This window comes from Triticum urartu, chromosome 7 (assembly GCF_003073215.2).
Source record: "Triticum urartu cultivar G1812 chromosome 7, Tu2.1, whole genome shotgun sequence".
In the NCBI taxonomy this organism is placed as follows: Eukaryota; Viridiplantae; Streptophyta; class Magnoliopsida; order Poales; family Poaceae; genus Triticum; species Triticum urartu.
This window is the reverse complement of record NC_053028.1, coordinates 502,129,172-502,201,260: the sequence shown is the minus strand read 5'-3', so window position 1 is coordinate 502,201,260 and position 72,089 is coordinate 502,129,172. Positions and strand designations below refer to the sequence as shown.

General features: G+C 45.7%; 1 protein-coding gene and 2 long non-coding RNA genes across 4 annotated transcripts; all 3 read left to right on the top strand.

The window, feature by feature from the left end:
• The first annotated feature begins 25,656 nt into the window (after nucleotides 1–25,656).
• On the top strand, nucleotides 25,657–30,345 carry LOC125525597 (crooked neck-like protein 1). Its single transcript, XM_048690613.1, has 4 exons — nucleotides 25,657–27,527; nucleotides 29,023–29,236; nucleotides 29,345–29,543; nucleotides 29,750–30,345. The coding sequence occupies exons 1-4, from the start codon at nucleotides 25,902–25,904 to the stop codon at nucleotides 29,868–29,870; spliced, it is 2,160 nt and encodes a 719-aa protein (XP_048546570.1). The 5' UTR covers nucleotides 25,657–25,901; the 3' UTR covers nucleotides 29,871–30,345.
• A 21,206-nt stretch (nucleotides 30,346–51,551) lies between these two features.
• On the top strand, nucleotides 51,552–52,365 carry LOC125524306. Its single transcript, XR_007290657.1, has 3 exons — nucleotides 51,552–51,739; nucleotides 51,831–52,040; nucleotides 52,278–52,365. It is a non-coding gene; the product is annotated as an uncharacterized LOC125524306 (long non-coding RNA).
• Nucleotides 52,366–52,458: 93 nt separating this feature from the next.
• Nucleotides 52,459–55,523, top strand: LOC125524305. Of its 2 annotated transcripts, none has more exons than XR_007290655.1 (3): nucleotides 52,459–52,565; nucleotides 52,655–54,941; nucleotides 55,485–55,523. It is a non-coding gene; the product is annotated as an uncharacterized LOC125524305 (long non-coding RNA). The 2 variants fall into 2 exon arrangements; XR_007290656.1 differs by lacking the exon at nucleotides 55,485–55,523 and having other exon boundaries at nucleotides 52,655–52,886; nucleotides 54,673–55,142.
• The last annotated feature ends 16,566 nt before the right edge of the window (nucleotides 55,524–72,089 follow it).

Here is a 72,089-nt window from a genome sequence, read left to right as displayed (position 1 = left end):
CACAGGCTTATCGGCTTATACTGGATCAGAGTGCGTCAAATGATGTTATGAGGAGAAGGTACCGGTCTCACTTGCCTCCGGTTTATGAGGGAAGGAATCTCTTTAACACGCCGGGAGCAGGCACCAACAACCAGCCAGTGGTAAACTGGGTGGAGGCACCTGGAACGGGGGCGCCGGTTCAGCCGCGCGTGATGGATCCGCCTCGTCAGAACAATGTCCCACCACAGCATGTCTCAACGCCTCCGGGTCATTACTCTAACCCATTGGATAACATCGTTGCCGCCGCTTCACGATTGGCAGCTCTCCCTATTGATGGCGAGTCTCCAGTAGCAGTTGAAACACGATGAGCTAGGGAGCTCCTTCAGACAGCTTTGACTCAACAGCAGGCTTATTCGCACAGTCGCGAGAGGATTCATTCCACCCCACCCCCCGTCCAAGTCGGAGCTACAGCAGGCATATTGATGAATCGGTCGTATCGAGCAGTGCGTGAAACCATAACCCGCCGCGAGGTCATAACCCGGCGGGCGGCGGTGCTAATGCCCAGGATGTGGTGGATCACGGTAGAGCACGTCGAGAGCCGAGTTAGCAGCGCAGTACGCGGCCCGTCAACTTACTCCGGTTCGTCCAACCACTTCGGTGGAACCATGCGTGGTTTTCAGTTCTTTGGGGGTGCCGTGTCTTACCCCGGCCCTATGTAACGTGGGGCTGCCCAAGGACTTCAAGGGCCCTCGTAAGGTGCCCAATTACACTGCCGATTTACCCCCGAGTCATGGGTCGAGAGCTATGAGATGGCGATGGAGATGCTGGACGTGGATGATGCGTCATGTGCTAAGTACTTTACCATGATGCTGGAAGGGACAGCTCGTACTTGGTTAAAAAGCTTACCAGCTAACTCCGTTGGATCATGGGCCGAGTTAAAAGGCCGGTTTATCCAGAATTTCAAAGCTACGTGCAAACAACCCATGTCAATTGTGGACTTAGCCGCCTGTGTTCAAAAGGAGGGGGAGTCCACAACCCATTGGGTGAAGCGAGTCTCAGCTATTCTGCATTCATCAGACCACATCAATGCTAACACGACAGTCTTAACATTGGAAGGCAATTGCCGGTTTATGACCTTAAAGCTGAAGTTGGGAAGGCTCAAGCGTCACTGCAATGACATGGCCACGCTTATGGTAGCTCTGATTAAGTATGCCGATTCAGATAGTACCAAGGACCCTGAGTCTAAGGATGAAAAGACGGGGAAGGGAAAGAAGAATGATAGTGCCAAGGGGCAGCAGCATAACCCGACGGGTCAAGGGAACAACGGTAAGCGCAAGGCGGATAACAGCTTGGATTTTGTGGCTAACACCAACACCCAGGATAATGGTCAGCGCCGTAAGGGTAAACCGCCCCAACGAGGTAGAGGTTCAGGTCCCAATCTTGAACGCCTGTTAAATGAACCTTGCCCAAAGCACGGGTCGCGAGAGAGGCCAGCTATGCACCTTTGGAAGGATTTTTCATCATGCGGGCGTTAAAAAATTCAAGTTCTTTCCAATACGACCAGGGACCGCCCGGTGGTTCAGGAGGCGGTTCTCATGGGCCGGGTTACGGTGGAGGTAGCTCCGATTTAGGATTTCAAGGCAATCAAACCGGACATGGCAATCAAGGCAGTCAGGGTAACCAGGGCGGTTATAACCATTAGGGGAGTCAGCAACAGCAGCAATCGGGTTATCAGAGTAATTCGAAACAGTTGAATAGTGGGCAGTATCATGTTTTCACCACTAGCCTATGTAAGCATGATCAGAAGCTGCATAAAGAGGGCAGTAAACTCCGTTGAACTGGCGGTGCCCCGTTATCTTTGCTGGTCTGAACAGCCCATTTTGTGGAGTCGAGAGGATCATCCACCCCGGGTTGATAATCCGGGTCATCTGGCCTTAGTGGTGGCACCTCGTGTTGGGGGTATTGAAGGAAATATGCCCTAGAGGCAATAATAAAGTTATTATTTATTTCCTTATTTCATGATAAATGTTTATTATTCATGCTAGAATTGTGTTAACCGGAAACATAATACATGTGTGAATACATAGACAAACAGAGTGTCACTAGTATGCCTCTACTTGACTAGCTTGTTGAATCAAAGATGGTTAAGTTTCCTAGCCATAGACATGAGTTGTCATTTGATTAACGGGGTCACATCATTAGAGAATGATGTGATTGCCTTGACACATTCCGTTAGCATAGCACTTGATCGTTTAGTTTGTTGCTATTGCTTTCTTCATGACTTATACATGTTCCTATGACTATGAGATTATGCAACTCCCGTTTACCGGAGGAACACTTTGTGTGCTACCAAATGTCACAACATAACTGGGTGATTATAAAGGTGCTCTACAGGTGTCTCCAAAGGTACTTGTTGGGTTGGCGTATTTCTATATTAGGATTTGTCACTCCGATTGTCGGAGAGGTATCTCTGGGCCCTCTCGGTAATGCACATCACTTAAAGCCTTGCAAGCATTGCAACTAATGAGTTCGTTGCGGGATGATGTATTACGGAACGAGTAAAGAGACTTGCCGGTAACGAGATTGAACTAGGTATTGAGATACCGACGATCGAATCTCGGGCAAGTAACATACCGATGACAAAGGGAACAACATATGTTGTTATGCGGTCTGACCGATAAAGATCTTCGTAGAATATGTGGGAGCCAATATGAGCATCCAGGTTCCGCTATTGGTTATTGACCGGAGACATGTCTCGGTCATGTCTACATTGTTCTCGAACCCGTAGGGTCCGCACGCTTAAGGTTTCGATGACAGTTATATTATGAGTTTATGAGTTTTGATGTACCGAAGGAGTTCAGAGTCCCGGATGAGATCGGGGACATGACGAGGAGTCTCGAAATGGTCGAGACGTAAAGATCGATATATTGGGCGACTATATTCGGACATCGGAAAGGTTCTGAGTGATTCGGGTATTTTTCAGAGTACCGGAGAGTTACGGGAATACGTATTGGGCCTTATTGGGCCATACGGGAAAGAAGGAAAAGGGCCTCAAGGGTGGTCGCACCCCTCCCCTTGGTCTGGTCCGAATTGGACTAGGGAAGGGGGCGCCCCCTTCCTTCCTTCTCCTTTTTCCTTCCTCTTTTCCTATTCCATATGGGAGGTGGAATCCTACTAGGACTAGGGAGTCCTAGTAGGACTCCACACTTGGTGCGCCCCCTCCTAGGGCCGGCCTCCTCCTCCCGTGCTCCTTTATATACGGGTGCAGGGGGCACCCCAAAGACACAACAATTGATCATTGATCTCTTAGCCGTGTGCGGTGCCCCCTCCCACCATAATCCTCGATAATATTGTAGCGGTGCTTAGGCGAAGCCCTGCGACGGTAGAACATCAAGATCGTCACCACGCCGTCGTGCTGACGGAACTCTTCCCCGACATTCTGCTGGATCGGAGTCCGGGGATCGTCATCGAGCTGAACGTGTGCTAGAACTCGGAGGTGCCGTAGTTTTCGGTGCTTGATCGGTTGGGCCGTGAAGACGTACGATTACATCAACCGCGTTGTGCTAACGCTTCCGCTTTCGGTCTACGAGGGTACGTAGAAAACACTCTCCTCTCTCGTTGCTATGCATCACCATGATCTTGCGTGTGCGTAGGAAATTTTTGAAATTACCACGTTCCCCAACAGTGGCATCCGAGCCTAGGTTTTATGCATTGATGTTATGCACGAGTAGAACACAAGTGAGTTGTGGGCAATATAAGCCATACTGCTTACCAGCATGTCATACTTTGGTTCAACGGTATTGTTGGATGAAGCGGCCCGGACCGAAATTATGCGTACGCTTACGCGAGACTGGTTCTACCGACGTGCTTTGCACACAGGTGGCTGGCGGGTGTCAGTTTCTCCAATTTTAATTGAACCGAGTGTGGCTACGCCCGGTCCTTGCGAAGGTTAAAACAACACCAACTTGACAAACTATCATTGTGATTTTGATGCGTAGGTAAGAAAGGTTCTTGCTAAGCCCGTAACAGCCACGTAAAACTTGCAACAACAAAGTATAGGACGTCTAACTTGTTTTTGCAGGGCATGTTGTGATGTGATATGGTCAAGACATGATGCTAAATTTTATTGTATGAGATGATCATGTTTTGTAACCGAGCTATCGGCAACTGGCAGGAGCCATATGGTTGTCGCTTTATTGTATGCAATGCAATCGCGCTATAATGCTTTACTTTATCACTAAGCGGTAGCGATAGTCGTGGAAGCATAAGATAGGCGAGACGACAATGATGCTACGATGGAGATCAAGGTGTCACGCCGGTGACGATGGTGATCATGACGGTACTTCGGAGATGGAGATCACAAGTACAAGATGATGATGGCCATATCATATCACTTATATTGATTGCATGTGATGTTTATCTTTTATGCATCTTATCTTGCTTTGATTGACGATAGCATTATAAGATGATCCCTCACTAAATTATCAAAGTATAAGTGTTCTCCCTGAGTATGCACCGTTGCGAAAGTTCTTCGTGCTGAGACACCATGTGATGATTGGGTGTGATAGGCTCTACGTTCAAATACAACGGGTGCAAAATAGTTGCACACGCAGAATACTCAGGTTAAACTTGACGAGCCTAGCATATAACAGATATGGCCTCGGAACACGGAGACCAAAAGGTCGAGCGTGAATTATATAGTAGATATGATCAACATAGTGATGTTCACCATTGAAACTACTCCATCTCACGTGATGATCGGACATGGTTTAGTTGATTTGGATCACGTAATCACTTAGAGGATTAGAGGGATGTCTATCTAAATGGCATTTCTTAAGTAATATGATTAATTGAACTTTAATTTATCATGAACTTAGTCCTAGTAGTATTAGCATATCTATGTTGTAGATCAATAGCTCGCGTTTAGCTCCCCTGTTTTATTTTTGATATGTTCCTAGAGAAAACTAAGTTGAAAGATGTTAGTAGCAATGATGCGGATTGGATCCGTGATCTGAGGTTTATCCTCATTGCTGCACAGAAGAATTATGTCTTTGATGCACCGCTAGGTGACAAACCTATTGCAGGAGCAGATGCAGATGTTATGAACATTTGGCTAGCTCAATATGATGACTACTTGATAGTTTAGTGCACCATGCTTAAACGGCTTAGAATCGGGACTTCAAAGACGTTTTGAACGTCATGGACCATATGAGATGTTCCAGGAGTTGAAGTTAATATTTCAAGCAAATACCCGAGTTGAGAGATATGAAGTCTCCAACAAGTTCTATAGCTAAAAGATGGAGGAGAATAGCTCAAGCAGTGAGCATGTGCTCAGATTATCTGGGTACTACAATCGCTTGAATCAAGTGGGAGTTAATCTTCCAGATAAAATAGTGATTGACAGAATTCTCTAGTCACCATCACCAAGTTAGTAGAACTTCGTGATGAACTATAATATGCAAGGGATAACGGAAACGATTCCAAGCTCTTCGTGATGCTGAAATCAACGAAGGTAGAAATCAAGAAAAACATCAAGTGTTGATGGTAAACAAAACCACTAGTTTCAAGTAAAGTTACAAAGGGAAGAAAGGGGAACTTCAAGAAGAACGGCAAGCAAGTTGCTGCTCAAGTGAAAAACCCAAGTCTGGACCTAAGCCTGAAACTGAGTGCTTCTACTGCAAAGGGACTGGTCACTGGAAGCGGAACTACCCCAAGTAATTGGCGGATAAGAAGGATGGCAAAGTGAACATAGGTATATTTGATCTACATGTTATTGATGTGTACTCTACTAGTGTTTATAGCAACCCCTTAGTATTTGATACTAGTTCAGTTGCTAAGAGTAGTAACTCGAAATGGGAGTTGCAGAATGAACAGAGACTAGTTAAGGGTGAAGTGACGATGTGTGTTGGAAGTGGTTCCAAGATTGATATGATCATCATCGCACACTCCCTATACTTTCGGGATTAGTGTTGAACCTAAATAAGTGTTATTTGGTGTTTGCGTTGAGCATAAATATGATTGGATCATGTTTATTGCAATACGGTTATTCATGTAAGTTAGAGAATAATTGTTGTTCTATTTACATGAATAAAACCTTCTATGGTCATACACCCAATGAAAATGGTTTATTGGATCTCGATTGTGGTGATACACATATTCATAATATTGAAGCCAAAAGATGCAAAGTTAATAATGATAGTGCAACTTATTTGTGGCACTGCCATCTAGGTCATATTGGTGTAAAGCGCATGAAGAAAATCCATGCTGATGGGTTTTTGGAATCACTTGATTATGAATCAGTTGATGCTTGCGAACCATGCCTCATGGGCAAGATGACTAAGACTCCGTTCTCCGGAACAATGGAGCGAGCAACGGATTTGTTGGAAATCATACATACTGATGTATGTGGTCCGATGAATATTGAGGCTCATGGCAGGTATCATTATTTTCTGATCTTCACAGATGATTTGAGCAGATATGAGTATATCTACTTGATGAAACACAAGTCTGAAATATTTGAAAAGTTCAAAGAATTTCAGAGTGATGCGGAGAATCATCGTAACAAAAATAAAAATTTCTATGATATGATCGCAGAAGTAAAATATTTGAGTTACGAGTTTGGCCTTCAGTTAAAACAATGTGAAATAGTTTCACTACTCACGCCACCTGGAACACCACAGTGTAATGGTGTGTCCGAACGTCATAACCGTACTTTATTAGATATAGTGTGATCTATGATGTCTCTTACCGATCTACCACTATCGTTTTGGGGTTATGCATTAGATACAGCTACATTCACGTTAAAAAGGGCACCATCTAAATCCGTTGAGACGACACCGTATGAACTGTGGTTTGGCGAGAAACCTAAGCTGTCGTTTCTTAAAGTTTGGGACTGCGATGCTTATGTGAAAAAGTTTCAACATGATAAGCTCGAAACCAAATCGGAGAAGTAAATCTTCATAGGATACCCAAAAGAAAAGGTTGGGTACACCTTCTATCACAGATCCGAAGGCAAGATATTCATTGCTGAGAATGGATCCTTTCTAGAGAAGGAGTTTCTCTCGAAAGAAGTGAGTTGGAGTAAAGTAGAACTTGATGAGGTAACTGTACCTGCTCCCTTATTGGAAAGTAGTTCATCACAGAAATCTGTTCCTGTGACTACTACACCAATTAGTGAGGAAGCTAATGATGATGATCATGTAACTTCAGATCAAGTTACTACCGAACCTCATAGGTAAACCAGAGTGAGATCCGCACCAGAGTGGTACGGTAATCCTGTTCTAGAGGTCATGTTACTTGACCATGACGAACCTACGAACTACGAGGAAGCGATGATGAGCCCAGATTCCGCGAAATGGCTTGAGGCCATGAAATCATGAGATCCATGTATGAGAGCAAAGTATGGACTTTGATTGACTTGCCCAATGATCGGCGAGCCATTTAGATTAAATGGATCTTCAAGAGGAAGACGGACGCTGATAGTAGTGTTACCATCTACAAAGCTAGAATTGTCGCAAAAAGGTTTTCGACAAGTTCAAAGTGTTGACTACGATGAGAGTTTCTCACTCGCATCTATACTTAAGTCTGTCCGAATCATGTTAGCAATTGCCGCTTTTTATGATTATGAAATTTGGCAGATGGATGTCAAAACTGCATTCCTGAATGGATTTCTGGAAGAAGAGTTGTATATGATGCAACCGGAAGGTTTTGTCGATCCAAAGGGAGCTAACAAAGTGTGCAAGCTCCAGCGATCCATTTATGGACTGGTGCAAGCCTCTCGGAGTTGGAATAAACACTTTGATAAGTTGATCAAAGCATATAGTTTTATACATACTTGCGGTGAAGCCTGTATTTATAAGAAAGTGAGTGGGAGCACTACAGCATTTCTGATAAGTATATGTGTATGACATATTGTTGATCGGAGATAATGTAGATTTATTCTGCAAAGCATAAAGGAATGTTTGAAGGGAGTTTTTCAAATAAAGACCTTGGTGAAGCTGCTTACACATTGAGCATCAAGATCTATAGAGATAGATCAAGACGCTTGATAAGTTTTTCAATGAGTACATACCTTGACAAGATTTTGAAGTAGTTCAAAATGGAACAGTCAAAGAAGGAGTTCTTGCCTGTGTTACAAGGTGTGAAGTTGAGTAAGACTCAAAACCTGACCACGGCAGAAGATAGAGAGAGAATGAAAGTCATTCCCTATGCCTCAGCCATAGGTTCTATAAAGTATGCCATGCTGTGTACCAGACCTATTGTATACCCTGCCTTGAGTTTGGCAAGGGAGTACAATAGTGATCTAGGATTAGTTCACTAGACATTGGTCAAAATTATCCTTAGTGGAATAGGATATGTTTCTCGATTATGGAGGTGACAAAAGGTTCGTCGTAAAAGGTTATGTCGATGCAAGTTTTGACACTGATCTAGATGACTCAAAGTCTCAATCTGGATACATATTGAAAGTGGGAGCAATTAGCTAGAGTAGCTTAGTGCAGAGCATTGTTGACATAGATATTTGCAAAATACTTATGGATCTGAATATGGCAGACCCGTTGACTAAACTTCTCTCACAAACAAAACATGATCACACCTTAGTACTCTTTGGGCGTTAATCACATCGCGATGTGAACTAGATTATTGAATCTAGTAAACCCTTTTGGGTGTTGGTCACATGACGATGTGAACTATGGGTGTTAACCACATAGTGATGTGAACTATTGATGTTAAATCACATGGCGATGTGAACTAGATTATTGACTCTAGTGCAAGTGGGAGACTGAAGGAAATATGCCCTAGAGGCAATAATAAAGTTATTATTTATTTCCTTATTTCATGATAAATGTTTATTATTCATGCTAGAATTGTATTAACCGGAAACATAATACATGTGTGAATACATAGACAAACAGAGTGTCACTAGTATGCCTCTACTTGACTAGCTCGTTGAATCAAAGATGGTTAAGTTTCCTAGCCATAGACATGAGTTGTCATTTGATTAACGGGGTCACATCATTAGAGAATGATGTGATTGATTTGACCCATTCCGTTAGCATAGCACTTGATCGTTTAGTCTGTTGCTATTGCTTTGTTCATGACTTATACATGTTCCTATGACTATGAGATTATGCAACTCCCGTTTACCGGAGGAACACTTTGTTTGCTACCAAACGTCACAACGTAACTGGGTGATTATAAAGGTGCTCTACAGGTGTCTCCAAAGGTACTTGTTGGGTTGGCGTATTTCGAGATTAGGATTTGTCACTCTGATTGTCGGAGAGGTATCTCTGGGCCCTCTCGGTAATGCACATCACTTAAAGCCTTGAAAGCATTGCAACTAATGAGTTAGTTGTGGGATGATGTATTATGGAACGAGTAAATAGACTTGCCGGTAACGAGATTGAACTAGGTATTGAGATACCGACGATCGAATTTTGGGCAAGTAACATACCGATGACAAAGGGAACAACGTATGTTGTTATGCGGTCTGACCGATAAAGATCTTCGTAGAATATGTGGGAGCCAATATGAGCATCTAGGTTCCGCTATTGGTTATTGATCGGAGACGTGTCTCGGTCATGTCTACATTGTTCTCGAACCCGTAGGGTCCGCACGCTTAAGGTTTCGATGGCAGTTATATTACGAGTTTATGAGTTTTGATGTACCGAAGGAGTTCGGAGTCTCGGATGAGATCGGGGACATGACGAGGAGTCTCGAAATGGTCAAGACGTAAAGATCGATATATTGGACGACTATATTCGGACATTGAAAAGGTTCCGAGTGATTCGGGTATTTTTCGGAGTACCGGAGAGTTACGGGAATACGTATTGGGCCTTATTGGGCCATACAGGAAAGAAGGAAAAGGGCCTCAAGGGTGGCCGCACCCCTCCCCTTGGTCTGGTCCGAATTGGGCTAGGGAAGGGGGGCGCCCCCTTCCTTCCTTCTCCTTTTTCCTTCCTCTTTTCCTATTCCATATGGGAGGTGGAATCCTACTAGGACTAGGGAGTCCTAGTAGGACTCCACACTTGGCGCGCCCCCTCCTAGGGCCGGCCTCCTCCTTCCTTGCTCCTTTATATACGGGTGCAGGGGGCACCCCAAAGACACAACAATTGATCATTGATCTCTTAGCCGTGTGCGGTGCCCCCTCCCACCATAATCCTCGGTAATATTGTAGCGGTGCTTAGGCAAAGCCCTGTGACGGTAGAACATCAAGATCGTCACCACGCCGTCGTGCTGACGGAACTCTTCCCCGACATTCTACTGGATCGGAGTCCGGGGATCGTCATCGAGCTGAACGTGTGCTAGAACTCGAAGGTGCCGTAGTTTTCGGTGCTTGATCGGTCGGGCCATGAAGACGTATGACTACATCAACCGCGTTGTGCTAACGCTTTCGCTTTCGGTCTATGAGGGTACATAGACAACACTCTCCTCTCTCATTGCTATGCATCACCATGATCTTGCGTGTGCGTAGGAAATTTTTGAAATTACTACGTTCCCCAACAGGTATAAGTTCACCAAGGTACTCATGGATGGAGGGAGCAGTATCAATATCCTTTACAATGAAACGTTCCGTCACATGGTGTTGACAGATAAAAATCTTAAACCGTCGAACACCATTTTTCATGGTGTGGTGCCTGGTAAATTGGCGTACCTAGTTGGTAAGATAGCTCTAGAGGTTGCCTTTGGAGATGATTATGATTCAAGGTCAGAAACATTGACTTTTGAAGTGGTGAAAATCAAGAGCCCATATCATGCCCTGTTTGGACGGCCGGCTTATGCTAAGTTCATGGCCAGGCCCTGTTATGTTTATCTGCATCTTAAGATGCCGGGTCATAAGGGGACCATCACAGTGCATGGGATCCGGAAGATTGCTTTGGAATGTGAAGAAGGTGATGCGGCCTATGCTGAGTCGGTTTGTGCAACAGAGGAGTTGAAGTTCTACAAAGACAATGTTGATCCGGCAGATATGACTTCTCTGAAGAAGCCAACTACGGAGCATGATCCGGCTTTGAAGTTTAAATCGGCTGAGGAGACTAAGCTAGTTGACTTTGTTCCTGGCGATTCATCCAGGTAGTTCAGCATCGGCGCTAACCTGGATCCGAAATAGGAAAGTGCGTTCATCGAGTTCATATGTGAGAACCGGGACATCTTTGCATGGAAACCTTATGATATGCCAGGTGTACTGAGGGAACTCGCTGAGCACACTCTTAATATAGATCCTAAGTTTAAACCGGTCAGGCAGCTTCTCCGCCGCTTCAATGAAGAAAGGCGCAAGGCTATTGGTGAGGAGGTAGCCCGACTTTTGGCAGCAGGGTTTATTGTGGAGGTCTTTCACCCTGAGTGGCTAGCTAATCCGGTGTTGGTACTTAAGAAGAATGGCACTTGGCGTATGTGTGTGGAGTACACGGATTTGAACAAGGCTTGTCCAGCTGATCCTTTTGCTCTCCCTCGTATTGATCAAATCATTGATGCTACGGCGGGCTGTGACCGTTTGTGTTTCCTGGATGCTTATTCTGATTATCATCAAATCAAAATGGCAGTTAAGGACCAGGAGAAGACAGCTTTTATAACTCCCTTTGGAGCCTTCTGCTATGTATCTATGCCTTTTGGGCTTAACAGTGCCCAGGCAACTTATCAGCGTTGTGTACAGAATTGTCTTCATACACAGATTGGGCGCAATGTTCATGCTTATGTGGATGATATTGTGGTGAAGTCCAGAAAGGAGGAAACATTGATAGATGACTTGAAGGAGACTTTTAATAACCTCTGGGTTTATAAGATGATGCTTAATCTGGTCAAATGTGTCTTTGGTGTACCGGCAGACAAGCTCTTGGGTTTTCTGGTGTCTAACAGGGGCATTGAAGCTAATCCGGAGAAGATCAAGGCTATTACGTATCTAGCTAAGCCGGCGTGTATTAACGATGTTCAGCGCCTGGCGGGTCGTATTGCAGCATTGAGCCGGTTTATCAGCTGTTTGGGAGAAAAGGCAATCCCTCTGTATTAGATGATGAAGAAAACACACCATTTCGTCTGGAGTGATGCTGCCAATGAAGCCTTTGAGAGTTTAAAGCAGCAGCTAGCTGAACCGCCAATCCTTGCTGCTCCTGTTGATAAAGAGCCCCTATTGTTATATGTGGTTGCCAATGCCCGGGCTGTTAGTGTGGCTATTGTTGTGGAGCGCAAGGAGGCCGGAAAGGAGTATTCGGTTCAACGACCGGTTTATTACATCAGTGAGGTGCTTATTGAGTCCAAGTAGAGGTACCCACATTGGCAAAAACTTGTGTATGGGGTTTCCATGGCAAGCCGGAAGCTCAAGCATTATTTTCAAGGTCATCCTATCACAGTGGCTAGTTCTGCCCCCTTGGGGGATATCATTCAAAACAGGGAAGCAACTGGCCGGGTCGCCAAGTGGGCTATTGAGCTTGGGCCTCACGGTTTAAAATATATACCTCGTACAACAATCAAGTCCCAAGCACTTGTGGATTTCATCAATGACTGGACAAAGCTGAAGGCACCGGAGGAAAAGCCAGATAACACTTATTGGACGATTCATTTTGATGGGTCCACACAGTTGGAGGGCTCGGGGGCTGGAGTCATATTAACTTCCCCACGAGGTGATAAGTTTTGTTATGTTCTCCGTTTAATGTTCCCTTGAACTAACAATGCACCTGAATATGAGGCCTTGCTCCATGGTCTTCGGATGGCTAAGGAGATGAATTTAAGTCGGGTTAAGTGCTTTGGTGACTCGGACCTGGTAGCTCAACAAGTGTCTGGCACTTGGGATTCCAAGGATCCACTCATGGCAGTGTATCAACGAGAGGTAGACATAGTGGCAGATAATTTCAAGGGTTATCAGGTTGACCATATAGACCGGCGAAAGAATGAAGCGGCGGACGCTTTAAGTCACTTAGGCTCTCAACGTAAACCGGTGCCGCCCAATGTCTTTTTGGATGTGCTACATAATCCGTCGGTCAAGTTACCTACGGAGGAGGATTTGGCTGTTCCTGACCCGGAGGCTTAGTTAGTGGCAACTCTTCATGCTATCCCGATTGGACGGTCCCATACTTGGTGTATATGAACCGGGGCGAGTTACCGGAGGATGAAACCTTGGCCCGACAGATAATCCGGCGATCTAAGTCAATGACCATTATCAATGGGGAGTTGCATCATTGCAGTGTGACAGGGGCGTTTCAGCATTGTGTGTCTCCTCACGAAGGCTGTGAGATTTTGTGTGAGATCCACGAAGGAGATTGTGGTCACCACGCCAGTTCAAAATCCTTGGTAGCTAAGGCCTTTCGTCACGGCTTCTATTGGTTGACGGCTCATGCTGATACTGAGGATTTGGTAAAGAGGTGTGACGGTTGTCAGAAGTTTGCACTCCGCGCGCGCTCATGTTTCGGCTCAAGAATTAAGGATGATTCCAACCACTTGGCCGTTTGCAACTTGGGGGCTGGATATGGTTGGGCCCTTTAAGAGGTCCAAGGACAAGAAGACCCACCTACTGGTGGCGGTTGATAAATTCACCAAGTGGGTAGAGGCAGAGCCAGTCAGTAAGTGTGATGAAGCCACGGCGGTTTAATTCATAAAAAATGTGATCTTTCATTTTGGTTTTCCACACAGCATCATAACTGATAATGGTACTAATCTGTCCAAGGGTGCTATGGAAGAATTTTGTCAACGTGAGCACATTCAGCTTGACGTGTCATCAGTGGCTCACCCCCAATCTAATGGTCAAGCAGAGAGAGCCAATCAAGAGATTTTGAGAGGCATCAAGCCTCGGCTTATGGTTCCTTCAAAGCGGACGCTGGTTTGTTGGGTGGAGGAGTTACCTTCCGTGTTATGGAGTATCAACACCACACCGAACAGATCTACGGGTTACACGCCTTTCTTCATGGTTTACGGAGCAGAGGCAGTTCTCCCTAGTGACATCCGTCATGACTCGCCCCGTGTGGCGGCTTATGTTGAAGCTGATAATGAGAAAGCACGTCGGGATTCACTGGACCTATTAGATGAGGAGCGTGATATTGCAGCGGCTCGTTCGGCGATTTACCAGCAAGACCTACGACGTTATCATAGTCGCCGGGTTAAAACCAGAACTTTTCAAGAAGGTGATCTGGTGCTCCGGCTCATCCAGGATCAGACTGATATGCACAAGTTGTCCCCACCTTGGGAAGGACCTTTTGTGGTCAGCAAAAATCTGCACAACGGATCATACTACCTTATCGATGTTCGAGAGCACAAAGACTCACGCAAATCGGAGGAGGAGATCCAATGGTCGTGGAATATAGCTCATCTTCGGCCTTACTATACTTGAGCCATAGGCTATTCTTATGTACATATTTATGACAATGTATATATTATGATCAATATAATAAACCGGAGCCTCAGCTAAAGCGGGGTCTCTGTTGTGTTTTTATTTATAAAGCGGAGTTCTATTTTCCATTGATCCGGCTTATAAAGCCACATATATCAAAGGAAATCACTAGGGGGCTTGGTCGTATTCGAACCATAGCTACACCTCTTGATTGGCATAAGGTCATTAGGGAAATCACTTGGGGGCTTGGTTGTATTTGAACCATGGCTACACCTCTTGATCGGCTTAAGGCCAAAAGGAAATCATGTGGGGCCAAAGAGAGTGTTGCAACAGCACAACTCAAACATAGGCACTCACCGAGCACAGCTCAAATGTTGCTTGGGGGCTCTTTGCTTCTCAAAGAACGAAGAGCTTACACCCTTGCAATAGGCTATCAAGCCAGGCTTGGAAGCCAGGTGTATTCACCTAAAACCTCGGGTTATCCTGCCTCTTTAATTAAGCCACTCCGTCCAGGCAATCCTGGTATGACCCGCTGAACGTTTGACAAGTCAATCTCATAGACCCTGAACTTGTCAAAGTTAAAACGATGATTGGTTAATGTGAGGTCCATCTTAAAAGGCTTCGAAAAATGGTTTAACTCAGTGGCCTGGCAGCCCATGAAAAGCCTCGATTTAGGGCCTGGCAGCCCATGAAAAGCCTTGCATGTTCTTTTTGTGTTTTTATTTGACAAGTTTTTTCTCCTTTGGTGAGATTTAAATATTTTATGATAAACAGGCGTTCATTGACCCGGGTTGGCTTTCAACGATAAGTTGTCAGTACATGATTAATTATAATTCGGCGTTTATTGACCCGGTCTGGTTTTGACTACAAGTCACCAGTATTATATGTGGATACACCTATGTTTATTATAACCCGGTACGGTTTTATTATAAACCGGCAGAACATGGAAGGAGTTATCAATACTCAAGATTGGGGTTATCACCCTAAATATACAAAAGTTGGTCAACCAACAGTGTGATTCAATATCACATGTACCATCTCTTTCATATTTGATTATTTTCAAAGTAAAGCCTTGGTTATAAACCCCGACTATATATTTGGGCATCATGACCCGTCCAGCGGTAAACCGCCAGGACACTTTAAAACTTCTTGTATGCAGGAACAATTTGAGTAATACCACTACAGATTATGAACATACTATATCCTAAAGCATGGTGGATTCACAGTATCAGGCAAAATAAGTATGCACGATGGCATAGCAGACCAAGTTTTTTGAACTAGCCTATTACAAGGCGCTTTGATGCCCAAAAATAATAATTGTTTTCAGCAAGTGTGGCAGTACATAGAAGGCTAAACCGGCCTCCGGATCATGACTCGTCACCAGGCTGAGTTGAAGGCTGTGGATCGTCCTGCGCTGGTGCATCTTCCTCCTCTCTACCTAGTGGCTGGAAGTCAATGGTTGCCCAATCGATTCCAGTTAAGTCTTGGAACACAACTTCATCACTTATAAGGTTTGAGGGGTCAACATTAGGGGCATAGGTGTGCTTACGGATTGCGGAATAAGATCTTCTACATCATGTGTTGACGCATATCTTTTCTGATCAGAATCATAAACCGGCTGATAGTGAGAGAGATCGGTTTCCTCAGCCAATTTGCTTGCTAAGGGGTGCATTTCCCTTGTCAACCTTCGAAGGTCGTCATTGTTAAACTCTGAACCGTCCTCCTTTACGCCAAGATAGCCGCTGCCTATATTCGATGATTTAAGATCCGGTATCCATGCCTTAGCCCGGATTAGGGCAGTCAGCGCACCTGACCTTGCAGCCGATCTTTTTAGCTCATCCAACCGGGCAGGAAACATTGACAGTTTCTCAATGGTTTCCTTTATCAAAGTTGGGGGCGGTTTGTTATGAGCAGCAGTGCAGATGGCCCTTTGAGCTCTGGAATATAACTGCTCTATCAGAGTATAGGCAGCCTTCAGCTTCATCCGCATGGCAGAGCCCAGATGGGTAATGCGAGTTCCCGTGTCATTGCAAGCATCAGTAAACCGGTAACTGATGAGATAATGTATATTGAAAAAAAAACTTCAGATGAGGATACTTACCAAACACAGCAGAGGTCATGGCATTTATCTGCCGCTTTAAGCCGGTCAGCTCTTCGACCATCGGTTTAAGGGTTGCTTCTGCGTCTTCAGCTTTCTTTTGCAGTGCGGTTCTCTCTATGCCCCAATCCGCCCGTTCCTTCTTCAAAGTTTCCTTCAGCTTCTCCATGGTTGCTAAGGCACTGGTCAGTTCTTCTTTGGCTTTGGAGGTTTCTGCTTGCTGAGATTTGATATTTTCTTGAAGGTCAGTGGTTTGGGCTTCCTTTTTGCTCAGCTCAGCATATAGGATAAAGACATATTATAAGATGGCAGTGAATATTGGAAGTACCAAGCACATAACAAGTTATACACTTGGCACTTGGGGGCTAATGCGTATTTTCTTGATTATCAGAATTTTTTTACAAGTCCCAAGCACAATACAAGTATTATTCTTGACACTTGGGGGCTAATGTATGTTTGCTCAAAGTAACATTGGTCAAAGTCCCGGTTCAGCTTGGAAAGATAAACCGGCCCTTGGGGACTACACACGCGAAAGTTAAAAGATTGCAATGTTAAAGTACCGGTTCATCTTAAAAAGATAAACCGGCCCTTGGAGGATAAACATGCAGAGTTGAGATATTGCAAAGTCCCGGTTTAGATTGACATCATAAATCGGCCCTTGGGGGCTACTGGAGTTGGTACTTGAAATTGGACATAAGAGAGAAACAGCTATGTAGTTACCTCATATCGCTCCTTCATCAGATTCACTAAACCGGCTTCGTAGTCGCGGTTTGTGTACAGACGGTTTAAAAAACCAGAATGAAGTTCTTGGGCGTTGAGGTGGGTGTAGCTTGACAAGTCTGTGCTCCACTTGCCTTTGCCCATAGCAGAAAGTTCCTCCTTGGCACTATGCTTTGATAACGCAACAGGATTGCTAGGGGTGGTGTGGCCAACGCCGGTAATTATAATACCATCTTCCTTGTCACCAGCAGCCTTTACTAGAGTTGACGATTTATCAGCAACCTTAGTTGGACTTGACGGTTTATCATCAGTTCGGGCCGGGCTGGTCAGTTTGTCAGCATGGGCTGTTGTGTCAGCATCTGCTTGTTCAGCAAGAAAGTCATGATCTTGAGGTGGCGGATCATCAAGCACAGCGTCAGCATTTGTTCCTTCCGGTTCAATAAACACATTGTCATCAGATGGCTTATTTACCCGAGCCTTCTTGCTGGGTCTGGCCTTGGCTTTGAAAGGAAAAGACATAAAGGTTAGTATAGCGCGCAAATATAAAGCGTCAAAAGGAGTAAGTTTAAAGTATTTACCCAGGAACAGTCTTAAGAGGAGGAAACTGTGTGGCCGTTGACTCGCCAGATGATGAATGAGGCGTTCCCTGATAATTTGAATCGGATGGATTAAGAGGTTGTTGAAAATAACCCGCCTTGGGATAGGAAGTATCGGAAGTGTGTGAGACCTCAGATCGACGTTTCCGAACCGGAGTGTTCGGTAAACCAGCTGAAGTGACTACTTGGCCGCTGTGTCGGGTTGTGCGGCGAGCTTCGTGTTGCTGCTTCTTCAAAAGAAAGTGTGGGTCCAAGTGAGCTAGGGGTGAGAAAATTTTACTTTCCGGATTGCTTGACAGATTTTTTGTGTTGGCAGAGGGTCTGAACTGGAGGAAAGGATAATTACCTCTGCGTCATCAGCTTGGCTGCCTTCAGCGTCATCCTGATAATAATCATTGTCAATGAGGTGTATGAAAAACGAACCAAGAGAGTCAAATTCTACCTCTGCGTCCGGATCATCAAGGTCATCATCGAGGTTCAACCCGGTGGATTCAGATGCCTTTTTCTTTGCAGACTTCTTAACAACCTTGGTCTTAGGTCGAGGGGTCTTGGCCGGTTTATCCTATGGCTTCTTCTTCCAAAATGAGTCATCACCCTGTTAAAAGATTGAAAGAGGATATAAAAGATTACATAGTTAAGAATATCAAGTACAAGCAGGAGAGAGGCAATTCTTACAGCTCGCGGTTTGTTCAAGGTATAGAAGGGACTTAACCTGGTCTTGCTACAGACAACTTCCGGTTCATTCAGTATTTTCTTAACAGACTCAGTAACTTCAGCCTCTGTCAGCTGTATATCAATATGTCGTTGAGGATCTTTTGAGCTCCTTGTGTACTCACACATTAAACCGGGGTGACGGCTTAACGGTAAAATACTCCAAGATATCCAGCAACGAACAAGGTCAACTCCTGTCAAACCGTTGGCCATGAAAGGTCTGAGCTTGGCGAGTTGTGGTGCATATGTGTCTCGTTCCTTGGCAGTCAACCGTTGCGGAAATGGATGTGTGTTGGTAAGCCGGTGAGCACGATAACCCGGTAGAGGGTTCTCATCTTCAGGGGAAGTATCCTTACAGTAGAACCAAGTCTGGTTCCAATCCTTAGGATGACTATGAACTTTGGCGTGAGGGAAGCTGACGTCCTTCCTTTTCTGAATGGAGACGCCGCCAAGTTTAGTGTTGGGCCCGTCTACAAATTCAGTACGATGGTTCAAATAGAAAAAATCCCGGAACAATTCAACAGTTGGCTCTTCTTGCAGATAGGCCTCACAAAACACTTGAAAGTCGCAAATATTGGACACAGAGTTGGGTCCAATATATCGAGGGTGGATCTGGAAGCTCGCAAGCACATCACGGAAAAACTTGGATCCGGGCGGTTTAAAACCACGACCCATATGATCAACAAATACTACCACCTAGCCATCCTTGGGGGTAGGAGGATTTTCTGGACCAGGAACTCGCCAATGGATTTCGCTTTGTTTTGGTAAAGCGCCAGTTCTGACGCATCCATCTAGTTGCTCTTCAGTAACCCGGGAAGGGACCCAGTTACAGGCATAAAATTGTTTGGCCATTTCGAATGAAGAGCTAGAAAAAGATTGATGCCGGTTTAAGACTCATGGTTGGCAAGCATAAAGTGTAGCAGGTTAAGGAAAGGGTATTCAAGCATGCAAAATTGTTAAACCGGAGGTTGATGCTATCATAAATGGTAAAGCGCTTGGCAGTTTACAAGGGGACTAATGGCATATGGAAGACTATTTTCTAAAGGATAAACCGCCTACTCAGACAATGAAAGTACAGATCTAAAACAAAAATGACTAAGTGAGCAAAAACAAGTTTCGCAGTTTCACAGTTTCACATTGGAATTTTGGATCTACCATGTGTCAGGAAAAGGAAAAGAATTAGACCTAAAAAGTTGGTGCTTGAGCAGTTCGCAAAGGTCCAGATCGGTTTTTATACATACAAGGCATGGTTTGATAGGTAAAGTGAGGACTTTCATTGCTACCACGCGCGAGAACATCAAGTTTTAAGTCTATCATATAGGATCTAATGAAGAACAAGGGTAGAACACCAAGAAGCTTCTATGAACTCGTGAGAACCCTAGCGAATCTACAGAGGAAAGGAAGATGAACTCACTGAGGCTGTTGAAGCAGCGGAGGCGCGCCGCGTTTCTCTAGAACGATCAGGTTGATGCAGCGGCTGGAGATGAGCTCGAGGGCGGAGCTTGACGATGGTGGCTGCGCGCGAGGGTGAGGTCGGCGCAAGGAGGCACGGAAGGGGAAAATGAAAAGGACCGCAGTCTTATTTATAAGGCGAAGGGATAAGTGACAGGCGCAAAAATCGAGGAGCCTAAAAAATTGGATCTGTGACAGAGCTGACGCCTCGGTTGTCGGAGGCTCATTAATGAAGGTGAGACATACAATTTTTAATAACAGGTGACGTCATGGCGGTTTGTTACAATCTTGGAAGATGACGTCGCGACGGATTACAAGGATATGCCAAGGTGCTAAAAGGGGAATTTTCTAAGTGTTGAAGATTGACATGAACAAGTTTAAATCAATCTGGAGCCTAATGTTGGGGATACTACTATTAAGTATAAACCGGCCATGAGGGGCCGGGTTATGCCCATAATGAACCAGTCATGTTTGAAGCCCATGAAGACAATAAGTATGGCGCTTTACAAAGGAGATCTAACATGAAGGCCCAGGGCCCAAAGGCGGATTAGGGCCCGTAGACATAAACTGCCATATGATATGTAACTTATGTTGTAAGGCAAGGAAAGGTAGAAACTGAGTCGGGCACGTGTATGAACCGGCCTCGGGATTTTGTAAACCGCGAGGCGTCGACCTGTGTATATAAAGAGAGGACCCGACGGCGGTTTAGGGATATACAACAATAACTCGAGAGCCAGGCAAAGCGGATTCGCTCCCTGGTCATCTAAACCCTAGCAATTCCATCACAACCTGACACAGGATTTTACCTTCATCGTAAGGGGCCGAACCAGTATAATTCCTTGCATCCCTTGTCCGCTTTAACCCCTTTAAGCTAACCCGTCGCGATGGCTCCACGACTAAATCCTTTCACTAGGACATCTGTCGTGACAAAACCACGGCAAAACCTATGCCCCCCGGGTCTATCTTCCATCATATTAATCTTCCAACACTTAGCTATTTCTATTGCCGTTTATTTTACTTTGCATCTTTATTTTTCCTTATCATAAAAATACCAAAAATATTATCTTATCATATCTATCAGATCTCACTCTCGTAAGTGACCGTGAAGGGATTGACAACCCTTTATCGCGTTGGTTGTGAGATTCTTATTTGTTTGTGTAGGTGCGTGGGACTCGAGCGTGATCTCCTACTGGATTGATACCTTGGTTCTCAAAAACTGAGGGAAATACTTACGCTACTTTACTGCATCACCCTTTCCTTTTCAAGGGAAAACCAACGCAGTGCTCAAGAGGTAGCAGCTAGGAGGAAGCACTATTCATCGTCGTAGTAGGTGGTGGAGACGAGCACGCCACGAGCCAGTCGAAGGAACCATTAACGAAGGCAAACACCTCCAAATCAAGAGCAAGGCAACACTCCATGTTTTGCAGGAAATTACATGCTTTGAAGAGCCGCCTGGAGGGGTGATTATTACCGGCTTTATGAAAGATATGCACAAGGGGGTGGTTTGGTCTTCACCGCATAGGATCAAGTGTTGGTGTTGTGTATGGCTGGAATAAACAAGGGAATCTACCCCGGCAATGTGGATGTCGATCGTGGCCTGCAATCCGAGAAAATTATATATCCATAATCTGTGAACTAGACCACGCAATCACATCGAAGTCGTCAATCACAAACTAGGTGAAGTCCACAGGAACAACGAGAAACCATCCCACATAACAACACCATGTTCTTATAGTACATATTAGGTGCAACATCAATAGTAACGACATAAATAAAAAACTTTTCAATCTCAAGATGGGTCTATTTCTTTGCCTCTGAAATCTGACTGCCAAGATATCTATCCGAATGAGAGCACTATTCTATTTATACTAGGTACATCCATCCTTAGATATGTGTGACAACAAACTAATTTTTGAATCTGATGAGGTGTGAAAACGATCATGAAGACTTAAGGTAATCGATGGCTTCCTTGGGATTGTAACATAGTCAACTTAGAGAGCATTCTTAGAAAAGCTTGTCAAATTCTCGCACAACTCTTTAGAGCATGTACACCTCCCACCAAATTGACAATTACTTTTGCTACAACTCCAAACGATATAATGATAGTTGGGTTTTAAAGTAGACTTGAATGAGATCCTAATGATACACCCCCACGGTTACATTTCACTTTGAGGTTGGTGAAACAACCAACATTTAGAGGGAGGCGTTGAAAGCATGTCATTTATCAATGCTTGTTTTGGGCAAACTTTATTTCTTTGGAAGCTCAAGTATTCTTGGCTTTCATTGACAAGACACATGGGTACAATCAATAGTAAAGGAGATGAAGGTGCATATATAAATTTAAAATTATAGTATGAATACAAGTTAGCTTTCACTTGGTCGTGTATTTAACTCGTACGGCTTCTTCTGATTTGTACATTAATAACTGATGGTTTGTTAATGATTAAGATGTCTTTGCTAAATGGCATCCGTGTAGATTGAAAGGAGAAATATCAACTTACTGAAGAAGAACTACAAGCGAGGATGTGGCCTCCCTCGGATGAGAAAAAGAAAATAGAAAACGAAATATGGAAGAGAGTAGTGCTAGGAAGAAGAAGATAAATACATGCACCAAACCACCTCGCCCCGACATCGGAAAGAATAGGATCTAGTGCTTGTAGATGAGCTCACTGAGAAGAAGAAAACGCGAGACCTCGAACTTTCGGCAAAGACCTAGACTTCACACGAGATAATTACACCTACGGTCCTCATACTCTCCGGCATGTAACACAACGGTCCCGGAACTCGCGGAATGCTTCACTACGGTCCTCAAATACGAGGATACGCTCCAATATGGTCCTGGTTACGTCTCACTCTACGCCTCGCGCCCAACCAGGTGCCACGTCAGTGTACAGTAGATGTGTGGGGCCCCATGTCAGCATAGGAAAGAGAAAAATAAGGAAAAATAAAATGCTAGGCGGAGGATCGAATCTGAGACGACCTAGACTTCACACGAGATAATTACACCTACGGTCCTCATACTCTCCGGCATGTAACACAACGGTCCCGGAACTCGCGGAATGCTTCACTACGGTCCTCAAATACGAGGATACGCTCCAATATGGTCCTGGTTACGTCTCACTCTACGCCTCGCGCCCAACCAGGTGCCACGTTAGTGTACAGTAGATGTGTGGGGCCCCATGTCAGCATAGGAAAGAGAAAAATAAGGAAAAATAAAATGCTAGGCGGAAGATCGAACCTGAGACGACCTAGACTTCACACGAGATAATTACACCTACGATCCTCATACTCTCCGGCATGTAACACAACGGTCCCGGAACTCGCGGAATGCTTTACTACGGTCCTCAAATACGAGGATACACTCCAATATGGTCCTGGTTACGTCTCACTCTACGCCTCGCGCCCAACCAGGTGCCACGTCAGTGTACAGTAGATGTGTGGGGCCCCATGTCAGCATAGGAAAGAGAAAAACAAGGAAAAATAAAATGCTAGGCGGAGGATCGAACCTGAGACGACCTAGACTTCACACGAGATAATTACACCTACGGTCCTCATACTCTCCGGCATGTAACACAACGATCCCGGAACTCACGGAATGCTTCACTACGGTCCTCAAATACGAGGATACGCTCCAATATGGTCCTGGTTACGTCTCACTCTACGCCTCGCGCCCAATCGAACCTGAGACCTCAAGAAAAGCGAACAGACGAGCTGGCCACAAGGCCAACCTGTCCATCATGTTCACGTATCAGCTAGGAAGCTATATAAAGCAGTTCCATATATCGCTAGCTTCCGCCTGCGCACATACTGGCCCGGCCCAGTAGCGTAGCGTATCTCTTCTACTTTTTTCTCGAATCTTCAAGCGATTTTCCTGTACGTTGCCTACCGGTTTCCTTTTTATTTTTACCCAGGTTTATGTTTAATTTTCCCATATAAAAAATATAATCATTATTAATATACAATTTATGTGTATTTTAAATCATTAATTTATTTTCATATAATTGGTCTGGCCTAGTAGCATACCGTACCCCTTTTTTTAATCTTCAAGCGATTTTCCTGATGCATATTCTATCCTTTTTTACCAAGTTCGTGTTTATTTTTTCTTTCTATTTTTAAATTTCATTTTTTCCATAAAAAAGAATACAGTTATTGTGTATTTTAAATATTTATTCTATTTTCATTAATTTGTACCTTGAAGACGTAAACATGAACTTTTTCCAAAATTTATGTGGATTTAAAAAAATGTCAGAAAATTTATGTATCTTCATTCAGGACCACAAACATGCGCAATTATTGTGTATCTTCATTGTATATTTAAAATACACAAATATTTAACTAGAAAAGATAAAAAGAAAACCGTTCATTGGGCATATAATAGGGCAAAATGATAACCATTTTCTAAAACCATGCTGAACATTATTCAAAATATACTTTGTTAATTTTTAAAATTATTATGTATTTTAATACAATGAGGATACAAAATAATGCGTGTTTGTGGTCATGAATGAAGATACATAATTTTTTTATAATTTATTTTATTTAAATCCATATAAATTTTAGAAAAAGCTAATGTTTATGTCTTCAAGGCACACAATAATGAAAATAGAATAAAGATTTAAAATACACAATAATTGTATATTTATAATTATTGTATTTTTATATGGGGAAAATAAACATAAACCTGGGGGAAAATAAAAAGAAAACCGGTAGGAAATGCACAGGAAAATCGCTTGAAGATTCGAGAAAAAAGAAGAAGAGATACGCTACTGGGCCGGCCCTGTTATAGGCGAGCGATATGTGTAATTGCTCCAATTGGTTCTTACGTTATTGACATGTCGGCCTGGTGGCTAGCTCGGCTGCTCTCTTACGCAGAGGTCTCGGGTTCGATCCTCGGCGTAGCATTTTATTTTTCCTTTTTTTCTCTCTTCTATGCTGACATGGGGCCCACACATCTACTGTACACTGACGTGGCACCTGGCTGGGCGCGAGGCCTAGAGTGAGACGTAGCCAGGACCGTATTGGAGCGTATCCTCGTATTTAAGGACCGTAGTGGAGCATTCCGCGAGTCCCGAGACCGTTGTGTTACATGTTGGAGAGTACGAGGACCGTAGGTATAATTATCTCACTTCACACCCTAATGCCAACTTAAATGGGTGGAAGAGTACAAGACTTGTTTAGCACAAAATTACATTGAAAGTTATTTGCAAAGCGCATTTTTAGAAATAAATTGATACTAAACTGACACCGAAGGTAACCTCAGAGTCGAGGGTAGCCACGAAGGAGCACACCGAGTGAGTGACATATAGAAACGAAAACAAGCTAAAAAACTACTAAACATTAAGGAGTACTTACTAGAATCCTCGAGGGAGAGGCCAATAAACTCGATAGAGAATGAAGTGTTGGCGGAACGGAAAGAACGAGATGTGCATAGTTTCAATTTACATGCTTGTATTTTTTTTGCGATGGTATTTGTTTACGATTGTCACTGCATTGCGAAGGGGCTAGAAGATGACGGGGATGGACATAATACTACAAATTTCACAAATATTTTTAACTCAAATATACTTGAACTTGGCCAATTTGAGTAGACATTTGTTTTGGATTTTTTATTTTTGAACTCATTCGTTTTGGGTTTGGTTCCTACGGTGTGTGTTTCGCGCGTGCTCGATTAGTATTTTTTTTAGGCGGTATTCGAGTAATATCGATATCAGCATTAAGTATTAACCCCCTCGTGATAAATATTCCAACACGAGCACTTAAACTACGTTTTACAGATAACCCCTCATCCAGCAAAAAGACCGAACCCCAAATCGAGCCGAGCCGCTCGGCCTCGCTCGATCTGCCCCGCCCCCTCGCGCCGCCTTCCTCCGCCCCATCTCCTCGCCCTCCTCCGCCCCACTCCGGCGTCGAGTTCCGACGCGCCGCCGTCCGCGCGTACAAGCAGACCTAAAATCCAATTACCCCGTCCCTTGCCCCTTCCCATCATTCTCCTCCTCCCAAAACCCTAACCCTAGCACAAACACCGGCCGCCATGGCGCTCACCACCCGCGGCGGCGGCGGCGCCGACCAAGCGCAGCCTCCGCCGGCCCCCGACGCGAGCCTCGGCTTCCTCACGAAGCGCGACACGGAGGTCAAGCTCCCCCGCGCGACGCGGGTGAAGAACAAGACGCCCGCGGGGGTCCAGATTACCGCCGAGCAGATCCTCCGGGAGGCCCGGGAGCGGCAGGAGCCCGAGATCCGCCCGCCCAAGCAGAAGATAACCGACGTCCACGAGCTCGCGGATTACCGGCTCCGCGAGCGCAAGAGGTTCGAGGACCTCATTCGCCGCGTCCGCTGGAGCGTCTCGGCGTGGGTCAAGTATGCCAAGTGGGAGGAGGGGCAGAAGGACTTCGCCCGGGCTCGCTCCGTCTACGAGCGCGCCCTGGACGTCGCCCACCGCGACCACACCCTGTGGCTCAAGTATGCCGAGTTCGAGATGCGCAACCGGTATGTCAACCATGCCAGGAACGTCTGGGACCGTGCCGTCTCGCTCCTACCCCGCATCGACCAGCTGTGGTACAAGTATATCCATATGGAGGAGCTTCTTGGTGCTGTCGCCAATGCTCGGCAGGTCTTTGAGCGCTGGATGGGGTGGCGCCCTGATATCGCTGGCTGGAACTCATACATCAAGTTTGAGCTGCGATATGGGGAGGTTGAGCGCGCTAGGGCAATCTATGAGCGGTTTGTCGCCGAGCACCCGCGGCCCGACACGTTCATCCGGTATGCCAAGTTTGAGATGAAACGGGGAGAAGTAGAGCGGGCACGGCGTGTGTATGAGCGTGCAGCGGACCTGCTTGTGGATGATGAAGATGCGGAGGTGCTGTTTGTAGCATTTGCTGAGTTCGAGGAAAAGTGCCGGGAGGTGGAGCGTGCTCGTGCGATATACAAGTATGCGCTTGACAGAGTGCCAAAGGGCAGGGCTGAGGATCTTTACAGGAAGTTCCTGGCATTTGAGAAACAATTTGGTGACCGTGAGGGGATTGAGGATGCCATTGTGGGCAAGCGGAGATTCCAATATGAAGATGAGGTGAGGAAGAACCCACTCAATTACGACTCATGGTTTGATTACATCAGGCTGGAGGAGAGCGTCGGGAACAAGGACAGGATCAGGGATGTGTACGAGAGGAGTATCGCAAATGTTCCTCCTGCAGAAGAGAAGCGGTACTGGCAGAGGTATATCTACCTTTGGATAAACTATGCTTTGTATGAGGAACTTGATGCACAGGACATGGAAAGGACCCGGGAGGTCTACAGGGAGTGTCTGAAACTCATTCCACACAAGAAATTTACTTTTGCTAAGCTGTGGCTGATGGCCGCGCAGTTTGAGATAAGACAGAAGAACATAAAGGCTGCACGGCAGATTCTCGGTAATGCAATAGGTATGGCGCCCAAGGGGAAAATATTCAAAAAGTACATTGAGATCGAGCTTTATCTGGGCAACTTTGACCGCTGTAGAACTCTATATGAAAAATACATCGAATGGTCTCCAGCAAATTGTTATGCCTGGAGGAAGTATGCCGAACTGGAAAAAAACCTTAGTGAGACTGATCGTGCTCGATCAATATATGAGCTTGCTATCGCTCAGCCAGCCCTTGATACGCCTGAAGTTCTATGGAAGGTATGTTGTCCTTGCTGTCCTCTTAATTGATTCACATTTTATGTTTTGTAAGTGAACTATTGAATATACTTTTCCTATGTATCATTATTCCTCAAATAAGCACGCATGAAGTTCTGTGTTAACGTTATTTATTATATCATAATATTTGATCTGCTCATATATCTAAATAATTTCAGTGTTTATGCATGGAAGTGTGTTGGTATTATTCGCCACCTTTGTTCATGTGTGCTGTGATGTGATATGATGGTTAATTTTGTAACATGCTGACACGCCACCTAAAGAGTAGACAGTAGAGATCAGAGATCGATGTGTTGTTGAGCTCTGCACTATTTTGAGGGTTACATGAACTAGATTATTTCATGGGAAAAGGTGGTTGTGCTTCATTTTATGTTCTGGAAACCGAAGACCAGCCTTTTTATTTTTTTGTACTATTCAACTTATGGCATTATGAGTGTTAGTTGATTACTCTGGATCTGTTACTTTTTGCATTATATCCTGCCAACTAAAAATTATCAGGTCTTAGTAACTACCAAAGCATTTTTAAACCATGTCTCTTCAGCCTCTGCGCTCCATCACAGTTGCTTGAATGGTTAATAACTTATTTGTGAAAAACAACTGTTGGACAATGCTCAGAATCGTCATAGTTGAGGCCCCTTTTTTTAGGTCTAGGTGGGACTTTGTTGACTTGTGTTCTTCAGTCTTCTCCCTGGCAAAGCAGAGCCATTGGAACTATATGTGTCCAGTCAGCAACTGAAAACATACACTTCCTTGTGCTGCTGGAAGAGATTGGTGATCACTCATCAAATAATACCCATGGAACGAATCCAGACTCAGTGAGTTGTGAAGACCACTGACCCCAATAGGAATACGGAAGATTTAATGATTGAAGAGAATAGTACAATTAACAACTAAACCTAAAGGGATCCACTTGTCACAGAAGCAGTCTATAACTAATAGGAAGCACCTATCTCTTACTTGATATCTGATTGATCTTGCAGAGCCGAATTGTTTGAACTTGATTGACCTTATAAACGCTAGTTCAATTCCAGGACGACATCATATAATATACGTGAGCCTCAATCATTGATTTTGATTAGACACTTCTCCTTGTTGAATGAGAATGAAGGAAGAGTGCCAAACGACTAAAGCTAACAGCCAGTCCGGATGCTTTTGATCTCTTAGCTACAGTTTTAAGAGAGAAAAAACCAGTGCGCTGTCATCTGATATATTATGTCCAAATAATGCATTGTGTAACATGGGCCTTTTATTCTTAGGAAATGTTTCTGAGATTTTATCTATATAAGATGCAGCATTGATCCTTGTTAAATACGTACTAGATGTAAATGTTACATTTGAGACATCTAGAAAAATGACGCATTTAAGAAAAATGACTTATGCTTAACTGAATCATTTTTAGTGCCTTTTACTTCCAGGTCTACTTGTGATTTTAGTTATTAGGGATGCTTACTAACTCTTCTGCCTTTTGAACTTACAGGAGTACTTGCAGTTTGAAATTGATGAAGATGAATTTGATAGAGCAAGAGAACTCTATGAGAGACTGCTTGATAGAACAAAGCATTTGAAGGTATGGATCAGCTTTGCTGAATTCGAGGCCTCAGCTGGCTTGGGAGAAGACGCTGAAAGTGAGGAGAATAAGAATGATGCTGGTTATCAGGAACAGCAGCTCGAGCGGGTCCGGAGGTGTCGGGGTGAGTAACGAGCTAGAGAACCTACTTTGGGCATCTGTAAATCCTTTTTATGTTCATTTTGCGATTCATGGTGCACTAAATCTGACATTGCTCTGTTATGGTGGTCAGCTGTCTTTGAAAGGGCATTCGACTACTTCAGGACAAATGCCGCAGAGCTAAAGGAAGAAAGAGCGATGCTCCTGGAAGAATGGCTCAAAAAAGAGTTGAGCTTTGGTGATCTTGGTGATGTCACGTTAGTGCAGAAGAAGGCGCCAAGGAAAGTCAAGAGGAAGAGACCACTCCCCACAGACGATGGCTCCAATATTGCGTATGCTATTTACTCTGCTCTTTATTCTTGGCACTACTGTATTTTCAGAAGTTGGTGGCTTGCCACGTTTAGCATGCTCTGTGGCCATGTCCAAATTCTGTTAAGAAATCAATATAAAACAACTAGCGCTAACAATATCTCACATAATACTTTTGTGGTTACTTCCCACAAATTTAGAAATATACTGACATCATTTGCTCTACCAGGTACGAGGAGTACATTGATTATATCTTCCCTGATGAAGTCACTTTGGCGCCGAACCTTAAGATACTGGAAGCTGCTTATAAGTGGAAGAAGCAGAAGGCAAACGACACGGAGGACGACTGATCTGAACATCGAGAGGCTGCCTGTTGTGAATGGTTTTCCCACCGTCAGAGATGAGTGCCACCATGCCAAAATCAGACGTGGAGAAGGTGCCCTCTTATATACCCTACATATGGCATTTTTGCGTCTTGTTCAGTTGAGTTATCGAAGCTGTGTGTCTGACGGATAGATGCTGAATTATCTGGGTTCTGTTACCCCCGGATTGAACTGTACGTTCGTTGTTAGAGTCAATTTATCTTGGTTTTGTTACCCGGGTTCCTTGGGTTGAATGTAATTCAACATGTATTATTTGAGCTTAGCACTATATCACGTTTCTCCCATTTGGTACCTGGTGCTAAGCTGCCAGATGAGTGTTTTCTTAACAGCGAAACAGAGCCGTCTTCAGTTAGAAAATCCGTTGGGAAACTGTACGAGCCGATGGGCTTGAAATATTATTATGGGCTTTGAGTTTGGCCCTAAGATTTAGCCTTTTTTCTCTCTTCTCGCTTTCTTTTTAAAATTCTTCAAATATACTCCTGCATTTTCATATTAGTTCTAAGAAAAAGATACTACCTCGTCATCTGTCTTTGATTGTTTCAAAATTTAGTTTGAATTTGAACGAAACACCAAGTTAATCTGAGAAATACCAATACCAACCTTTTAGAGCATCTACAAATGGATCCTTCAAATCCTCCCCAAACGCATCGATGGACAACATGGTCATCACCTGGATTGAAAATTGCCTGGACACCGATGGACAACATGTTTATCACCTGGATTGAAAATTGCCTGGAAGTGTCCAGCGTGTTGGATTTGACAGGCCGAACCCATCCCAAATCTCTTCAAATCATCCCCAACAAAGCTCAACCTGCTATCTTCCTCTCCTCTCTTATGCCTTGTCCGCATCGCCACCACCCTAGCTCAACCGCGGCCCTAACTCCGCCGTCGTCCCCACCTCACAGCGCAGCCACCAGAACCCACAACGTTGTAGTCCGTGCCACCACCAGACTCCACCTCGTTATGTCCTACTCCTTCGGACATACCTCACCCTTTGTGTTAGATAAAATGTATGAGCGTTTTTTATTCTTTTGCTCATTTGTAGGCAAACGATGGATTCATCAGATGATGAAGAGATGCTGAAAGGATGATGAACATAGAGGGAAAAAAATGAAGAAGTAAGAGAAGCATGTTCTGAACTTTAAGGGTTCGATAAAAAAAGGCAGGAGGGTTGTCCGGGATAGGATAGTTGGCGCACGACTTTCTACACGGACTACTTCAAACTAGACCCAACATACCATGAGGTTCTTTTTTCGATGTCGCTTTCAAATGAGCAGATATTTGTTTTGAACTTCAAGCTGAGGAAGGATTGTTGCAAACAAATTTTTTTCTCTCCTTTGTAGAAGTGCACAGCTTCGCAGGATGCTTGCTTATGGTAAAGCCGCATATACCACTGATGCTGAAATCCGCATGGTAGAGACCACATGCCTACAAGCCACAATGAAATTTGTATGGGCCATGGTGAAGGTTCTTTTGACCGGAGTACCCGGGAGAACCAACTATTGAGAACCCATAAAAGTTATTGGCAATTGGAACATCAAGAGGTTTCCCCGATATGCTCGGTTCAGTTGATTGCATGCATTGGCAATGGAAGAACTGCTCAAAAGGTTTGCGCAGACAGTACTAAGGTCACACCAAAGAGGCCACCATCATATTTGCAGCAGTGACATCGAAGGACTTGTGGTTTTGGCATGCTTTCTTTGGTACGTCTAGTTCTCACAATGACATCAATGCCATGCAATGATCTTCGTTGTTGAAGAGAATCTGTGATGGGGATGCTCCGACGTGCACCTACACCTTTAACGTGCACAACTATAAAATGGAGTACATGTCCATGTGTAAGTACTCAATAATCTTATAGAGCATATGTGGACCCACGCTGAAAATCCATAAATTTTATGTTTGAATTATGCACTCCGAAACAATTTATGTTTGAAATATGTAGTTTTATGTACGGATAACTTTTATTTGTGTGTGGTATTCATAGTTACATGTATTCATATCGTCAAATGATGGGTGTGCATGTTTGAAAATAAACAAGACAAAAGATTTATCATTTTCATTAATTAAGGAGAAGGTTTAGACATAAGCCGCAAAGCTGGAAAATAAAGTTCTACTCTTGCTACATAAGTAGGCTCAAAAGCTTGGCTCTAGCAAGCGCCCAGTGGCGGGCTTCCTCCTTGATTATGCCGACGATAATCGTTGTTGGAGCGGTTGTGTTGCGGAAAATTCTTGCATTTCGTTCCTTCCAAATTTCTCATGAGATCTGCATCATAATCGAAGCAAGGGCCTTCGTGTATTGGTCTCCCGCGCCCACAGCCTTGATCTAGCAAGCTCTAACCGAATCCTCATCCCGCCGATGGGTGCGCATGTGTCTACATGGATTTGAGGTTTGAAAAGTGCGGGTTTTGGTTGCAAAGGAGGACATTCGCGGGAGGCACCACGTTGTCCTCTTATATGTGGGGACGCACCGGCAGATGTTTAGGGTCCAGATTTGAGTGAATCTATACTTACTCAACTACTAACTCTGAATGTTCTCGCTATCGAAGGATTTCTTTCTGTCTAGTTCGTTGTAGATGCTCTTAGTTCTTTTTAGAAAAAGAGGATGATCCCCGGTCTATGTATCTGAGCGATGTATACGACCACTTTATTAATTATTCTCATAAGACCTTATAAAATCATACAACAACAAGACTAAAGCCACTGTCTAAGCAACAACTGTTGCTACACCTATCCAATTGATGAAGGGGCGCAGATAGTCTAGGCCCAATACCAAATAGACATCGCAGCCAAACCTAAACATCTAAGACCTGAGATCCCAACTAGGACGCTTGCCGGGTATGGAGCACCTAACAGTCCGGCACACTCCTCAACCAGGACGCCTACCGGATACGAGGCCGCCGCAGCCACCTGCCACCAATCCATCTTCAGAGTTGTACTGTTGAATGTACCGTGCCAGGTCTCTCTGTCATCGACGCCACCATGACGCCCGACAGCGTCGTCCTCCTGCGCGAAAATATCCTCCCACAGCAAACTCCGAATCTGCACTGCGCCACGCCGTTAAGATCCGTCGCCATCAGTGTGTAGGATGAATCACCGCTCCACCAAAGAATCCGTCCTCTGGTCCCTCGATCACGTGTGTACCTCCAAGAATGACGCCCCCAAGGGAGGAACGACACTAAAGCGACGCCGTCATCCGATCATCCGATCTAGGGTTTCCCTCGGAGGTAGCAGAGAGTGGCCTTGAACTTCTCCATGGTGATACCTTCAGGAAGGGAACGACGCACATAGCGCCGCCACTGCCGGCCTTAGCAGACGCAGAAGGCAAGTTTTCACCCAGATCAGTTCAAAGGGATCCAACTATCGTGCACGGGCCGCCGTCACCACTAGCACCACCCTGGAGCACCGGCAGATCAGCGAGCCGCCGGCACCACCGCATCCAGATCGCCGGCCATGCCGGGCCGCCGCCATCCCCGCGCCGTCCGGGTCAGAGACGGAGCCGCCGACCGCGCACATGAACCACCGCCGCCAACACACGCCGAAGCGTCGCCGAGAGCCCAGCGCCCGCCACCGCTTGCCGAGGGCCGGCGCCGCGTGGCCCGAGCAGACTCCCACGCACACCAGGGAAAACCACGAGCGTGAGCCCTGCCGTCGCCCCCAAGCCCGCGCCGGCGCGCCCCACCTCCAGCGTGCCGTGAAAAACCACCGCGATCCGCTCGCGCCAGATCTAGCAAGTCGTGGGAGAAGAGATCCCGGTGGTGCTAGCCCCCCCCCCCCCCCCCCCGTGTTGGGGATCGTAGCAGAATTTAAAATTTTCTACGCATCACCAAGATCAATCTATGGAGTAATCTAGCAACGAGGGGAAGGAGAGTGCATCTACATACCCTTGTAGATCGCTAAGTGGAAGCGTTCAAGTGAACGGGGTTGATGGAGTCGTACTCGTCGTGATCCAAATCACCGATGATCCTAGTGCCGAACGGACGGCACCTCCGCGTTCAACACACGTGCAGCCCGGTGACGTCTCCTACGCCTTGATCCAGCAAGGGGAGAAGGAGAGGTTGGGGAAGACTCCATCCAGCAGCAGCACGACGGCGTGGTGGTGGTGGAGGAGCGCGGGACTCCAGCAGGGCTTCGCCAAGCACTACGAGAGACGAGGAGGGAGAGGGGTAGGGCTGCGCCAACAGAGGAAGGACATCATGTGTTGGGCTGCCCCTTTGCCTCCACTATATATAGGGGGAGAGGGAGGGCTGCGCCCCCACCTAGGGTTTCCACCCTAGGGGTGGCGGCAGCCCCAATCCCCATCTGGGGTGGCGGCCAAGTGGGGGGGAGAGGGAGGCGCACCAGGCATGGGCCTTAGGGCCCATCTGCCCTTAGGGTTTGCCCCCTTCTTCTCTCTAGGCGCATAGGCCTTGGTGGGGAGGCGCCCTAGCCCACCTAGGGGCTGGTCCCTTCTCACACTTGGCCCATGTATGCCTCCGGGGCTGGTGGCCCCACCTGGTGGACCCCCGGACCCCTCCGGTGGTCCCGGTACACTACCGGTGATGCCCGGAACACTTCCGGTGGCCAAAACCATACTTCCTATATATCAATCTTTACCTCTGGACCATTCCGGAACTCCTCGTGACGTCTGGGATCTCATCCGGGACTCCTAACAACATTCGGTAACCGCGTACATACTTTCCCTATAACCCTAGCGTCATCGAACCTTAAGTGTGTAGACCCTACGGGCTCGGGAGTCATGCAGACATGGCCGAGACAACTCTCCGGTCAATAACCAACAGCGGGATCTGGATACCCATGTTGGCTCCCACATGCTCCACGATGATCTCATCGGATGAACCACAATGTCAAGGATTTAATCAATCCCGTATACAATTCCCTTTGTCTAGTGGTACGATACTTGCCCGAGATTCGATCGTCGGTATCCCGATACCTTGTTCAATCTCGTTACCGGTAAGTCTCTTTACTCGTTCCGTAACACATCATCCCGTGATCAACTCCTTGATCACATTGTGCACATTATGATGATGTCCTACCGAGTGGGCCCAGAGATACCTCTCCGTTTACACGGAGTGACAAATCCCAGTCTCGATTCGTGCCAACCCAACAGACACTTTTGGTGATACCTGTAGTGTACCTTTATATCCACCCAGTTACGTTGTGACGTTTGGCACACCCAAAGCACTCGTACGGTATCCGGGAGTTGCACAATCTCATGGTCTAAGGAAATGATTGTTGGGTAACGTAGTAATTTCAAAAAAATTCCTACGCACACGCAAGATCATGGTGATGCATAGCAATGAGAGGGGAGAGTGTGATCTACGTACCCTTGTAGATCGACAACGGAAGCGTTAGCACAACGTGGTTGATGTAGTCGTACGTCTTCATGGCCCGACCGATCAAGCACCGAAACTACGGCACCTCCGAGTTCTAGCACACGTTCAGCTCGATGACGATCCCCGGACTCCGATCCAGCAAAGTGTCGGGGAAGAGTTCTGTCAGCACGACGGCGTGGTGACGATCTTGATGTACTACTGTCACAGGGCTTCGCCTAAGCACCGCTACAATATTATCGAGGACTATGGTGGAAGGGGGCACCGCACACGGCTAAGAATATGATCACGTGGATCAACTTGTGTCTCTAGGGGTGCTCCCTGCCTCCGTATATAAAGGATCAAAGGGGGGGTGCGGCCGGCCAGGAGAGGGCGCGCCAGGAGGAGTCCTACTCCCTCCGGGAGTAGGATTCCCCCCCTTTCCTAGTTGGAATAGGATTCGGGAGGAGGGGAAAGAGGAGAGAGAGAAGGAAGGGGGCGCCGGCCCCCTCTCCTTGTCCTATTCGGACTAGGGGGGAGGGGCACACGGCCCAGCCCTGGCCACCTCTCCTCTCTTCCACTAAGGCCCACTAAGGCCCATATACCTCCCGGGGGGGGGTCCGGTAACCTCCCGGTACTCCGGTAAAATACCGGTTTCACCCGGAACACTTCCGATATCCAAATATAGGCTTCCAATATATCAATCTTTATGTCTCGACCATTTCGAGACTCCTTGTCATGTCCGTGATCACATCTGGGACTCCGAACAAACTTCGGTACATCAAAATGCATAAACTCATAATATAACTGTCATCGAAACCTTAAGCGTGCGGACTCTACGGGTTCGAGAACAATGTAGACATGACCGAGACATGTCTCCGGTCAATAACCAATAGCGGAACCTGGATGCTCATATTGGCTCCTACATATTCTACGAAGATCTTTTATCGGTCAGACCGCATAACAACATACGTTGTTCCCTTTGTCATCGGTATGTTACTTGCCCGAGATTGGATCGTCGGTATCTCAATACCTAGTTCAATCTCGTTACCGGCAAGTCTCTTTACTCGTTCCGTAATACATCATCTCACAACTAACTCATTAGTTGCAATGCTTGCAAGGCTTATGTGATGTGCATTACCGAGAGGGCCTAGGATACCTCTCCGACAATCGGAGTGACAAATCCTAATCTCGAAATACGCCAACCCAACATGTACCTTTGGAGACACCTGTAGAGCACCTTTATAATCACCCAGTTACGTTGTGACATTTGGTAGCACACAAAGTGTTCCTCCGGTAAACGGGAGTTGCATAATCTCATAGTCATAGGAACATGTATAAGTCATGAAGAAAGCAATAGCAACATACTAAACGATCGAGTGCTAAGCTAACGGAATGGGTCAAGTCAATCACATCATTCTCCAAATGATGTGATCCTGTTAATGAAATAACAACTCTTTGTCTATGGTTAGGAAACATAACCATCTTTGATTAACGAGCTAGTCAAGTAGAGGCATACTAGTGACACTCTGTTTGTCTATGTATTCACACATGTATTATGTTTCTGGTTAATACAATTCTAGCATGAATAATAAACATTTATCATGAAATAAGGAAATAAATAATAACTTTATTATTGCCTCTAGGGCATATTTCCTTCAGTCTCCCACTTGCACTAGAGTCAATAATCTAGTTCACATTGCCATGTGATTAACACCCATAGTTCACATCGTCATGTGACCTATACCCAAAGGGTTTACTAGAGTCAATAATCTAGTTCACATCATTTATGTGATTAACACCCAAAGAGTACTAAGGTGTGATCATGTTTTGCTTGTGAGACAATTTTAGTCAACGGGTCTGTCACATACAGATCCATAAGTATTTTGCGAATTCTATGTCTACAATGCTCTACACGGAGCTACTCTAGCTAATTGCTCCCACTTTCAATATGTATCTAGATCGAGACTTAGAGTCATCCAGATCTGTGTCAAACTTGCATCGACGTAACTTTTTACGACGAACCTTTTGTCACCTCCATAATCGAGAAATATTTCCTTATTCCACTAAGGATAATTTTGACCAATGTCCAGTGATCTACTCTTAGGTCACTATTGTACTCCCTTGCTTAACACAGTGTAGGGTATACAATAGATCTGGTACACATCATGGCATACTTTATAGAACCTATGGCTGAGGCATAGGGAATGACTTTCATTCTCTTTCTATCTTCTGCCGTGGTCGGGCTTTGAGTCTTACTCAATTTCATACCTTGTATCACAGACAAGAACCCCTTTTTGACTGTTCCATTTTGAACTACTTCAAAATCTTGTCAAGGTATGTACTCATTGAAAAAACTTATCAAGCGTCTTGATCTATCTCTATAGATCTTGATGCTCAATATGTAAGCAGCTTCACCGAGGTCTTTCTTTGAAAAAACTCCTTTCAAACACTCCTTTATGCTTTGCAGAATAATTCTACATTATTTCCGATCAACAATATGTCATTCACATATACTTATCAGAAATGTTGTAGTGCTCCCACTCACTTTCTTGTAAATACAGGCTTCACCGCAAGTCTGTATAAAACTATATGCTTTGATCAACTTATCAAAGCGTATATTCCAACTCCGAGATGCTTGCACCAGTCCATTGATGGATCGCTGGAGCTTGCATATTTTGTTAACACTTTTAGGATTGACAAAACCTTCTGGTTGCATCATATACAACTCTTCTTTAAGAAATCCATTAAGGATTGCAGTTTTGTTATCCATTTGCCAGATTTCATAAAATGCGGCAATTTCTAACATGATTCGGACAGACTTTAGCATCGCTACGAGTGAGAAAATTTCATCGTAGTCAACACCTTGAACTTTGTCAAAAACCTTTTTTTCGACAAGTCTAGCTTTGTAGATAGTAACACTACCGTCAGCGTCCGTCTTCTTCTTGAAGATCCATTTATTCTCAATTGCTTGCCGATCATTGGGCAAGTCAACCAAAGTCCATACTTTGTTCTCATACATGGATCCCATCTCAGATTTCATGGCTTCAAGCCATTTTGCGGAATCTGGGCTCACCATCGCTTCTTCATAGTTCGTAGGTTCATCATGATCTAGTAGCATGACTTCCAGGACATGGTTACCATACCACTCTGGTGCGGATCTTACTCTGGTTGATCTACGAGGTTCAGTAGTATCTTGTTCTGAAGTTTCATGATCATCATCATTAGCTTCCTCACTAATTGGTGTAGGTGTCACAGAAACAGGTTTCTGTGATGTACTACTTTCCAATAAGGGAGTAGGTACAGTTACCTCGTCAAGTTCTACTTTCCTCCCACTCACTTCTTTCGAGAGAAACTCCTTCTCCAGAAAGTTTCCGAATTTAGCAATAAAAGTCTTGCCTTCGGATCTGTGATAGAAGGTGTATCCAATAGTTTCCTTTGGATATCCTATGAAGACACATTTTTCCGATTTGGGTTCGAGCTTATCAGGTTGAAGCTTTTTCACATAGGCATCGCAGCCCCAAACTTTCAGAAACGACAACTTTGGTTTCTTGCCAAACCACAGTTCATAAGGCGTCGTCTCAACGGATTTTGATGGTGCCCTATTTAACGTGAATGCGGCTGTCTCTAGAGCGTATCCCCAAAATGATAGCGGTAAATCTGTAAGAGACATCATAGATTGTACCATATCTAGTAAAGTACGATTACGACGTTCGGACACACCATTACGCTGTGGTGTTCCGGGTGGCGTGAGTTGCGAAACTATTCCACATTGTTTCAAATGTACACCAAACTCGTAACTCAAATATTCTCCTCCACGATCAGATCGTAGGAATTTTATTTTCTGGTTATGATGATTTTCAACTTCACTCTGAAATTCTTTGAACTTTTCAAACGTTTCAGACTTGTGTTTCATTAAATAGATATACCCATATCTGCTTAAGTCATCTGTGAAGGTGAGAAAATAACGATATCCTCCACGAGCCTCAACATTCATCGGACCACATACATCTGTATGTATGATTTCTAACAAATTTGTTGCTCTCTCCATAGTACCGGAGAACGGTGTTTTTGTCATCTTACCCATAAGGCACGGTTCGCAAGTACCAAGTGATTCATAATCAAGTGGTTCCAAAAGCCCATCAGTATGGAGTTTCTTCATGCGCTTTATACCGATATGACCTAAACGACAGTGCCATAAGTAAGTTGCACTATGATTATCAACTCTGCATCTTTTGGTTTCAATATTATGATTATGTGTATCACTACGATCGAGATCCAACGAACTATTTTCATTGGGTGTGTAACCATATAAGGTTTTATTCATGTAAACAGAACAACAATTTATTCTCTTACTTAAATGAATAACCGTATTACAATAAACATGATCAAATCATATTCATGCTCAACGCAAACCCCAAATAACACTTATTCAGGTTCAACACTAATCCGGAAAGTATAGGGAGTGTGCGATGATGATCATATCAATCTTGGAACCACTTCCACCACACATCGTCACTTCACCATTAACTAGTCTCTGTTTATTCTGCAACTCCCGTTTCGAGTTACTAATCTTAGCAACTGAACTAGTATCAAATACTGAGGGGTTGCTATAAACATTAGTAAAGTACACATCAATAACATGTATATCAAATATACTTATGTTCACTTTGCCATCCTTCTTATGTGCCAATCACTTGGGGTAGTTCCGCTTCCAGTGACCAGTCCCTTTGCAGTAGAAACACTTAGTCTCAGGCTTAGGACTAGACTTGGGTTTCTTCTCTTGAGCAGCAACTTGTTGTTCTTCTTGAAGTTCCCCTTCTTCCCTCTGCCCTTTTCTTGAAACTAGTGGTCTTGGCTACCATCAACACTTGATGTTTTTCTCGATTTCTACCTTCGTCAATTTCCGTATTACGAAGAGCTTGGGAATCGTTTCCGTTATCCCTTGCATATCATAGTTCATCACGAAGTTCTACTAACTTGGTGATGGTGACTAGAGAATTCTGTCAATCACTATCTTATCTGGAAGATTAACTCCCACTTGATTCAAGCGATTGTAGTACTCAGACAATCTGAGCACATGCTCACTAGTTGAGCGATTCTCCTCCATCTTTTAGCTATAGAACTTGTTGGAGACTTCATATCTCTCAACTCGGGTATTTGCTTGAAATATTAACTTTAACTCCTGGAACATCTCATATGCTCCATGACGTTCAAAACGTCTTTGAAGTCCCGATTCTAAGCCATTAAGCATGGTGCACTAAACTATCAAGTAGTCATCATATTGAGTTAGCCAAACGTTCATAACGTCTGCATATGCTCCTGCAATAGGTCCTTCACCTAGCAGTGCATCAAGGACATAATTCTTCTGTGCAGCAATGAGGATAAACCTCAGATCACGGATCCAATCCGCATCATTGCTACTAACATCTTTCAACACAATTTTCTCTAGGAACATATCAAAATAAACACAGGGAAGCAACAACGCGAGCTATTGATCTACAACATAATTTGCAAAATACTACGAGGACTAAGTTCATGATAAATTTAAGTTCAATTAATCATATTACTTAAGAACTCCCACTTAGATAGACATCCCTCTAATCCTCTAAGTGATTACGTGATCCAAATCAACTAAACCATGTCCGATCATCACGTGAGATGGAGTAGTTTCATTGGTGAACATCGCTATGTTGATCATATCTGCTATATGATTCACGCTCGAACTTTCGGTCTCCGTGTTCCGAGGCCATATCTGTATATGCTTGGCTCGTCAAGTATAACCTGAGTATTCTGCGTGTGCAACTGTTTTGCACCCGTTGTATTTGAACGTAGAGCCTATCACACCCGATCATCACGTGGTGTCTCAGCACGAAGAACTTTCGCAACGGTGCATACTCAGGGAGAACACTTCTTGATAATTGGTGAGAGATCATCTTATAATGCTACCGTGAATCAAAGCAAGATAAGATGCATAAAAGATAAACATCACATGCAATCAATATAAGTGATATGATATGGCCACCATCATCTTGTGCTTGTGATCTCCATCTTCGAAGCACCGTCATGATCACCATCGTCACCGGCGCGACACCTTGATCTCCATCGTAGCATCGTTGTCGTCTCGCCAATCTTATGCTTCCACGACTATCGCTACCACTTAGTGATAAAGTAAAGCATTACAGTGCGATTGCATTGCATATAATAAAGCGACAACCATATGGCTCCTGCCAGTTGCCGATAACTCGGTTACAAAACATGATCATCTCATACAATAAAATTTAGCATCATGTCTTGACCATATCACATCACAACATGCCCTGCAAAAACAAGTTAGACGTCCTCTACTTTGTTGTTGCAAGTTTTACGTGGCTGCTACGGGCTTAAGCAAGAACCAATCTTACCTACGCATCAAAACCACAACGATAATTTGTCAAGTTGGTGCTGTTTTAACCTTCGCAAGGACCGGGCGTAGCCACACTCGGTTCAACTAAAGTTGGAGAAACTGTCACCCGCTAGCCACCTTCGTGCAAAGCACGTCGGGAGAACCGGTCTCGCGTAAGCGTACGCGTAATGTCGCTCCGGGCCGCTTCGTCCAACAATACCGCCGAACCAAAGTATGACATGCTGGTAAGCAGTATGACTTATATCGCCCACAACTCACTTGTGTTCTACTCGTGCAAATAACATCAACACATAAAACCTAGGCTCGGATGCCACTGTTGGGTAACGTAGTAATTTCAAAAAAAAATCCTACGCACACGCAAGATCATGGTGATGCATAGCAACGAGAGGGGAGAGTGTGATCTACGTACCCTTGTAGATCGACAACGGAAGCGTTAGCACAACGTGGTTGATGTAGTCGTACGTCTTCACGGCCCGACCGATCAAGCACCGAAACTACGACACCTCTGAGTTCTAGCACACGTTCAGCTCGATGACGATCCCCGGACTCCGATCCAGCAAAGTGTCGGGGAAGAGTTCCGTCAGCACGACGGCGTGGTGACGATCTTGATGTACTACCGTCGCAGGGCTTCGCCTAAGCACCGCTACAATATTATTGAGGACTATGGTGGAAGGGGGCACCGCACACGGCTAAGAATATGATCACGTGGATCAACTTGTGTCTCTAGGGGTGCTCCCTGCCTCCGTATATAAAGGATCAAAGGGGGGGGGTGCGGCCTGCCAGGAGAGGGCGCGCCAGGAGGAGTCCTACTCCCTCCGGGAGTAGGATTCCCCCCTTTCCTAGTTGGAATAGGATTCGGGAGGAGGGGAAAGAGGAGAGAGAGAAGGAAGGGGGGCGCCGGCCCCCTCTCCTTGTCCTATTCGGACTAGGGGGGGAGGGGCACACGGCCCAGCCCTGGCCACCTCTCCTCTCTTCCACTAAGGCCCACTAAGGCCCATATACCTCCCGGGGGGTTCCGGTAACCTCCCGGTACTCCGGTAAAATCCCGATTTCACCCGGAACACTTCCGATATCCAAATATAGGCTTCCAATATATCAATCTTTATGTCTCGACCATTTCGAGACTCCTCGTCATGTCCGTGATCACATCTGGGACTCTGAACAAACTTCGGTACATCAAAATGCATAAACTCATAATATAACTGTCATCGAAACCTTAAGCGTGCGGACCCTACGGGTTCGAGAACAATGTAGACATGACCGAGACATGTCTCCGGTCAATAACCAATAGCGGAACCTGGATGCTCATATTGGCTCCTACATATTCTACGAAGATCTTTTATCGGTCAGACCGCATAACAACATACGTTGTTCCCTTTGTCATCGCTATGTTACTTGCCCGAGATTCGATCGTCGGTATCTCAATACCTAGTTCAATCTCGTTACCGGCAAGTCTCTTTACTCGTTCCGTAATACATCATCTCACAACTAACTCATTAGTTGCAATGCTTGCAAGGCTTATGTGATGTGCATTACCGAGAGGGCCCAGAGATACCTCTCCGACAATCAGAGTGACAAATCCTAATCTCGAAATACGCCAACCCAACATGTACCTTTGGAGACACCTGTAGAGCACCTTTATAATCACCCAGTTACGTTGTGACGTTTGGTAGCACACAAAGTGTTCCTCCGGTAAACGGGAGTTGCATAATCTCATAGTCATAGGAACATGTATAAGTCATGAAGAAAGCAATAGCAACATACTAAACGATCGAGTGCTAAGCTAACGGAATGGGTCAAGTCAATCACATCATTCTCCTAATGATGTGATCCCGTTAACCAAATAACAACTCTTTGTCTATGGTTAGGAAACATAACCATCTTTGATTAACGAGCTAGTCAAGTAGAGGCATACTAGTGACACTCTGTTTGTCTATGTATTACACATGTATTATGTTTCCGATTAATACAATTCTAGCATGAATAATAAACATTTATCATGAAATAAGGAAATAAATAATAACTTTATTATTGCCTCCAAGGCATATTTCCTTCAATGATACTTGAAATTAGAAAAGCTTTAGCGTACGAACTACACGATCTTTGTGCTAGGCTTAGGATTGGGTCTTGTCCATCACATCATTCTCCTAATGATGTGATCCCGTTATCAGCGACATCCAATGTCCATGGTCAGGACACCGTAACCATCTATTGATCAACGAGCTAGTCAACTAGAGGCTTACTAGGGACATGTTGTTGTCTATGTATCCACACATGTATCTGAGTTTCCTATCAATACAATTCTAGCATGGATAATAAACGATTATCATGAACAAGGAAATATAATAATAACCAATTTATTATTGCCTCTAGGGCATATTTCCAACAGTCTCCCACTTGCACTAGAGTCAATAATCTAGTTCACATCGCCATGTGATTAACACTCACAGGTCACATCACCATGTGACCAACATCCAAGAGTCTACTAGACTCAATGATCTAGTTCACATCACTATGTGATAAACACTCAAAGAGTTCTGGGTTTGATCATGTTATGCTTGTGAGAGAGGTTGTAGTCAACGGGTCTTGCCATATTCAGATCCCTATGTATTTCGCAAAACTTTATGTCATATCATAGATGCTGCTACCACGTTCCACTTGGAGCTATTCCAAATTATTGCTCCATTATACGTATCCGGTATCTCTACTCAGAGCTATCCGGATAGGTGTTAAGCTTGCATCGACGTAACTCTTTACGTCGAACTCTTTATCACCTCCATAACCGAGAAACATTTCCTTATTCCTCTAAGGATAATTTTGACCGCTATCTGGTGATCCATTCCTAGATCACCTTTGTACCCTCTTGCCAGACATGTGGCAAGGCACACATCAGGTGCGGTACTCAGCATGGCATACCGTATAGAGCCTATGACAAGAGCATAGGGGACGACCTTCGTCCTTCCTCTTTCTTCTGCCATGGTCAAGCTTTGAGTCTTACTCAACTTCACACCTTACAACTCAGGTAAGAACCCCTTCTTTGACTGATCTATTTGAACTCCTTCACAAACATGTCAAGGTGTGCATTCTTTGAAAGTATCATCAGGCGTCTTGATCTATTTCTATAGATCCTAATGCCCAATATGTAAGCAGCTTTATCCAGGTCTTCCTTTGAAAATCACTCTTCAAACAACCGTTTATGCATTCCAGAAATTCTACATCATTTCGGATCAACAATATGTCATCCACATATACTTATCAGAAATGTTGTAGTGCTCCCACTCACTTTCTTGTAAATACAAGTTTCTAGCAAACATTGTATAAACCTAAAAGCTTTGATCACTCCATCAAAACATATATTCCGATTCCGAGATGCTTGCTCTAGTCCATAGAAGGATTGCTGGAGCCAGCATACCTTTTAGCATCCTTAGGATCAACAAAACCTTTTATTGTATCACATACAACTTTTCTTACGAAAACTTGGTAAGAAAACTTGTTTTGACATCCATCTGTAAGATTTCATAATCAAAAAATACAGCTAATGCTAACATGATTCCGACGGACTTAAGCATCGCTACGGGTGAGAAATTCTCATTGTAGTCAACTCCTTGAACTTGTGAAAAGACTCTTTCCCACAAGTCGAGCTTCATAGACGGTAACATTACCGCCCACGTCCGTCTTCTTCTTAAAGATCCATTTATCTCAATGGCTTGCCGATCAACGGGCAAGTCCACCAAAGTCCACACTTTGTTCTGATACATGGATCCTATCTCGGATTTCATGGCTTCTAACCATTTGTTGGAATACGGGCCCACCATCGCTTCTCCATAGTTCGTAGGTTCATTGTTGTCCAACAACAAGACATCTAAGACAGGATCACCGTACCACTCAGGAGTAGTACATATCCTTGTCGACCTACGAGGTTCGATATCAACTTGATCCGAAACTTCATGATCACTATCATTAGTTTCCTCTTCAACAGTCGTAGGTTCCATAGAAACATCTTTCTGTGTTGCACTACTCTCCGATTGAAGTGAGGGTTCGACAACCTCATCAAGTTCTATCTTCCTCCCACTCAATTCTTTCGAGAGAAACTCCTTCTCGAGAAAGGAACCGTTCTTGGCGACAAACATTTTTGCCCTTGGATCTGAGATAGAAGGTATACCCAACTGTTACCTTTGGGTATCCTATGAAGATGTATTTGTCCGCTTTGGGTTCGAGCTTTTCCCAGCTGAAGCCATAAGCATCGTAGCCCCAAACATTAAGAAACGACAACTTTGGTTTCTTGCCAAACCAATGTTCATATGACGTCGTCTCAGCGGACATAGTTGGTGTCCTATCTAAAGTGAATGCAGCTGTCTCTAACGCATAACCTCAAAATGAAAAACGGTAGATCGGTAAGAGACATCATAGATCGCACCATATCTCATAAGGTTCGATTACGACATCTGGACACACCATTACAACTGTGGTGTTCCAGGTGGCTTCAACTGTGAAACAATTCCACAATGTCTTAAGTGATTTGCCAAACTCATAACTCAGAAAATCCCCTTTTGATTAGATCGTAGGAACATGATCTTATTGTTATGATGATTCTTCACTCTGAAATCGCTTGAACTTTTCAAACGTTTCAGACGTTTCAAACTTTTCAAACGTTTCAGACTTTTCAAACGTTTCAATCGCTTGAACACTCTGAAATCGCTTGTACCTATATCTACCCAAATCGTCAGTGAAGATGAGAAAACAGCGATATTCACCGCACGCTTCAATTCTCATTGGATCACACGCATCAGCATGCATGATTTCCAACAAGTCACTTGCCCGTTTCATTGTACCTGAAAACGGGGTCTTAGTCATCCTGCCCATGAGGCATGGCTCGCATGTGTCAAGTGATTCAAAATCAAGTGACTCCAAACATCCATCGACATGGAGTTTCTTCATGCATCTTACGCCAATATGACCTAAGCGGCAGTGCCACGAGAAAGTGGTACTATCATTATTAACTCTACATCTTTTTGGCGTGAACATGTGTATTACCACGACCGAGATTCAATGAACCATTCACATAGGGTGCATGACCATGAAAGGTATCATTCATGTAAACAGAATAACCATTATTCTCTAACTTAAACGAATGACCGTATTGCAATGAACATGATCTAATCATATTCATGCTCAACGTAGACACCTGATAACATTTATCTAGGTTCAATACTAATCCCGAAGGCAGATGGAGCGTGCGATGGTGATCTCATCAACTTTGGAAACACTTCCAACACACATCGTCACCTCGCCCTTAGCCAGTCTCCGTTTAGTCCGTAGCTTTTGTTTCAAGTCATCAATAATAGCAACTGAACCGGTATCCAATACCCAGGTGCTACCAGGAGTACTAGTGAGGTACACATTAATAACACATATATACTTTGTTGAAGTTGCCAGCCTTCTTATCTACCATGCATTTGGGGTAATTCCGCTACCAGTGACCGTTCCCCTTACAATAGAAGCACTCAGTCTCGGGTTTGGGTTCAACCTTGGGTTCCTTCACTGGAGCGGCAACTGGTTTGCCATCCATATAAAGTTTCCCTTCTAGCCCTTGCCCTTCTTGAAACTAGTGGTCTTGTTAAACCATCAACACTTGATGCTCCTTCTTGATTTCTACCTTTTGCGGTCTTAGGCACCGCGAACAGCTCCGGGATCAACTCCATCCCTTTCATGTCATAGTTCATCACGAAGATCTGGTAGCTTAGTGATAGTGGCTAGAGAACTCTATCAATCACTATCTTATCTGGAAGTTTAACTCCCACTTGATTTAAGTGATTGTAGCACCCAGACATTCTGAGCACATGCTCACTAGCTGAGCTATTCTCCTCCATATTGCTGGCAAAAGAACCTGTCAGAGGTCTCACACCTCTCAACACGGGCATGAGCTTGAAATCCCAATTTCAGCTCTTGGAACATCTCATATGTTCTATGGCTTTCAAAACGTCATTAGAATCCCGATTCTAAGCCGTAAAGTATGGTGCACTAAACTATCAAGTAGTCATCAGGATGTGTCTGTCAGGTGTTCACAACATCCACAGACGATGTTGTAGGGGTTTGCACATCGAGCGGTGCATCAAAGACGTAAGCCTTCTGTGTAGCAGTGAGGACACTCCTCGGACTACAGACCTAGTCCGCATTATTGCTTACAATATCTTTCAACTTAATCTTTCTCTAGGAACGTATTGAAACAGAGAGCTACAACGTGAGTTATTTATCTACAACATATTTGCAAAGACAATTTAGACTATGTTTATGATAATTGAGTTCATCTAATCAAATTATTTAATGAACTCCCACTCAGATAGACATCCCTCTAGTCATCTAAGTGAAACATGATCCGAGTCAACTAGGCCGTGTCCGATCATCACGTGAGACGGACTAGTCAACATCGGTGAACATCTTCATGTTGATCGTATCTTCTATACGACTCATGCCCGACCTTTCGGTCTTCCGTGTTCCGAGGCCATGTCTGTACATGCTAGGCTCGTCAAGTCAACCTAAGTGTATTGCGTGTGTAAATCTGGCTTACACCCGTTGTATTCGAACGTTAGAATCTATCACACCCGATCATCACGTGGTGCTTCGAAACAACGAACCTTCGCAACGGTGCACCATTAGGGGGAACACTTTTCTTGAAATTTTAGTGAGGGATCATCTTATTTAAGCTACCGTCGTTCTAAGAAAATAAGATGTAAAACATGATAAACATCAAATCCAATCAAATAGTGACATGATATGGCCAATATCATTTTGCTCCTTTTGATCTCTATCTTTGGGGCTCCATGATCATCGTTGTCACCGGCATGACACCATGATCTCCATCATCATGATCTCCATCATCGTGTCTTCATGAAGTTGTCTCGCCAACTATTACTTCTACTACTATAGCTAACGGTTAGCAATAAGGTAAAGTAATTACATGGCGTTTTCATTGACACGCAGGTCATAAATAAATTAAGACAACTCCTATGGCTCCTGCTGGTTGTCATACTCATCGACATGCAAGTCGTGATTCCTATTACAAGAACATGATCAATCTCATACATCACATATATCATTCATCACATTCTTTTGGCCATATCATATCACAAGGCATATGCTGCAAAAACAAGTTAGACGTCCTCTAATTGTTGTTGCAAGTTTTTACGTGGCTGCTATAGGTTTCTAGCAAGAACGTTTCTTACCTACGCGAAAACCACAACGTGATATGCCAATTTTTATTTACCCTTCATAAGGACCCTTTTCGTCGAATCCGATCCGACTAAAGTGGGAGAGACAGACACCCGCTAGCCACCTTATGCAACTAGTGCATGTCAGTCGGTTTAACCAGTCTCACGTAAGAGTACGTGTAAGGTCGGTTCGGGCCGCTTCATCCCACGATGCCGCCGAATCAAGATAAGACTAGTAACGGCAAGTAAATTGACAAAATCGACGCCCACAACAACTTGTGTTCTACTCGTGCATAGAAACTACGCATAGACCTAGCTCATGATGCCACTGTTGGGGATCGTAGCAGAATTTAAAATTTTCTACGCATCACCAAGATCAATCTATGGAGTAATCTAGCAACGAGGGGAAGGAGAGTGCATCTACATACCCTTGTAGATCGCTAAGCGGAAGCGTTCAAGTGAACGGGGTTGATGGAGTCGTACTCGTCGTGATCCAAATCACCGATGATCCTAGTGCCGAACGGACGGCACCTCCGCGTTCAACACACGTGCAGCCCGGTGACGTCTCCTACGCCTTGATCCAGCAAGGGGAGAAGGAGAGGTTGGGGAAGACTCCATCCAGCAGCAGCACGACGACGTGGTGGTGGTGGAGGAGCGCGGGACTCCAGCAGGGCTTCGCCAAGCACTACGAGAGATGAGGAGGGGGAGGGGTAGGGCTGCGCCAACAGAGGAAGGACTTCATGTGTTGGGCTGCCCCTTTGCCTCCACTCTATATAGGGGGAGAGGGAGGGCTGCGCCCCTACCTAGGGTTTCCACCCTATGGGTGGCGGCAGCCCCAATCCCCATCTGGGGTGGCGGCCAAGTGGGGGGGAGAGGGAGGCGCACCAGGCATGGGCCTTAGGGCCCATCTGCCCTTAGGGTTTGCCCCCTTCTTCTCTCTAGGCGCATGGGCCTTGGTGGGGAGGCGCCCTAGCCCACCTAGGGGCTGGTCCCTTCACACAATTGGCCCATGTATGCCTTCGGGGCTGGTGGCCCCACCTGGTGGACCCCCGGACCCCTCCGGTGGTCCCGGTACACTACCGGTGATGCCCGAAACACTTCCGGTGGCCAAAACCATACTTCCTATATATCAATCTTTACCTCTGGACCATTCCGGAACTCCTCGTGACGTCCGGGATCTCATCCGGGACTCCGAACAACATTCGGTAACCGCGTACATACTTTCCCTATAACCCTAGCGTCATCGAACCTTAAGTGTGTAGACCCTACGGGCTCGGGAGTCATGCAGACATGGCCGAGACAACTCTCCGGTCAATAACCAACAGCGGGATATGGATACCCATGTTGGCTCCCACATGCTCCACGATGATCTCATCGGATGAACCACAATGTCAAGGATTCAATCAATCCCGTATACAATTCCCTTTGTTTAGCGGTACGATACTTGCCCGAGATTCGATCGTCGGTATCCCGATACCTTGTTCAATCTCGTTACCGGCAAGTCTCTTTACTCGTTCCGTAACACATCATCCCGTGATCAACTCCTTGATCACATTGTGCACATTATGATGATGTCCTACCGAGTGGGCCCAGAGATACCTCTCCGTTTACACGGAGTGACAAATCCCAGTCTCGATTCGTGCCAACCCAACAGACACTTTCGGAGATACCTGTAGTGTACCTTTATATCCACCCAGTTACGTTGTGACGTTTGGCACACCCAAAGCACTCCTACGGTATCCGGGAGTTGCACAATCTCATGGTCTAAGGAAATAGGAAATATAATAATAACCAATTTATTATTGCCTCTAGGGCATATTTCCAACACCCCGGTCGTCGTGCAGGGGCGACACGGGAGGAGTCGCTACCTTAAAATTGGGGGGGGGGGGGGGATTTCACTTCCCCGGCCTCTGCACCGCCTAAGGATGCATACGGCCATTTTAGTATGAGTATCAAGATACATGGTCCTTAGATTTGTTTTAAATGAGTATCAAGATATTTTTGGATGAGTGGTTTCACCACATACCAAACTTGATCCTCAATAAATGGGGGAAAATCCCTGTGCATCACCTGTCAATTCTAGGAATTGAACTCGGGTCGTTAGGCTGCACAACTACAATGCCCAACCACTGAGCCAAGGCTCTCTTTGCGTTAAGTTAATACTCCCTCCATCCCAAAATAAATGACTCAACTTTGTATTCTCTTCGTCCCAAAATTCTTGTCTTACATTTGTTTAGATACAGATGTATCTAACACTAAAATGTAACTAGATACATCCGTATTTAGACAAATTTAAGACAAGAATTTTGGGACAAGGAAGTATTAGTCTTTAGTACAAAGTTAGTATAAAGTTTAGTCACTCACTTAATTTGAGACGGAAGGAGTATGAGTTTTCCAGGGAAACATATGAACATGTGTCTCAATGTCTGCAACTCCGCGTGTTGGAATAGTAGCAACCACTAACGAAATTGGCCGGAGACATTTAAGAACCTTATAATACTGTAGCTGTCGAAGTGCATCGGATTCTCGTTTGACAGTTGGTCATAATCATACAGTCCAGCACATCGACTCGCACATCATCTACTATCTACTACTCTATAAAAAAGAGGATGGATAACCAAACAATCAGACTCGTCCATCAACAAGATCTGATGGCCCTTAATCCTCCAATGTTTAACGCAAAAAACCACGCAATTAAGCCTGATCGCTAAAAAAAATGTTCACACGACCTCTCGCCACACCCCCACGACCTCATGCCTCGCGTCGTTCCTCCCGCACGACCTCGCGTCTCTGCGCCGTTCCTCCCACAGCCGGGCGCGGGCCGTAGGTCGCCGAGCCGCCGCCGGAGCCGCCCTTCGCCGCGGCCCGCAGGTCCCCCAGCCGCCGCCCCGGAGCCGCCCTTCGCCGCAGGTCACTGCCACCTTCGATGCCCTTCACCGCAGGTCTCCTCCCTGCTGTCCGCCCTGCCCTCCACCGCTCTTATCTTCTCATCAACGTGCAGGGGTTGGTGTCGCACTCACCACGGAGAAGATCGCCCAAGTACTTTATACACATACGCTGTAAACCATCACCGTGCTGCGCCAAGAAGTGCCGCTGCCGCTTGGGTTCGCTAGCCGTCGCGTGGAGTCGCCCTGGTCGCCGTCTCGACTCACCTCCATCACCACCACGAGTCATCTTTGCCGCAGCCACCAGGAATCCTGTCACCGGCAAGGTATCTATTCTCCGGTCCTCTCGCCCTGCTTGCTGCGTGTGTGTGTGTGTGTGTGTGTGTGTGTGTGTGTGTGTGTGTGTGTGTCTTGTGTGGGTGCTTGATGTCGCTGGGTGCTTGCCGCTGATGGCATGCTGCTGCTTTGCGCTTGTATCTTGTAATATGCTGCTATGCTTTGTTGTATACCGACGTTGTTTCTTGCTTCTAATGACTTGATGATGTTGTTGCTGTGTTGGCCAGGGTGTGAGTCCAGTGACACACAACATTCAATTATGAGGATCAAGGAAATTATGATCATTCAGTCATTGATGATATGAAAAGAGGCATGAAGGCAACATGTTCTATCAAGAAGTTTCTTTGCAAAGTAGATAAGTTTTATTTTGAGCCTCCACCAATTAATTGTTGTCCTTGTGTTGCTCAGACAAAACGAAATGCATCATACTATACTGCTGCTGCTACTGAGATTTGCCACAATTTCTGTATCATGTGTTACAACGAGACTCGCAGTTGCACGATTCTGGTGGAAAGGTAATCAATTTCCTAAGGTGAACCTTCATAATTGAATTCTCTAAACTTTTTTTGTTCATGCTAATATGTTTTAATTGATTGGCTCTAAGGTGGGTTATGTGTGACAAATGTGAACACTGGAAGCATCAGATTTGTGCCCTTTTTAATTTTCAAAAGGGGTGATTCTAAAGAAGCAAAATGTACTTGCCCTAAAGTGTTGTTCTTGGGACTAAATATCTGCCAAGGGTCGTTCTTAGCAATCATATACAAGAACAACTCTTTAAACGGTTCAGAGAAGAGAGACACGAACATGCCATTCATGATGGGAAAAGCTTTGATGAGGTTAGTGCTGCCTCATCAATTCATAGAATCTTACGTTTATGGATCCTATGTTTTCTTTTTCTTGGTTATGTCTTGGTTCCTCTTTCCTGAATATGAAATTTGTAGCTTGTGTACTTCTTAGAAACGGAGATGTGTTGCTCCATCTGCTTATTTTTATTCTGTTTGAAGAATTGACAGTATTTAAATGTTTGTTTTGCTAGATCCTTGTTTCATGCATGTGCACCTTTTTCCAAACCAGGAGCTTTTCATTACTGAATAAGTACATAGCTATAGTCATACTAAAGGCTGAAAATGAAGCTAGGATTCATATTTATCCTGGCACACCTTTGCCGCTCAGGCAAAGCATTTTTTACACGCAGGTCAGCAACAACATTAGTTGGTCTATGCACAAACTTAAATTTAAAACAAAAACCTACTTAGTTCGGTCACTTCCTTCAGGATGGGGGTGTTCAGTCTTCAGCATCACTGGACCAAAATATATTGCTAGTTGATGTATTGTTTTAATGAGGGTTTCGTTTACGAGTGTGTGCAGTATGTATAAGACTAGGAGTATTGGATGGTTGTCAGTTGGCAGTATCTATTTTGAACAAAGTTTGTAGTATGTATAGGGGTGATAGGTTGGGTAGGAACTTGTCCTCTAATTACTATGGTTGTAGTTAAATTACTATGGGGTGATAAGTTTGTAGTTTATCAGTAACATCTCCATATCATTGAGTCTGAAAAACAGTTGTAGCATCTTTATTATACTGGATTTTATTCATTTTGGTGGGCTGTGAGAATACCTTGAAAAAGAATACCTTGAAGTAGAGAGAATACCTTGAAAAAGAATTGAAAGCCCACTAGGCTAAGAAAACTGCGGCAAAATCATCCTCCCATCCCTGGGTCGGTTCAGCATGTCCCTTTTAAATATGCAACAAACACAAGGCAAAAGATTAATCCATGTACTTCATCTTACCTTATATAGTTTGTCTTTAATCTAACCATATCATTTCAGAATATTATTTGGTCGATATTTTACCACGTGCAACATATATGCAAATGTAAACACATGGCAAAAGGCTAGTCAATTCGCAGGGACTAACTTTGTACTGTTGCTATTTGTCCCAAACATCTAATACTCATAACTAACTTCATTGCCTCCATTGTTAGGCTAAAATCTAGAGCCGACAACGGAGTAATTACTAACCATCAGTTCACAAAAACGCAATCTAACGAGAAGTTACAGAGTATATACTGATATGCCATGACCATCTGATAAGAAGAAATCAGAGTATCTAAAGAAGCAAAACATATCCCGCTAGCAAGAGAAAGTTGTGGCGGCCAGTGAGAATATCGATGGATCTAGCTTAAGTACCTGCAATTTTCTTTTTCCATATATATTTTGCCTTCTAAAGATTAGTTATTGACAATTGAGATTCAATAGAATACCCAGAAGCATGAGTATTCAATATCTGCCTTTGTTCTGGTCTGTAGAAGCAGTGGAAATAGAACTTGATTTATCATTCAGTGAGAAATCACAAAAAATTCAGTAAATCTCATATCTTCAACAATTTGCTGGCGTGAGAGTGATGATTGTGGCAGCAAGCTCGCTAGCGATGGAGGAAAGCAGCAAGAGGGAACATGAATGGGATTGGGCATTGGTATAGTGAGTGTGTTAGTTTCGGCCAGGCTGCCCACCATGTGTGTGTTTCAGCTGAAACACCATAAAGCTAATTAATTATTCATGTTTATTTGTCTTTCATTTCATCAAATTAAAATGTCTAATCAAAATTTTGTATTCACATAGGTGGATTATATTGGGGTTTATAGATGTCAAACTTCTGGATAGGAATGTTTCATTTGACTATTTTGAGCATGTATTTCACTCAGAATCCCCACCATTGTTCTTTGTGGAGTAATTCTGATTAATACTTGGCAAAAGCATGTTAGACTATTCTTCTATAATTAATTTTGATTACTATATTTTGGGTAATTCTTATTTGGCAGGAGCATAGGACACACTTTACAACAAAATTATTTACCATTTTAGTGGACTCGGAATTGAATGATGATATGGTGAGTAGTAGAAACTATGAAAAGTGATGAACACAACGGTGAACTCTTATATCCTGTGATTTTGGACAACCATAAGGGGTTGTGCATGATTTAAATACTTTGTATGATGAAGATAAAGCATAGCTAGACTATATGATTTTGTAGGGATACCTTTCTTTGGCCATGTTATTTTGAGAAGACATGATTGCTTTATTAGTATGCTTGAAGTATTATTATTTTTATGTCGATATTAAACTTTTGTCTTGAATCTTTCAGATCTGAACATTCATGTCACAATAAAGAAAATTACATTAAGAATTATGCTAGGTAGCATTCCACATCAAAAATTCTGTTTTTATCATTTACCTACTCGAGAACGAGCATGAATTAAGCTTGGGGATGCTTGATATGTCTCCAACGTATCTATAATTTTTTTGTTGTTCCATGTTATTATATTATCTGTTTTGGATGTTTAATGGGCTTTAATTTACACTTTTATATTATTTTTGGGACTAACCTACTAACCAAAGGCCCAGTGTAAATTGCTGTTTTTGCCTATTATAGTGTTTCGCAGAAAAAGAATATCAAACGGAATGAAACCTTCGGGAGAGTTATTTTTGGAACAAACATGATCCAGGAGACTTGGAGTGGCCGTCAAGAAAGAAGCAAGGAGGCCACGAGGCAGGGGGCACGCCCAGGGGGGCAGGCACGCCCCCCACCCTCGTGGCCCCCTCGCAGCTCCACCGACGTACTTCTTCCTCCTATATATACCCATATACTCTGAAAACATCCAGGAGCACCACGAAACCCTATTTCCACCGCTGCAACCTTCTGCACCCGTGAGATCCCATCTTGGGGCCTTTTCCGGAGCTCCGTCGGAGGGGAAATCGATCATGGAGGGATTCTACATCAACACCATAGCCTCTCCGATGATGTGTGAGTAGTTTACCACAGACCTTCGGTCCATAGTTATTAGCTAGATGGCTTCTTCTCTCTCTCTTTGGATCTCAATACAAAGTTCTCCTCGATTCTCTTGGAGATCTATTCGATGTAGTTCTTTTTGCGGTGTGTTTGTTGAGATCCGATGAATTGTGGGTTTATGATCAAGATTATCTATGAACAATATTTGATTCTTCTCTAAATTCTTTTATGCATGATTTAAATATCTTTGCAAGTCTCTTCGAATTATCAGTTTGGTTTGGCCTACTAGATTGATCTTTCTTGCAATGGGAGAAGTGCTTAGCTTTGGGTTCAATCTTGCGGTGTCCTTTTTCCCAGTGACAGTAGGGGCAGCAAGGCACGTATTGTATTGTTGCCATCGAGGATAAAAAGATGGGGTTTATATCATATTGCTTGAGTTTATCCCTCTACATCATGTCATCTTGCCTAATGTGTTACTTTGTTCTTATGAACATAATACTCTAGATGCATGTTGGATAGCGGTTGATGTGTGGAGTAATAGTAGTAGATGCGGAATCGTTTCGGTCTACTTGTCGCGGACGTGATGCCTATATACATGATCATGCCTAGATATTCTCATAATTATGCACTTTTTATCAATTGCTCGACAGTAATTTGTTCACCCACCGTAATACTTATGCTATTTTGAGATAAGCCACTAGTGAAACCTATGGCCCCCGGGTCTATCTTCCATCATATTATTTTCATATCAACTTGCTATTTCTATTACCGTTTATTTTACAATCTTTATTTGCAATCTATCATGAAAATACCAAAAACATTTATCTTATTATCTCTATCAGATCTCACTTTCGTAAGTGACCGTGAAGGGACTGACAACTCCTTTATCGCGTTGGTTGTGAGGTTCTTGTTTGTGCAGGTACTAGGTGACTTGTGTGTTACCTCCTACTAGATTGATACATTGGTTCTCAAAAACGGAGGAAAATACTTACGCTACTGTGTTGCATCACCCTTTTCTGTTCAAGAGAAAACCAACGCATGCTCAAGAGGTAGCACCGACCCAAACGGACGAAAAGTGGACAAAGCACGCATCCATTTGGGTCGCCCCGTTGGAGTTGCTCTTAGAGCATCTACAACAGGATCCCTCAAGCCCTCCCCAAACGTCTCGACAAACAACATTGTCATAGCCTGGATCACCCCTACAAACCCAACCTGTAGGGTGGATGTGGGGACAGGCCGAACCCATCCCAAATATCTCCAAATCATCCCCAACCAAGCCCGACCTGCTCTTTTCCTCTCCTCTCTTCTGCCTCGTTCACACTGCCGCCATCCTAACTTCGCCGCTGTCCCCAACCCACAACGCCGTCACCTGTGCCACAACCGAACGTCACCCTGACACGTCCTACTCCTCCGAGCATACACCTCACCCTCTATGTGTTCGATGAAATGTTCGAGCAGTTTTTTTATTCCTTTGCTCATTTGTAGGCAAACAATGGAATCATCGGATGATGACTATAGGAAACAAGGACCTTGACGAATTCATGTACAAACAGTTCGTCGGATTCAGACTAAGAAGATGTTAAAAGGATGATGATAGCATCGAGGAAAAAATAAAGAAGTAAGAGGAGCATGTTCTGAACTTCAAGGGTTCGATGAAAGGCAGGAGATTTTGTTCCCCGGGACAGGGACTCTAGTTCACGGCTTCTCTACACGGACCACTTCAAACCGGACCCAACATACTTTGAGGGTTTTTCTTCGACATTGTTTTCTGATGAGCAAAGGTTTATTCTTGCGCGTAGTAAATTTCGCGCGCGGGGGCGCCGGGGGGGGGGGGGGGGGGATGATACTTAGAGCTGAAGAAGGATTGTTGCAAACAAAATTTCTTTTCTTCTCTGTAAAAATGCACGGCTGCTCAGGATGCTTGCTTATGGTAAAGCAGCACATGCCATTGATCCTGAAATCCGCATGGTAGAGACCACATGTCTATAGGCCAAGGCGAAATTTGTCCGCACTATAGTGAAGGTGTTTGGATTAGAGTACTTGAGAAAACCAATTATCAAGGACACATAAAAATTATTGGCAATTTGAGCATCAAGAGGTTTACATGGATTTAAGTTTTTTAAAGTTCGGGTTGTGGTTGCAAAGAAGGACATTTTTGAGGAGGCACGACGCTATTCGCGGACGCATTTGAACGCACTCGTAGATGTTTATGGGTCCAGATCCCGTCCGGTTGTAGATGCTCTTAGCTAGCGTGAGCTTCCCAGGAAGCATAGAAACATTTGTCTCATTGCCTGCAGCTCAAGTCTGTTGTTTGTTGGAATAGTAACAAAATTGGCCAGAGACATTTAAGAGCCTCATATACTGTGGCCGTCGAAGTGCATTGGATTCTCGTTTGCCAGTTGGTCATAGTCATACACAGTCCAACACATCGATCGATTTATTATTTACTGAAAGGTCAGAACACAAAACACAAGGAACTGACTGTGAGAGATGGCATTTTCGACAGTTTACCGGCGACATCATAATCCTCGGCGGCTTCTGCACGAAATTACTACGTACTCCAGTAATGCACCCCAGGTTTATACATCAGTCAAGAGTCAGCGACAGCATCTCCCACCATTGCCACAACAAGCAGAAGAGAGCTCAGGCCAGGCCGCATCTGCGAGCACGCTCGTAGCATCCCGGACCCGAAGTCGAAGACACACAGAAGATGACACGGAGTCCATCATGTTCACACACGCGCACTGTGTTGCTGCTGACACGGTGGCAGTCAGTGAGTGCGCTAAGCCACGCTGCCATGCCACTGGCGCAACGAACTGGGCGGAGCAGTGCCCACTGGTTGCAGCAGCAGCAGCAGTGTCGCTGACCGCCATCGCCATGCCAGCTTTCGGAGATGCAAATCCAAGTCCAATCTAAACACCATCTTTTCTTCTCCTTCTTCTTTTCGAAACCGGACTAAAAATCAGCTTTGAGGCCCAAAGCAAACAAAGAGCCAAAGCGAAAAGACCACAAATGCCTTGCATGATTGATGCATGCAGCTCTCGGAGGAGGGAGAGGCGGTCGCTGGTGAGAGAGATACAAGAGCCGATGCCTGCGCTACAGTCGCCTTCGAGGCAGAGCAATGCCGCATCGGTCTCTGTGCCGTGCTGTGCATGAAAGGAAGGGAGAAATGCTCATGAGATGAGGCGGGTAGCTGGCATGTGAGGAAGTTTCCCGGGGCATCTGGAGGACAGAAATGGCGCGCCAAATCGAAGCAAAAGTCGAGGCTTCTTCAAAGCGGTTCTCGTGTCCATTTCGTTAGTGTTGATATGTGTGCTATCGGACTAGGAGAGTTTCGTCCTTTGGTTTGGGATCCGATAGATGGGCCGGCTAATGATCTTTCGCCCAAAGATGACTGTGTCGCTTGCTTTGGTCTTTTGCCCTTCTTTTGATGGCAGCACAACACACTTTAGCCTCTTGAAGTGGTTCAGTATAGTCGCCAAATTTTTGTTAACCTCGCACCCATTGGCCACTCGTACCATGTAATATTGGATATCTCCCTTTCCACGTGAGCGAGTTTCCCGCGGGAATCACCATCCAATTTCCAAGTGGTAAAATGAGAGCAGTAGTAGTACCCAAGAGCCGCACTCTCAAAGTAGATTTGGCGTTGAATCCCTTGCAACTATTGCTAAACTAATGTTTTCTTCTGCCTTGGAGAGGCCTATCAAAGGTCGGTCGCGCGCGTTGGGCCTGTTATTAATCTTTTGGTCACAGATGATTGTGTCTTCTTTAGCTTTGTCCCATACCATCATTCTTTCTTTCGATGCAAATCGCGGCATCATCGTCGCTTTTAGGGCGACATGCATGCTGAGGGTGGTCTCTAGTGTCTATAAACACTGTCTTCCTAGCCTAGGTCTGGACGCAGTGACATGGGAACACGTTAGTTTCACTAGCAGATCTGGGCCGGATATCTTCAGAGGATGAGTGAACGGCCTGTGCCCCTGCATTGAAACCTGACCGAAACCGGGAGGTTTCAGTTAGTACCTGGTGGGTAGAGAGCATTCAAGCCTTCGGAAGCAGGCGAGGAACCACAGGCACATTTGGGAGGAGCTACAACGTACATGAGGCCAACTCCACCGCGCGATCCCAAACGGACGTCCGGATTGACCGGATTTTGTCCCTTTGGGCCGCCGATAGGTTCACTCGTGTCCGGCTTTGTCCGATGGGTCGTGCATGCGCCTACCGCGCGGCCGCACCCCAAATCGTGTCCGGGGTGGATGTGAATAAAAAATAATTAGAAAACTAGAATGAAATAACTAAAAAAGTAAATAAACGCATTTTAAAAAAAACATAAAACATATATAGGGGTCGGCCACAAAACGGCTCAGTTTTCATGGCCACTTAAAAGGCCCAGTTTTATAATTAACATATAAAAACAAAATAAAAAAACGTCTCCCGCGCGCTCCTACCGCGCCCGTCCGTTCCGTGGCCGTCGCCGTCTTCACTGGCCGTCGGTGTCGCTATCGTCGCTGACGAGGTTGACGTAGGCCGGCCGCGTCCACAAATGGGTCGGCGGTGCGTGGTAGACGGGGGCGGGCTGGACGGCCGGAGGTGCCTGCACCACCTCCTCCCGTGGCGACGCCTCCCGCTCCGGTGACCGCAGGGGGAGTGGGGCACCAGTTCACGCACACGCCGGCGGCCATCTCCGGAGCAGTGTAGGACCAGCCCCACCCCTGGCCCAGCAGCTGCTGGAACGCGGCCACAGGCTCCTCCTCCTCGGAGATGGCTACCTCGCCGGCAGCGGAGCGGGCCGTCATCTTCTCCATGCCCTCGCATTGCCGCTCATCGTGCGTGTACATGGAGTCCTCCATGACACGCGCCATGAGACGGGCCTTCTCCTTCGCTGTCATGCGAGGCGGTGGTGGCGAAGGCGACGGCGACGGCGTGGGCGTGAGGCCGCGCACCAGTCTACGCCCGCGCTCCTAGGGAGCAGGCGTTGCGCGTTCCCGACGTGGCCGCCGCGGCCCAGATGTCGTGCCGGCAAAGAAAGAGGCACGCCGCACGTCGTGCTTGTCCCTGAGGCAGGCATCCCAGAGGGAGGAGTCCGGGGCGTACCTGTCGTCGTAGTACAGGTCGTCGGGGAGGAGGCGACGGCGGCGCCCGATCTCTTGACGGCGTGCACGGCCGGTCGCCGGGACCGGAGGGATCGGCACACGGTCGGCGCTGAGGTGCCATCCGCTGGGGAGATGGGCGTCGCTCCAGGGGAGCGGCGTCCTCGTCTTCCAATAACGACGGCACACCGACACGCGGACGTAGTGCCGATCGCGCTCGCCGGCGGACGTGGGGGCGATGGAGAAAGCCGTCGGCGTGGGGGTCCGACGTGGTGGTGATGCGGCCTCCTTCTTCCCGGAGCCGGCGCGGCGCCCCGACGAGGAGCCGGCCTCGCGGTCGTGCTTCCCCTTATGGTTCCAGAAGCCCATCGCGTCGAGGGTGGCCGGCCGGCGAGCTCGACAAGGGCGAAGGCTAGGGTTTAGCGCGGTCGGGTTTCGAGGAGGCCGCTGGATGGAGTGGGGCAGTGTGGACGACGACCGGTCCACGGGTTCCCCATTTAAGAAGGACGGCGACCTTTCACTGGGCCGATGACAGATGGGGTCTGCCACCCGTGCACATTGATGTTGGCGGGCGGGAGGTAGGTGGCCGCCCCGCCACGCGGACGAGCGGCGCGTCCTTCGGTGTCCGCGGCGACCCAAACCGAACGCAAAGATGCGCTTGAAATGGGTTGACCTGGACACAAAATGGACCAGATGGGTCCGGGCCATCGCACGCTGGACCATCTCGTTTGTTCGTTTTACTTTAAACAGACGGGGCCAGACAGGATAGGGTCGTGCGATGGAGTTGGCTTGAGGTATTGAAAGGAGGCGTGCGTGTTGGGTTTGCGATCCCATCAGCTGCGACATCCGCATCGCCGGAGATCCTTTTCGGGCATCACAGCGGCAATGTGAGTGCTTTCGCTTTGCTCCTTCCCGTTAGTATTGAATTTGGCCACGCGGTGCCTTTCTACCCTTTTGATGCACACCAGCCTCCTCTTTTTACCATCATGTAACACTAGATGTAGTGCATCTGCCTGCCTCCCTGCCGGCCTGAAGAGTTTAATGGTTTCAGAGTACATTACTACTGGATCGAACATTCATCATGTGTTGGTGTTGGTCTGAGGAGATCACCGCTGCTATCTATAGGGGTGCTCATTATGGCGCCCGCACGTCCCTTTTCCCCTGCAATTAAGGACATAATGATGTTGTCACGCCACCTGATTGCCTCGTGATTTATGCTAAATTCTAGCATCAAAATCAACAACATGTGCTTTGTGATACATACTACTACTCCACTATGCACCGGATCGGACGATGATGATACCTCTGATACCGTTGTCCTTTCTGAAGACATCGGTTTGGAGCAAGTGCTAGCTGGATGGGACAAGCAGAAGAGCGGTGTCTCATCCACCGCAAGGCGGGTGGCGGATTCCGATGGCATGGTGCTGTGGAGGTTCGGTGACAGGCGCGTGTGGACGCATTTGTGTAGGATGATGGAGTTGTTTGGCGTTGTGGTGGCGTCGATGGCAGGTCAGGCAAGGTCGATGGGTCGGGTGATGCTCTGAAGATGGACCGGTGGAAGATTGCGGCGGCAACCTCTGAGAGAGCCTCCGTCTGGCATGGGACACAGTCCCGGTATGTGGTGGGCTGGGGCATCCGGCTTTAGAAGTTAGGGTTTGGTGCGATGTCCGTGTGATGTTAGACCCGGATATTCGGCACACCTTCATCAATGGGTAGGAGTAGCAACATGTGTTGTCTAGATAGTGGCTTCAGACTCACTGATGTACCATACTTTGTATGGTCTTTATGAATAATTAATAAGATGACGGCATTTATCGTCCAGATTCAGAGGCCGGGGTCTATCCTCTTATTTCAAAAAATGCAGAACACTGAACCAATTAACAATAGAAACATATTTCCTGAAGTTGCGTGCCACTGCTATAAATGATCTGAGCAAACCATCGCACAACACGACACCTTCTCGTGCTCTCCGTTGGCCTCACTCCGAGCTCCGTCACCACGCCATTCCTCCAGTTACCGGATGCGTAAGTTTTTCTCTTCTTGAAACAGCAACGCGTGGTAGTATTTTCAACCGGGAAGCTTTGTTCGCATTGTATTTTGGTCACACAATAATTTACTAGTGACGGGAGCAACGTCGAAGTAGTACGCAGGGGGCGGTCAGAGGCATTTATGTACGGCACTGTTGGGAGCAGGAGCGAGCGCCCGTTCCAGTTTGGCACAGTGGACAGACGCGATCACGTGTGCAGTGGAGTGGAATGGCAGCCGTGCAGTGGAGCAGCGGATCGCCCAGCGGCTGTATGACTGTGCGGGGAGGACAGCGACAGTGATGAACCGCGGAGAACGCCGGAGGGAGAGAGCCAAAAAGGAGAACCGAGACCGGCGTCGTCTTCTTCCTCCTGGCCGTCCTCAGGATGATACGGGGATGGGCCAGCGCGGCCCCTGCTAGCGAATAGCGGTGCTGTGCTGTGTCTCCGAGCGCAGGGTGGCGCGAATGGGGGCGGTGAGAGTCCCGCTGCACATGCACGCATCAATTGTGGGATCACCGCGGTTGACAGGGAGAGTAAAAATTGACCGATGAATCGGACATTCACCGTGGACCCGGGGCACCGGCGTTCCTGGCGGCAAAAGAAGTCCCTTCGTTTTTTTCCGTTTGAGAGAAAATAACAAAACAAGAAAGAGTCATACGTGAAGTAAGAAGTATTCTGCATGCAAGGTTGAAGAGGATACACTTTCAGTTCTTAGAAGATAAAAGTTGCTGGGAAGTTACCGCCTTGGACCGCGAGGCATGTGGCTACCCCGGGCCGCGTCGTTTTGGTTAAGGCTGTGCTTACCGCCATTGTTATATATCATATTACACCTTTGGAGTTGCCGGTGAAAGTGAGGAAGAAGATTGACGGTTTGTGGCGCACTTACCTATGGGCGGGATGTGACAAGGTGACTGGTGAAAAATGCAAGGTCAACTGAGAACTTGTCTGTAAGTCCAAGATCTTTGGTAGTTTGGGCATCCTCAACCTGGAGAAGTTTGCTACTGCCCTTCGATTGCGATGGCTTTGGTATGAATGGGATAACCCACCCAAAACTTGGGTTGGGATGGAAACGCCATGCAATGACAATGATAGGAACATTTTTGCAGCAGCCACCACGGTTCACATTGGGGATGAAGGTAAGAGCAACTCCAACGGGCCGACCCAAACGGACGGCGATTTCGTCCGTTTTTTGTCCGTTTGGGTCGGCTAGACGGACACGGATGCCCGCTTCCGCATTTGGGTCGGCACCTGCGTCCAACGCTGGCCTGCGACCCATTTAGACGGCGCCAAAAAAATGAACGCATGCATATTTAAAAAAAGAGAAACTGCATTAATTAAACATTAAAGCCGGCCACGAAGGCCGGCGAGAGTCCACGCGTCTACATTTGCATAAAAAACAGCCTAAACTACGAGGAGGCGCGCTGCCCTAGGCGTCGTCGTCGTCGTCCTCGGGGTCCGTTAGGTCGATGAGCGTCGGCGCCGGCCCGGCTCAGGTGAACGCCGTGTTCCAGAGCGCTGCCATTTCGGGCTGTGCCGGTGCAGGCAGTGCCGGAGCGGGGGGCTGTGCGGCCGCCTGTGCAGCCGCGGCCTGGCACGCCTCCTCCTCGGCCTCGCGCGCCTCCTCCTCGAGGTCGCGCTCGAGCATCTCCTCGTACTCGCCTTGCCGGCGCTGCTCTGCCAGCCGACGCTGGCGCCACATCTCGAGGTAGGCCTGCTCCTGCGTCGGCGTCGCCCCCAGCCAGACCGGTGGCGCGGACACCTACTCGCGCACCACTCCATTCCAGGAGAAGCGCGCGATGGGCTCGGGCTGCGGCTTGATGGGGGACGGTGGGTAGACCGGCGGCACCACGCTATCGCCCGCCGCGGAGAGGGCAAGGGCCTGCGCCATTGCCGCCTCGTAGCGGGCCTCCTCTTCCGCCTCCGCCGCCTCCGCTCTGCGCCGTTCGTCCTCTTCGCTCTCACGGTAGACAGCCGCAAGGGCCACCTGGTAGGCGTCCTCCGCCGCCTGGTCCTCCTCGCGGACGACCCGCGGCATTGGCCTCCTGTCGACCTCGCGCACGCCCCGGCGCCCGCCTCCTCATGCTCGAAGGCGAACCACCTCGCCCAGTTGGGCGAGTCGGTTGCGTGGGCGGAGTCGCGGCGCTGCTCCGCCGTCAGCAGCGCCCACCGGCGCCGCACCTCCTTCGCGTGAGCACGAGCCGACCGCGGCGCCGCCGGCACTGGGATCCTATCTGGATCCAGATGCCAGTCGTGCGACAGCGTCACGTCGGGATACGACAGCGGTTGGCGGTTCTGCCAGTGCCACTCCGCCTGGTGCACTGGCACGCTGACACGCTGCCTCTGCCGGCGAGGCGCCGGCGGGGTGGGAGAAACTCGGAGGGGAAAGGGGTGGCGGGGGACTTACCCTTGGCCTTGCTGCCGCTGGCGCCGGAGAAGAGGCCCATCGTCGCTGTGGCTGCGGTGGCTAGGGTTTGTCGGCGACGAGGAGCAAGGATGGGCAGATGGGGACGACGAGTTTGGATGAGGACGGCCCCGCCGCATGGTCGGCTTAAAAAAGGGCGAGCGCCGTCGTTGACGCGTGGGTCCGTCGTCATAAATTAAGCTGACCGCGTGGGCAGCGGGTAGTTGGACGACCGCCATGTGGGGACGCGGCGGATAGCGAGAAGGCGTGCGAAGCGTCCGTTCGGCGTCCGCGCCAACGCATTTGGGGTGCAAATTTGGGCCGCAAATGCGTTGGCGCGGACGCGACGCGAACGTGATTTGGGTTTGGGTCGGTGCGTTGAGCCGTCACTTTTGTCCGCGCCGACCCAAACGGACGCAGGCGGACGAAATGGGTCAGCCCTTTGGAGTTGCTCTAAGGCGAAGTTCTGGGAATCACCTTGGCTCCAAGGCATGAGACCCAAAGATACTGCTCTTAGGATATTTGACCTCTCAAAAAAGAAATCTTGCTCGGTCCAAATTGCTCTCCTCAACGATTTTTGGGTTAGTCAAATTGATACCCGTCATGGGATCACCTTGAAGCACCTACAGGAGTTCATCACACTTTGGGGGAAACTATCCTCTATTACTCTCAACAATAGTGTGCAAGATACTATCCACTGAAAGTTCACCTCTCAAGGAGAATACTCGACGTCGACTGCCTATATGGCGCAGTTTGCGGGACACACAACTAGCATCATGCCTGCTGCTGTTTGGAAGGTTTGGGCCCTTTCGAAATGCAAGTTTTTTGCTTGGTTGATAATTCAAAACAGAGTATGGACGGCCGATCGATTGCTCCATCGTGGTTGTCCGAATTTCAACCTTTGCCCGCTTTGCAAGCAAGTCCAGGAAACTGCGGCGCATCTTCTCTTTCAGTGTAGGTTCTCCCAGCGTGTTTGGGTTGAGGTTGCTTCGCGGATTGGCCTACATGGTGATGTGATGAGGAGCTGGAGATTTGAGGCTTCAGTTCGAGATTGGTGGATTAAAAATGTGATCGAGTGCGGAAATCAGAGAAAGGTTATCGCTTCCTTATTCATGCTTATGTCTTGGGAGATTTGGAAAGAGCACAATGCAAGGTTTTTTCGCAACACTGCCGCTACAACTGGCTACAACGATGATGGTTGTCGCGAAGATCAAAGAGGAGGCCCATCTTTGGGCTATGGCAGGTGTCATCCACTTGAGTATTGTAATGCCGCGAGAGTAGTTTTGTGTTCCCCGCTTTGCGGCTATTTGTCTAAAACCTTCTTTCTTAATTAATGGAAATGACAAATCTTTTGCCTTGTTTCAAAAAAAAATCTACATGTTTGTTGAGCCAATGAATTTTCGTAGTAAAATAGTTCAAGCGAATGCGACATGTGCAAAGAAGGAAAAAAGCATGGATGCATTCCCACTGATATGCATTACTCTTTTCACCAATGATGCTCCCCGTTTTTGTACAACATGCAAGTCTTGATATTGTTTTTGTACCCCCTTTCTTTTTTAATTAGCAAGAGGCGCATGTGGCGCCAAATTCCCGTCGGGTCCCTCGGTAAGGTTTATGATGAGACCGGAAATACCGGGATGGAGTCTGTACACACAATTTACCTAGGTTCAGGCCTTCGAAGAGTAGTACCCTACGTCCTACTATGTCTTGTTATTCATGATGAGGGGATACCTCGTGCAGAGGATTACAATGATGTTTGAGATGTCTACCGAGAGTTGAGTTTCAGATTTCATCGCTAATGAGGACCTAGGACTCCCTTTATATAGTCACGAGAGGCCTAGGGTTTACACAGAGGGGGGGTGTCAGATCAATTCGGCCGTAGCCCTCTATCTTGGGGAACACGCTCATCGCCTTCGCCTCCTTAGGGTTCTGTGATTCCCTTTGGGCCTGGTGGGCCCTAGTCAAGGTTGAGGGCGGGCTCCTTTACGTCAGGTACCCCGGGTTTGGGACGCCGTTAGTAGCCCCCGAGCATGGCAGAGGCTGTTGGGGAACGTAGTAATTTCAAAAATTTCCTACGCACACGCAAGATCATGGTGATGCATAGCAACGAGAGGGGAGAGTGTTGTCCACGTATCCTTGTAGACCGAAAGCGGAAGCGTTAGCACAACGCGGTTGATGTAGTCGTACGTCTTCACGATCCGACCGATCAAGTACCGAACGCACGGCACCTCCGAGTTCTGCACACGTTCAACTCAATGACGTCCCTCGAACTCCGATCCAGCCGAGTGTTGAGGGAGAGTTTCGTCAGCATGACGGCGTGGTGACGATGATGATGTTCTACCGATGCAGGGCTTCGCCTAAGCACCGCTACGATATGATCGAGGTGGATTATGGTGGAGGGGGGCACCGCACACGGCTAAGAGATCAAGAGATCAATTGTTGTGTCTTTAGGGTGCCCCCTGCCCCCGTATATAAAGGAGTGGAGGAGGGGGAGGGCCGGCCCTCTCTATGGCGCGCCCTAGGGGAGTCCTACTCCCACCGGGAGTAGGATTGCCCCTTTCCTAGTAGAACTAGGAGCCCTTCCAAGTAGTAGGAGTAGGAGGGAAGGAAAGGGAAGGGAAAAGGAGAAGGAAGAAAGGGGACGCCCCCTCTCCCTAGTCCAATTCGGACCAGCCCATGGGGAGGGGTGCGGCCACCCTTTGAGGCCTTTCTCTCCTTTCCTGTATGGCCCATTAAGGCCCAATATGAATTCCCGTAACTCCCCGGTACTCCCGAAAATACCCGAATCACTCGGAACCTTTCCGATGTCCGAATATAGTCGTCCAATATATCGATCTTTACGTCTTGACCATTTCGAGACTCCTCGTCATGTCCCCGATCTCATCCGGGACTCCGAACTCCTTCGGTACATCAAAACACATAAACTCATAATATAACCGTCATCGAACTTTAAGCGTGCGGACCCTACGGGTTCGAGAACTATATAGACATGACCGAGACACGTCTCCGGTCAATAACCAATAGCGGAACCTGGATGCTCATATTGGCTCCTACATATTCTACGAAGATCTTTATCGGTCAAACCGCATAACAACATATGTTGTTCCCTTTGTCATCGGTATGTTATTTGCCCGAGAATCGATCATCGGTATCTCAATACCTAGTTCAATCTCGTTACCGGCAAGTCTCTTTACTCGTTCCGTAACACATCATCCCACAACTAACTCATTAGTTGCAATGCTTGCAAGGCTTATAGTGATGTGCATTACCGAGTGGGCCCAGAGATACCTCTTCGACAATCGGAGTGACAAATCCTAATCTCGAAATACGCCAACCCAACAAGTACCTTCGGAGACACCTGTAGAGCACCTTTATAATCACCCAGTTACGTTGTGACGTTTGGTAGCACACAAAGTGTTCCTCCGGTAAATGAGAGTTGCATAATCTCATAGTCATAGGAACATGTATAAGTCATGAAGAAAGCAATAGCAATAAACTAAACGATCAAGTGTTATGCTAATGGAATGGGTCAAGTCAATCACATCATTCTCCTAATGATGTGATCCCGTTAATCAAATGACAACTCTTTGTCTATGGCTGGGAAACATAACCATCTTTGATCAACGAGCTAATCAAGTAGAGGCATACTAGTGACACTCTGTTTATCTATGTATTCACACATGTATCATGTTTCCGGTTAATACAATTCTAGCATGAATAATAAACATTTATCATGATATAAGGAAATAAATAATAACTTTATTATTGCCTCTAGGGCATATTTCCTTCAGTCTCCCACTTGCACTAGAGTCAATAATCTAGTTCACATCGCCATGTGATTTAACACCAATAGTTCACATCACCATGTGATTAACTCCCATAGTTCACATCGTCATGTGACCAACACCCAAAAGGTTTACTAGAGTCAATAATCTAGTTCACATCTCTATGTGATTAACACCCAAAGAGTACTAAGGTGTGATCATGTTTTGCTTGTGAGAGAAGTTTAGTCAACGGGTCTGCCACATTCAGATCCGTAAGTATTTTGCAAATTTCTATGTTAACAATGCTCTGCACAGAGCTATTCTAGCTAATTTCTCCCACTTTCAGTATGTATCCAGATTGAGATTTAGAGTCATCTGGACCAGTGTCAAAATTTGCATCGACGTAACCCTTTACAACGAACCTTTTTGTCACCTCCATAATCGAGAAACATATCCTTATTCCACTAAGGATAATTTGACCGCTGTCTAGTGATCTACTCCTAGACCACTATTGTACTCCCTTGCCAAAAATAGTGTAGGGTATACAATAGATCTGGTACACAGCATGGCATATTTTATAGAACCTATGGCCAAGGCATACGGAATGACTTTCATTCTCTCTCTATCTTCTGCTATGGTCGGGTTTTGAGTCTTACTCAACTTCACACCTTGTAACACATGCAAGAACTCTTTCTTTGACTGTTCCATTTTGAACTACTTCAAAATCTTGTCAAGGTATGTACACATTGAAAAACTTATCAAGTGTCTTGATCTATCTCTATAGATCTTGATGCTCAATATGTAAGCAGCTTCACCGAGGTCTTTCTTTGAAAAAATCCTTTCAAACACTCCTTTATGCTTTGCAGAATAATTCTACATTATCTTCGATCAACAATATGTCATTCACATATACTTATCAGAAATGTTGTAGTGCTCCCACTCACTTTCTTGTAAATACAGGCTTCACTGCAAGTCTGTATAAAACTATATGCTTTGATCAACTTATTAAAGCATATATTCCAACTCCGAGATGCTTGCACCAGTCCATAGATGAATCGCTGGAGCTTGCATATTTTGTTAGCACCTTTAGGATTGACAAAACTTTCTTGTTGCACCATATACAACTCTTCTTTAATAAATCCATTAAGGAATCTAGTTTTGTTTATCCATTTGCCAGATTTCATAAAATGTGGCAATTGCTAACATGATTCGGACAGACTAAAGCATAGATACGAGTGAGAAACTCTCATCATAGTCAACACCTTGAACTTGTCGAAAACCTTTTGCGACAATTCTAGCTTTGTAGATAGTAACACTACTATCAGCGTCCGTCTTCCTCTTGAACATCATTTAATCTCAATGGCTCGCCGATCAATGGGCAAGTCAATCAAAGTCCATACTTTGTTCTCATACATGGATCTCATCTCAGATTTCATGGCCTCAAGCCATTTCGTGGAATCTGGGTTCATCATCGCTTCCTCATAGTTCGTAGGCTCGTCATGGTCAAGTAACATGACCTCCAGAACAGGATTACCGTACCACTCTGGTGCGGATCTCACTCTAGTTTACCTACGAGGTTCTGTAGTAACTTGATCTGAAGTTACATGATCATCATCATTAGCTTCCTCACTAATTGGTGTAGTAGTCACAGGAACAGATTTATGTGATGAACTACTTTCCAATAAGGGAGCAGGTACAGTTATCTCATCAAGTTCTACTTTCCTCCCACTCACTTCTTTCGAGAGAAACTCCTTCTCTAGAAAAGATCCATTCTCAGCAATGAATATCTTGCCTTCGGATCTGTGATAGAAGGTGTACCCAACATTTTCTTTTGGGTATCCTATGAAGATGCACTTCTCCAATTTGGGTTTGAGCTTATCAGGTTGAAATTTTTTCACATACGCATTGCAACCTCAAACTTTAAGAAACGACAGCTTAGGTTTCTTGCCAAACCATAGTTCATATGGTGTCGTCTCAACGGATTTAGATGGTGCCCTATTTAATGTGAATGTAGCTGTCTCTAATGCATAACCCCAAAATGATAGTGGTAAATCGGTAAGAGACATCATAGATTGCACCATATCCAATAAAGTACGGTTACGATGTTCGGACACACCATTACACTGTGGTGTTCCAGGTGGCATGATTTTGTGAAACTATTCCACATTGTTTTAATTGAAGACCAAACTCGTAACTCAAATATTTGTCTCTGCGATCAGATCGTAGAAACTTTATTTTCTTGTCACGATGATTTTCCACTTCACTCTGAAGTTCTTTGAACTTTTCAAATGTTTCAGACTTATGTTTCATCAAGTAGATATACTCATATCTGCTCAAATCATCTGTGAAGGTCAGAAAATAAAGATACCCGCCGCGAGCCTCAACACTCATTGGACCGCATACATCAGTATGTATTATTTCCAATAAGTCAGTTGCTCGCTCCATTGTTCCGGAGAACGGAGTCTTAGTCATCTTGCCCATGAGGCATGGTTCGCAAGCATCAAAATGATTCATAATCAAGTGATTCCAAAAGCCCATCAGCATGGAGTTTCTTCATGCGCTTTACACCAATATGACCTAAACGGCAGTGCCACAAATAAGTTGCACTATCATTATTAACTTTGCATCTTTTGGCTTCAATATTATGAATATGTGTATCACTACGATCGAGATCCAACAAACCATTTTCATTGGGTGTATGACCATAGAAGGTTTTATTCATGTAAACAGAACAACAATTATTCTCTAACTTAAATGAATAACCATTTTGCAATAAACATGATCAAATCATATTCATGCTCAACGCAAACACCAAATAACATTTATTTAGGATTAACACTAATCCCGAAAGTATAGGGAGTGTGCGATGATGATCACATCAATCTTGGAACCACTTCCAACACACATCGTCACTTCACCTTTAACTAGTCTCTGTTTATTCCGCAACTCCCATTTCGAGTTACTAC

Excerpts from the sequence above, each read along its gene's own strand:
- LOC125525597 (XM_048690613.1), top strand. The coding sequence starts at position 25,902 with ATGGCGCTCACCACCCGCGGCGGCGGCGGCGCCGACCAAGCGCAGCCT. Across the intron at positions 27,528-29,022 it reads CGCCTGAAGTTCTATGGAAG|GAGTACTTGCAGTTTGAAAT; the intron begins GTATGTTGTCCT and ends TTGAACTTACAG. Across the intron at positions 29,544-29,749 it reads GACGATGGCTCCAATATTGC|GTACGAGGAGTACATTGATT; the intron begins GTATGCTATTTA and ends TTGCTCTACCAG.